Raw genomic sequence first — 59724 nt, forward strand, 5'->3', positions numbered from 1 at the left:
GGGTGGGGGGTACCGAGGGTTGAACTCAGGGGCCCTCGACCACTGAGCCACATCCCCAGCCCTATTTTGTATTTTAATTAGAGACAGAATCTCACTGAGTTGCTTAAAGCCTTGCTTTTGCTGAGGCTGGCTTTGAACTCAGGATCCTCCTGCTTCAGCCTCCCAAGCTGCTGGGATGACAGGCGTGTGCCTGGCCTTTTATTTCAATCCTAATTTCTGATATCTGTAACACTAAGTCACACTTTACTCAATTGTACACACAGGTTCCAGAAAGGCTCAGAAAGGGTTCAGGCAGCCTCAGGGATTCTGAACAAAGCAAAGGCAGAGAGCGCACAGGGAGTGGAGCGGAGTCGCTGTAGGTGGTCGGATGCGATTAGGAACCAGCCTAAGAATACGTTCAGGGCTCAGAGCTGTCAATGTGCAGGAACTTACTCTAGGCCAAAGTTGAAGACTGATGGCATTTGCAGAGCGTCCCCTCGATGTCAGCGTGGAGTGGGTCTTGCATAGTCCTCAGGGGCAGGAGGCAGCACCCTGCTTTGAAGCTCGAGGACACACGTTCAGAAGTTCTTTGCGATGGCGATTTTCCTGGGCAAGGCTCAGGACGAGTGAGCAGGTGAGGGGGCCAGGGTGCTGCTGTGTCCAGTCTCGGGGTGCTTCTCCTTTTATGGGCCCCAAGTGAGGAGGTTGCTTCTCTGGTGGCCTGGTGTGTTCCATCAACTCATAGGTCTGGATTTCCACTATGAGCTTGTTATGTCCATGCTATGTCCACCCCAGGAGCTCACTTGGCCTTCATCCTGAAACATGTGCCATCCGTGGCCAGGTTGAAGGCCGTAGCCAGGTTGAAGGTGAGGACTCTGCCTGCCTTCGGAGACCTATGTAGATCAACCACCAAGTAGATCAACCACAAAATAGCTCCGAAGGATACAAGGATTATTTGTCATTCAATTGTGTAAAAATACACTTATTACTGTAAGGATTGTATTACGCAGCTCTTCAGATAAGTTTTTGCCTTTTCGTAGGTCAACACCAAAATCCAAGAGAAAGACTTTACAAAGATGTGAAGAGTGGCTGTTAACTAGAGGAGACTCAAGTCTCAAAAAAAAAAAAAAAAAAAAAGGGAGGAGGGTCCGAGAGGCCTTTAAAATTGCACTGGGGGACTGGTTTTTTGGCTCAGCGGTAGAATGCTCGCTTTGCACGTGCGAGACCCTGGGTTCGATCCTCAGCACCACATAAAAATAAATAGGTAAAATAAAGGTATTGTGTCCAACTACAACTAAAAAATTACTAAAATAAAATTGTACTGGAAAATCAAATCTATGTAGTATCGTGAAATGACATAAACTATAGAAAGAGTTTCACACAAACTATCAAGGTTTTTGCTGTTGTTGTTTTTGAGAGAGAGTCTCCCTATGTTGTCCTGGCTGACCTTGAACTCCTGGGCTCACAGCATCCTCCTGCCTCAGCTGCTGAGTAGCTGGAACAATAGGTGCTCAGCACTGTGCCAGCTTCAAGATGGAATATTGTATGAATTACATGTTGTTCATGTGATCTATGGTATACTGCATTATATAATTTAATCACATGTCATGACATAGTATAGTTTCCCTCTAGGTCTCAATATTGGTTATCTTTTCTGCCATTCTGAGTGATTTGAAGGGAGTAGGCATTTTATAATACAGAGATGATGAGTACTGCTTGCTTCTCAACTCTCTTGGAAACTCAGGTTCACCACTAAGATGACCTATGACAAAGCAATGAATAATGGCATCATTAAAAGGAAATTTTTGAAAAGAAGTTTCAAATAGTGAGACTGAGTTGAAGAAAGCAGTTTGGTGTCTTTAGTTCATAAAAAGAATTAACCAACCTAGGTGCCCTTCAACAGATGAATGGATAAAGAAAATGTGGTATATATACACACAATGGAATATTAGTCAGTCATAAAGAAAAATGAAATTATGGCCTTTGCCAGTGGAAGGATGGAACTGGAGAATGTCTTGCTGAGTGAAATAAGGTGATCCCCAGAAAACCAAAGGCCGAACGTTCTCTCTGGTTTGCAGATGCTAACACACAATAAGGGTCCGGGAGGAAGAACAGAAGTACTTTGCATTAGATAAAGAGGAATGAAGGGAAGGGAGGGGAATGCGATTGGAACAGACACTAGAATGCACGGGACCGACTTTCCTTGTTCATATAGGAATACACGACCAGTGTGACTCCCCATACCATACAGCCACAGGGAGTTACACTCCAGGTGTGTGTGATATGCCAAGATACAGTCTACTGTCAAGTATAACTATAAAGAACAACAACAACAACATAAAGAATTAAAGGAGGGCTGGGGTTGTGGCTCAGTGGTAGAGCGCTCGCTTAGCATGTGCAAGGCCCTGGGTTCGATCCTCAGCACCACATAAAAATAAATAAGTAAAATAAATATATTTTTTTAAAAAAAGAATTAAAGGAAACCTTTAGAGAAAACCCCAGAAGCAACTTTGTCCATATTTTCCCTTTTGTATTATTCTCTAGCTTCCATTGATGCATGGAGACTGTGACACTAAGTGCCCTGGTTTTCTCTCTCTCATTTGTGATGGGGATTGAACCCAGGGGCACAGTACCACTGAGCTACACCTCCAGTCCTTTTTAAAATTTTATTTTATCTTATCTTATTTATTTTTTATTTGGAGACAGGGTCTAGCTGTTTCCTAGACTGATTTTGTACTTGTGGTCCTCCTGCCCCCGCCTCCTGAGTTCTGGGATTACAGGTGGGCACCACCATGCCAGCTGGTTCTACGTTTTTTTCAGGGTTCACCATGATGTTTTCTCTCCGGGGCTGAATAGTTCAGCTCCTCCCCGAACTTGCACATCTCACTGGGCAGAGCAAAAGCCCTGCGTCTCCAGGGCCCAAGCTGGCCCTTGGGAGAGACCCTCCTCCCCCCAGTGACTTACCAGTATCTTTTCCAACCATCCGAATGTGAATTCTGTGAGTCTTGTCTTATTCAGGAGTTAGTGTTCTTCCAGTTCTTTGCAGAAGGGGGTTTAGGGGTGTTGATGGAGATTGGAGAAGAAGCCCAGGGGTAGGAATGGGTCTCCCTCCTTCCTTTCTGCAGAGCTCTGAGCTAATGGGGTTCAATTCACAGGGTTCAACTCACTGGCTAGAGTTGATCAGGAATGGGTTCTAAGCTATTGACACCAGCATGGACAGTGCCTGGGACTTTGCAGAGACAGGGTGATGGGCACCCAAGGCCCCGCCCAGGGCTCCTGTCTACAAGGACGGGGAGGGGGTGGGTTACAGTCTGGCTCGTGGCCCTGCCAGGTGGAGCTGGAGCAGGTGCTGGGCCTGGGCATGTTCCCCTGGTACATCACTTGTGTCCACCCCTGCAAGTCTGGGTCCCCCCAGGAGAGGCACTTCTGTTCTCCTACATCAAGGAGGAGCCAGCCAAGATGGCCCAGCTCCACCCCAGGCCAGGTGAGAGCAGCAGGCTGCAGGCAGGGGGGGCGAGGGTCAGCAGGAATGAGTGACCTACACAGCACAGCACCTGGCTGAGAAGGCTGGCCTAAGAAAAGTGGAGAGGACCCCTGGGCCAGCTCCGTGCGAGGGGCCTGGTGGCAGGTGGTGTAGGGAAGCCACCCTGCATTTGCAGTGAGACAGCCCAGGGTCACCTCCTGGCTTGTCACACACCTGATGTGTACACTGGGCAAGTCTCTTTCATATTTCCACTGAATTCTTTTTCATGGACAAAATAGGGGCCTGTGGCCTAGTTGATAGTGGGTGTTCATGACTTTGTACCTGTTTCCTACACTCCGTATCTTGATGTACCTGGGGAAAGGGTGGCTGTGTACACGAGTGTGTGGTTGGTTGGGCAGGTACGATGAATTGGGTGGCACCGAAGCTCTACCAGATCCGGGGTCGGCTGGGCCTGGAGACAGTGGTAGACGGTCTGAGCCCCTGAGTGCCTTGGCTGAGCACTGACTCCCCACCCTCCCTAACCACGGTGTCCTTCCTCCAGGTTGTCCTGTGGTTACAGGACCAGGACAGCCAGAGCACCTTCCCCTGAGCGCCACGTTGGGGGCCTGCAGCTGAGGGGCACGTGTGCACTGCTCATGGTCACTGCAGACCTGGGTTGGCTCTAGTCAGAGCCAGGTGAGTGATGCTCAAGATTCTGGATTGGGGACAGGAGCCCTGGGTTCTCATCTAGCCCTTGCTGGGGCCCATGGCAAGCTGTGGTCGCTCTCCTGGGGGAGCCCAGGTTGTCAAAGGGGACAGGATAGGATGTGAAGGTTACTCCGCTCCTCGCTGCTCAGAGTCCTGGGGTTTGAGAACCTCTGTCATGAGCAGGAGGGGAGCCTCCACGGCAGGGCTGGGGCCAGGGCTGCCACTGAGGCATGTTCACGGAGAGTGTCCCTGTGAACACTCAGGTCTCAAGGAGAGTGTCCCTCCATGGTGCGTTTATTCACTGGTCGCTTGAGTGTGTAGGAGTCTGTGAGCACACACCTGTGCCAGTGTAGCCGGTTACGTTTACAGTCATTTGCTTCTGCAATTGGCCTAGAGGCTCTGGACCTTCTGTATGACTGAGTCTGTCTGTCTGTCTTGGTGTGTGCTCATCCATATTCGGCTCTGTGCGTTTAAACATAGTACTCATCTCTCCCTATGTCCTATGCATGTGTTCCTAGCTTCCACGTGGGCTCTGTACCAGACACCCCAGAGCTACACGCAGGTCATCGCTGACTTCTGGCGTGTGTTTGAGATGGGCCATGGGGTCAGCCATGACATGAGCTTCCCAGATCCTGGAGGGGGCTTCTCTGGAGCAGCAGGCTCCCCTCCCGAGTTTGAGGAGGTGAACTGGCGAGGGCCTGGGGGTGGTCCCTGTGCTCAAGGAGGTCAGAGGCATGTCTGTGAGTGCGTGCATGTGTGTGTATCTGCATGTTCACCTCTCTTAGTGTTCCTCTGGGTGTGTCCTGTGTGCACAGGTGGGTAGGCATGTACATGCCTATGTTAGTTTGGTGTCCCTTAAAAGCCAACTGCAACATGAAAACTTGGGTGTGGGAAGGTGATCCTTCACATGGGGTATGGATGAGCAGGTCCCACTGTAGGCACCAAGGTCAGGCCCTCTGGGGACCATGTACACACATCTTAGAATTGTCCCTGAGCAGGACTAGGAGCTATGGCCCCTGTTCACTGACCCCTGCCTCTCTTTGGTTGAGCTGAGGACTGGGAGTCTTTGTGGTCTGCCACCCTGCTAGTTCCCGAGGCACTGGAGAAAGCTCAGGGAGAGCCACAGAGGGAGGCTGGAGCTGGAAACTGTCTAGTACAGGGCAGGTGAGCACAGGTGGCTTAGGGGGACATAGTCTGGGGGACACCCGCAGCACTGCAGATGTCTGTGCCCGTGCCTCTCTGTGTGTCCCTGTGCATATTTGTACATGTTTATTTCTGTGTGTGTTTTCTGTAGAATTGGTGTCAATATCACCAAGTAAGTGACCACTGGGAGTTCACCTTCCCTGGGCGTAGGAGACATCCTGTCCTCTTACTGTGTGTGAATTCAGTCGCTGTGCATTCAGGGAGCCTGGTAGCCAGATGGTTCAGTCTCTATACCCCGCCCCCGTGTGACCTCACCCAGGTGACCGCTGACTCCCAGCTTCAGTTTCCTCTTTGGCAAGCAGAGAGCATTCTAACCCTCTCCCGCAGGCTGCTGGGACTGAGGTGGCTCATGCAGACCAGGACCTGGTGCGCCCACACGTGTGGGATGAGGCATAATCTCTTCCTGCTGTCCTGCACCTGCATTCTAGTTGGTGAGTGATCAGTGCTGCCCTGGCCCAGGTCTTCTCCAAGGACACTAGAGTCAAGGTCATTGCAGAGCCATGGCGGGCATCTGCACAGCCGCCATCAATGTCATTGGCAAGAAGGCCATGCTGGAGCCTGGTGGGTGCGCCAGGGGCACTGCGTGGGGATGTCACTGTCTAGGCATCCCCAGACCCTGTGGAGAGGATGGGTAGCAGGTTGGCTCTATTCCAGGGTCTGGGTCAGGGTATGACTGAGCACCCCTACAACACTGGCCTCTCCTGTTCCCAGGAGGCACCAGGAAGCCGCCTCAGTGATGGCCGCGATGGTGCCTTCTGCATCTTCCTCAAGAGCCTGCGCCCAGGTTCACATGGCGGTGAAAGTCAGGGGCACCTGTGTGGCCCTGGTGTGGACCCTCCCTGAAGTGCCCTGTGCCTCCCCCATTGGGAAGGGTGGATGTGTCTGACCCCAGAGGGGCGCTTTCCCTGATGGTTAGTGCACACTCAGACGCATGCTCACATGGGGACAGGGGTCAGAGCGTTGTCAGTAGCTGGATATGGCAGCTTCGCGGGCCAGGAGATGGTCCCCAGGATTCTCTGATGTAGCCTGTTTTCCAAAGTACTGAAATTCTTCCCACTTCACAGGCAGTCCTGCCACTCAAGCCTCCCAGGATCTAACACCAAACTGTCACACAGTGTCCTCCTCCAGTTTGATGGCATTTACAACTACAAATCACATAGTAAATATTTTTATTATCTCTCCTGAACAATGAGGTCTTGGTCTGTATACAAGTCTACTTGTATATGTGTGTGTATCTTTCTGCACATGCATGTGTGTTAGTGTCCCTGGGTGTGACTTTGCCTCTCTCCTCCCATTAGGCTAGAAAGCTGGATGTGGAGGCACCCTCAGAACAGAGGTTGCAAATAGGAGGCCCCTGGGCACGTTTGACCCCCACCAACTTTAAATTGTAGTTAAAAATACTGAGAAATTTAGACATATCTGACGAATGTCTAGATTTTTCAGCTCTTTTTAAGACACTGAGAAAGATCTGATGACAGGGGACCTGCAGTGCAACCTGGCAATCAGAAAGGTCACAAATTTGCATTGCAGGGCACACCTGCAAGCAGGTTCCAACCCCTGCCTTAGAGCAGTCATTGACACCACCATCCCATTTACAGGTGAGGAGCCTGACGCCTTGTGTGGGCAGACCCTGGACATGGGCCGTTGGTGGGAGTGATAAATCCTGGCCCGGGATAGCCCTGAGCCTCCCGGGTGGGACTGATAAGCCAGCCTTTGTCTTTGATCCTCTTCCTCTGGACCCTCTATGGCCCCTCGTGTGATGCCTTCAATAAGCTCTTTTTGGAGGAGGTCCGGCTGCCGCAGCTGGACCTGGGCCCCTACGTGTGCCCCAGGAGCTCCACCTTCAACGCCCTCCCGCCTGCACGTGGCTCTCTGCTCTGCCGGGGACCCACAGCTCAGGTCTGAGGGTGGGGGTGGAAGAGGAAGTGGGGATCACACAGTCGTGGGGAACCAGTTCCAGGGAACCCGTCCTCCCCTGTGGACTCACCAGAGCCTAGTGTCCATCTGCCCTTCGACTTGGATCTGCCTCTGAGCCTGTCCCAGGGAGGTGGAGACTTACAAGGTGGAGCCTCCCCTGGAGCAGGATTGAGGAGCAGGATTCCTGGGGCCTCTGGCCGCGTGACTGGTCCCAGGCTTTCAGATATCATGTCCCCCTGGGCTCTGCCTCCAGGGCCCAGCTGCTCTGCTCAGCTGTGTGCAGCCTCAGGGCTGGGGACCAGGGGCTTTAAAGTGCCCTGTTCACTGCACAACCTTTCCCCCAGGCATCTTCTGGAGTCCACAGATCCCTAGATCCAGAGCCTGGCCAGGATGAGTGCCCCTGCTGGGGGAACAGGTGAGGCAGGTGTGGATCCAGTCCCAAGGAGTCCAGATCATGGGCAGGAACTGCAGGGGAATGCGTAGACTTTGGGAAGATATTCCAGTGAATCGTCTTTGTTATGGGGGGATGGGTGGGTCTGGATATGGAATTCACAGGCTGCCAGGCCTAACCAATCTATACCAGACCTTCAAGAAGATGTTTGCTTTCTGTCATCCATAATAGGAAGACTCCATCACTTGAATCATGGGAAATTCTTTTTTTTTTCCCCACAAGGTTGCCATCCTCAAAAAATCTTGGGAATCCAGGAGTAGTCTCACATATCTTATAACACCATCCTGCTGTCACCTCCCTTCTAGGCAGCTCTGTCCAGCTGAACTACTGCAGCTCTGGTTGCAGAGTATAGCTCTATGGAGGTTGGCCTTTCTGGAACTTTGGTGACAAGCAGAATTATAATGCAGAGACCATAACTTACTGTAGATTTCCAGCCAGGGGCTGGGCATGGTGGTGCATGCCTGTAATCCAAGCTACTCGGGAGGCTGAGGCAGGAGGATTGCAAGTTCAGGGCCAGTTCAGCTACTTAGTGAGGCTCTGAACAACTTAGCAAGAGCCTGTCTTGAAGAAAAAGGGAAAAAAAAAAAAAAAGGATAGATCCCTTTTATCCCTTAGCTCAGTAGTAAAGTGCCCCTGGGTTCAATTCTCAGTACCAAAAATAAATACGTATGTTAAAAATAAATAAATAGGGCTGGGGTGTAGCTCAGTGGTAAAGGGCCCCTGAGTTTAATCCCTAGGACTAAAGAGAGAGAGAGAGAGAGAGAGAGAGAGAGAGAGAGAGAGAGACAAAGAAAGAAAGAAAGAAAAGATTTCCAGGCAAGAGGCTTAATTTTCTGAACCTGTTTCCTTATCTGTAACAGAACATAGTAGCTATGCCTTCCTCGTGGGTGCATGTGAGGAGCTATGACAGGATATGTGTAGAGCATGGAGACACTTGAGAGGTGTCAGAGCACTTCATTCCATTGCATGAAAGTCAGCAAGTATTTATTATGTACCTACTGTGTGCTGGGCCCTCTGCTGGGTGCAGAGAGTTGACCAAGGCTGCCCTTTTTGAATTTACGGACCACTTGAGATGTGAATTAGTCAGGTTCTTATCAGGAAAACAAAAAGGACTCCAAGACTCGCAGACAGAGAGGGATTCAAGAGAGGCGATGTGCAGAGAGAAGCTGTAAGTGCCATCAGTGTGGAAGACACGATCCTCAGTGCCGGGTTTCTGTTCTCGCGACTAAAAGGCTCAGGGGTCACTTTAGTTAAACTGGGCTAACTGGGCTGCACGAAATAACCACACAAGAGACACAAATACCTTTTTCTTTGGGGTTGCTGTGACGGCTCCTCTGACCTTAAGGGTCCACAGAAAGAGAGAGAGCAAGAGCACGCGCTGACCCCTTTTATTGAGGAGAAGCTATTCAAATGAGGCAAGGGGTCAGGTTTCAGGGGGCTGAGTCTATCTTCATGATGTCCACTGTCAGCAGGTTGACTGACACCTGGGTAGGCCACACCCAAGGGCACAGTAAGAGGAGGGGACACACACAAGGCACTTCCATGGAAGATTCTATCCTAAACAGGGCAAGGGGTTATATTACAAAGGAACAGGTGAGCATAGCTTCACCCATGGGGCTGTAGCAAGACACACCCATTTCTGTGACTGAGCACCTCAGCACCCAGCTGGGGAGTGTAACTCAGTCACCCATAAGGTTGGCCTCCCACACCTCAGGGTCTTAAATCATCCCCTCTGGGAGGGGTGACCCTGACACAAGGATTTGAAGGCATGGATTTTGGAGCTGCAGGGGAGGGGGCAGCCACCAAGGGCAAACACACGGCTCATGACAGTGAGCAATGAGAGCTTGGGAAATGCTGGGGTATAAAACACCAGCCTCACCAGCACGGTGGCGCATGCCTGTCATCCCAGCGGCTTGGGAGGCTGAGGCAGGAGGATCGCGAGTTCAAAGCCAGCCTCAGCAATGGCGAGGCGCTAAGCAACTCAGTGAGACCCTGTCTCTAAATAAATAAAATACAAAATAGGGCTGGGATGTGGCTCAGTGGTTAAGTGCCTCTGAGTTCAATCCCCAATACTAAACAAAAAAACACCAGCCTCAGAGTGACCCACATGAGGACCCAGGAGCTGGAGTACTCCACACCAACCTTCAGGCACCCCTGGCTGAGGGCTCCTGGGAGTGGGGCTTGATTCTCCAGGCATTTGTGGCCTGTGTGAGTGCAAGGAATACGTCTGCTCCAGGGACAGAGATGCTTAGTGGAGTCCAAGGGCTGAGGCTGAGCTCTGAGAGCATCCTCTCCAAGGAGAGATTAGGAGCCTACAGCCTGAGCCCGCTGTCCTTTGTTCTGCACGGTTGCAAGTGTTCCCAAGGCCACCACCCTTCAGCAAGATACACTCCCTTGCCACTGCCACTGTCACGTCAGAATGGCTGGCCAGCTGGCCCCTCTGCTATCTCTGAACTGCTGGCTTCAGCACAGGAGCCCACAGCCATCCAGCCCCTTAGCAGGGGCCCTTTCCTGCCAGGGCTGGAAGTCTTGCCTGGAGCTTCCACCTTCTTCCCACCTTCCTCTATGGCATGAGTGCAGAATCTCTGAAACCCAACTGCAAGGGGATCTGGGAAATGTAGTTTGCAGGCTTGCAGCCTGGTGGCACAGAGAGTATGGAAAGGCAAGGAAGGCTGAGCATGGGGCTGTCAATAGACAGTCTCTGGCCCAGGGAGAAAGATGAGAGAAGAACTCATTAGGACTTGTGACTTCTGTACATCGACAGAGAAGGCAACCTGAAAACTTCAGGCTGTGCTTTGGTAACCAAGTAGGTTGACTTTTCATAGCCATCTGGGGTCAAGCTACGAAGAGCCTGGCAACAGGAACAGGCGTTTGATCCATCCACCCTCCTCCCAATACACAGACACCTTCAATAAAAAAGTACACTAGGAAAAGTCCACCCTGCCCACTGGCACAGAGAGGTAAGGAGAAAGATTGTTTATCCTGGGAGAACTTACAAGCACGTCAAGCCTTCCAAGGATTTAGGTTTTGAACTTACATTTTCTTCATGGTTTGAGAAATCCTAAAGCTGCAAAATCAGTCTACTCAGTGGTCTGTGGCTGGTAATGTCCCAGGGATGCCTGGCCGAAGCCATAGAGTCTGCTCTGAGGAGTCCCAGCCTCAAACCACAAAGATGAGCTCACAATCCCAAATTACACAACGCAAAGAGTCACAGCACCTCATAGACAAATGACAGCAGATACAGAGAGCAGAAGGACCAATCCCCCACGAATCCTTGGGTGATAGAATGGGCAGATTGTGCTGAAGGAGGAGTGCAAAGAGAAACACAGAGTGGTTTGGACAATGTGCAGGGAAGGCCATCACTCAGTGAAGGTGAGAGGTGAGTGTCACCTGGGCAGATTGGTCGCAGGAGGACAATCTGTGTGTCAGAATCACATGCCAAGCAGAGCAGAGGAAGACATTTTGTACATATTGTGGGCAGAGCTCTGAAGCTTCCAATCCCAGATATTAGTCTCCTGGGCTGCTGTACCATGCACCACTGACGGGTGGCTTAAAACAACAGAAATGTATTCCCTCAGTCCTAGAGGCTGAAGTCTGACCTTGGGTGTCAGGGAAGAATCCTCTGGGGCTGGTGACCCAGACCTCCCTCAGCTTGTTCCAGCAATACTCCAACCTGCTGCAGAGGAGGGGGCAGCCACCAAGGGCTGTGTCTCTGTGCCCTCTCCTCTTTATATAAGGACAACTGGCCTTGGAGGTGGGGCCCACTCTAAATCCAGGGGGATCTAATCTTGAGATTGTTACTGATAGCATTTGCAAAAATGCTATTTCTGAATAAAGTCCCATTCTGAGGTTCCAGTGGCGGGGACGCTCTTCCACCTCAACCTCCAAGCCTGGCTCCAGGTGGCCCCTTGGCCTCTGCAGCCTCCAGGCCTGGCCCCTCCGCGCTGCTCAGGTCCAGCCTGGCTTTATGGCATCAGTGACTGTGGCGGAGCTCGCTGCCCACACCAGGGTCACCGTGTCCACTCTCTGGGGCTCTGGAATTGCCTCTGTGCTGGTGACTCCAGCTTTCTTTCTCCGTCTCCAGAGTCTGGTCACCTCCCCAAGGACGTTCCGCAGGACCCCAGCACATCTCAGCCAGGCTCTGCTTGTTCCCATCTCGGTGAAGGGCTGCTCCACTCAGCCGGAGTGTCTCTGGCCTCTCAGCACAAACCTGGGCCTTGTCCTCACTGTGACCTTCTCCCTCACCAGCAGGCCACACCATCCGTGTGGAGAGCCTGGTGGAAGCCCCTGTGTGTTCTTGGAACCCACCTGCTCAGGCTGCAGAGCACCTCTGCACCCAGCCCCTCCCTCCCTCTCCAGGCATGGCCAGCACTGCCAGGCCCAGCCCCTCAGTGGCACTCTCTAGAGCCAGAGTGACAGCCCTGATGGCCTCCCGGCTATGGTCTTGCTGTCGCTAGTGCAGCCTCCCTGCTGCCCCACAGAGCTCCCTCTAATGTGCTCTTCTGAGCCTGTTGCTCCCCTTGGAAGCCCTCCTGCGGCAGCCCACCACTCGTGGGATGAAGTCCAGTCGCCTCAGCCCAGCCACTGGCCTTCCACGAGTCTCCCTGCTCACATTCCAGGCCCATGGGCACCCGCTTTGCCCAGCCGGGCATTTCTGGTAGCTCACCACCTGTGCCAGGCAACTGCCTCGGCAAGGACTGTTCCCTCTGCTGGAACGCTCTTCCCCATCTGCTTCTGCCCGAACCCCACTTGTCTGCTTGACAGCCAGCTCGGGTTCCCCAAGGGCCTTCTGCACGTGGCATCAAAGCCCTCGCCTCACCTCAGCGCCCCCTGAGCAGCCTGGCCTCCTGCCCTGGGGTCCACGCCTTGTCTTGCCCTTGTTCACCTGGCCCCTGCAGACTGTGGTCCCCTGTCCTGGCTCAGCTGGCTTCCCCAGCTTCAACCAGTGGGGGCTCAGGTGGAGCTCGGAGGGTGGGAACGAAAGAGAAGCACCCTCCTCCCCTGTCTGCCGTGGGTGGCTTCTCCTGCAGTGGCCATGGTTGACTCTGACCTCTGGGATCCAACAGCATCCCTCGTCCTTTTTGTCCCACCAGCACAAGGTGGGACTTTCCCTCAGCACTTCTGAGGGCGCAGGGGGATTATTTTAGTATCACTTCCATGCTCATGGTCACACACTTGGGGACAGAGCTGCACTCAGTGGTGTCTCTCATCTCCCTGGAGGCCCAGCCTCCCTCGGACCTCAGCAGGGGCCCTCAGTCCTCCAGGTGGCAGCAGTGTGCAGAGAATGTCCAGCCACCGGCTTCTTCCCCCCAAGGACTCTGCTTCCAGCTGCTTCCGAACCAGAGGCAGATTTATCGTGAAGCTAATGAAGCTTCAACTTCATGACATTTCACTCGCTCAAGCTTCTCTTGAGGCCCAGGGAGAGGCTCAGCAGTTTTGTATGAGTAATTTTGCATTTTGTCCCTTAAATCTTACAGAGGCCCCCAGTCTGTACCTTCGGATTCCATCAATCCTTTCAGGGGTCCAGGGGTCTCAGGAGGAAGGCCAGGTCACTGTGGGCCTGTGGTTGAGCCAGTGGGGCCGGAGGGCTTCCTGGGGGGTCAGGGCACTGATCACAGCCAGAGCCGGCCAGGCCAGAGCAGCCTGTGACATCCCTGACCTGGCTCTGCTGTGTGAGCTGCTGGCTTGACCCAGGCCACCTTCCCACCTGGCCTTGGTTCCACTTCAGAGAAGCCAGAATGAAGATGGAATGCGGGAGGGGCCGCCTGAGCCCCAGAGGCTTTCCCGTTCCCTGTTCTTCATGTCCTCAGGCGGCTGCTTGGCCCCCTTCCTCTAAGATGCCTCACTTTCCTCAGGGAACGCCCTCTCCAGCCGGTCAGTGTGGAGGGGGTTTTCTTTCAACCAAAAGAACTTTGGCAAAAAAGCACCTGGCCCTTTCCTTTAGCCGGTTTTTGATGCTGCAGATGGAATCCACAGGAGTCAGGCTGCTGGTGCCTGAGCAGACTTGTGTAGGCCAAGCGGGGGCTTTAAGGAAACCAGGGGGGGAGCTTTGAAAAATGGAAGAATATGTTGGAAGAAGCTGGAACTGTGGACTGACTTTTTGGGTGGGAGGCACTGGGAATTGAACCCCGGTGCTGTACCCAGCACTTTGTATTTTTTATTTTGGGACAGGGTCTCGCCAAGTTGCTGAGGCTGGCCTCTTGTGATCCTCCTGCCTCAGCCTCCTGAGTAGCTGGGATTTTAGGTGTGCACCACTATGCCCGGCTTGAACTGATTTCTTTTTGATGTGGTTTGAACCAGTTTGAACTGATTTTCTCTGGTTTTGTTACCAATCACCCTGGGGTTCTTCTGCTCAATTTGGGATAGAAATCAGAAGGTGGCGAAGTAGAGCTCTTTTGGGTGTTAGCAGCTCACCTGAGGGTTCTTCTGTCCAATCGGAGATGGAAATCCTGAAGAGGCAGGTGATTCCACCCACGCAAGAGTGTGGGAGTCCAAGATCACACAGCCGAAAGGCAGGGGACTCAGGGTCAGTGTCCTACACCAAAGCCCAGATGGTGCCTGCTCTTCTGCCTTCTGCCTCCCACCAGGATAAGTTCTGGGGTCAGACAAACCTGACCTTCACAGTCTGGCCTGTCCTTGTCCAGCCAAGCGGTCCTCTCTGGAATCCTGCCCTGCCTCAGATTCTGAACCAGAGAAATTACCAGCAAACCATTTCAGGCTCCAGCTGGAGAGATCCGGGGGTTATTTTCTGCCTCGGCTGTGATTTGTGGGCTGACTCTATTTTGCTGTGTGCACAGATCATACAAGAGTCTGGCATCTTCTCAGTTCTTTACAGAACATTAACCAGTGGCCCTTTGCTTCCTGATTCCTGGGACAGCTCAGCCATGTCTGAACACCCATTTCAGAACACCCACTGAGCCCCGGTGCCGGGTGGGAGTTACAGGGTCAGGCCATGAAACCAGGCTTTGTCCGCAGCCCTGCATGGGTGCTGACATCAGTCCTCACATCAACCCGAGAAGTTAGCACGTGTCAGTCTCCATGACAGGAAAGAAGAGACACACCCAGGTCAAGTGCACGGTGGGTGTGAACCTTGCAGTCTGGCTGAGAGTTCCTGAACTTCACCACCATGCTCCACAGAGCCATCTGAAAATTTGAACTTCAATTTCCTCATCCATAAAACAGGGACAATAATCCCTTGTTTCCCAGCTCAGGTTGGCTTGGCCCACCTGACTCTGCGCCCGCGCGAGTCAGAGCATGTTGGGTTTGCTGGTTTTGAAGTACAGGAACATACCCCAGAGAGGACAGGGTACAAGTTGTGCATTGGCTGGGGCAAGGAAAGCCAGATCTGCCCCATAGGGTGTCTGTCCTCAGGCAGGTGTGGACAGGTCTGACCTCCAGCCTCCTGTGGGGTCACCCAGGAAACGGAGCCACAGCACAGAGAATTTACAGGCCCTGCCTGAGGGGGTCCCTATTCTGCTGACTGTCAAAGAAGCCCTGGTCTATGACACTGGGCTGACAAACCTGTCTCTGTGACCTTGGGTGAGTTACATCACCTCCATGTGAGAAGGAAGAGGGGGACAGACCCGTGGGAACAGGGTCAGATAACTTGGGGTGGGTTGGGAGCCCTGTCTGCAGATTGCCATGGAAGATGTTTGCGTCCTTCTTTGGCAGTGCGTTTATTTTTTATTTAATTTTCTTTTTTGGCCTTTTCAACTTTAAATAAAAATCATACAGCTAATAAGACAGTATTAAATAATATAAAAAGATAATGAAAATCAACAAATCTGACCGAAAGTGGTGGCGCATGCCTGTAATCCCAGCGGCTCGGGAGGCTGAGGCAGGAGGATCTTGAGTTCAAAGCCAGCCTCAGCAATTTAGCGAGGTGCTAAGCAACTCAGTGAGACCCTGTCTCTAAATAAAATACGAAATAGGGCTGGGGATGTGGCTCAGTGGTTGAGTGTCCCTGAGTTTAATCCCTGGTACCTCCCTCCCCCCAAAATCAACAGATCTGTCCCACATTCCTTATCCTCTAGATTACTGGTCTCACATTAGTCAGCACATTTGGGAGCAGCTGTACCATCTCACCCCACAGGAGCTGATGGGATCGGGCTGGAGAGGACCCTGGGCAACTGGGTTTTCCTTAGCTCCCCAGGGATTTTAAAGTGGAGCCAAGATTGAGAACCATTTTTTTTTGAACTGGAGATCTAACCTAGGGCTTTTTATATGTAAGGCAAGCATTTTGTCACTGAGCTACATCCCAGCCAGAGAATCTATTTTTTTCTTTTTGCCCCAGAAAACTTGTTTCTTGATTTTCCTTCCTAAGTTTTCTTTTGTTCTAGTCTTTCCTGATTTATCACCTTATAAATTATTATTTTTTATTTCTTGTTATGATAATTGACTGTATTATCAGAGTCACTGAAGCAGGTAATGCGACCCCTCACCAGTGACTTAGACAACAAAGACACCTCATTATCACATGTCCAACCAGAGTTGGTTCAAGGATGTCATGGAAGATTCCAGGTCCTTCCGTTGAACCATTTGTCATTCTTGGCACTGAGTCTCTTCTCTTGTCCTTCATGGTCCACACTAATCCTGGTGGCTCGTATCTGGATGACTGTGCCAGGCTGTCCCTCCAGGTCTGACTTAGATTCGCCTCCTCTCCCAGTCCTCTCCTACTGTCTCAGAGACAGCCGCTCTTCTCCAGCAGGGTGAGAGGGCAGACTGTTCCTTCCCCCTGTGGGAGTGGACCCTGCCGGCTCTTCTGCTCACATCCCAGAGGCCCTGGGCTCCTGAACACAGGGGAGCAGCAGTGAATGGTTCAGAGTCCTGTGCATGGAAGATGCCAGGCGACTCCCTGGTGTCTGATGAACGCGTTAACCAGCCAGCAGTCTTTCCCTAGGACTCGTGTCTACATCTCATTCAAATTTCATTTATAAAATTGGAGGGGACAGATCCAATCAGTGCTTCTTAACCTATGAGTTATCATTATATATACGCACTTTTCTAGAACGAAGCACACATTTTGTTGAATTAACATAGGGTCTCTGAATGTCACAACAGATGCAAGGACTACTGGTTTTCGTCATCTCTAAAGGTCTTTCTAGACAGGTGCTGTGGCACACGCCTCTCATCTCAGCTACTGGGGAGGCTGAGGCAGGAGGATTACAAGTTCAAAGCCAGCCTCAGAAACTTAGTGAGTCCCTAAGAAATTCAGTAAGACCCTGTCTCTAACATAAACACAAACAGGGCTGGGGATGTGGCTTGATGGTTCAGTGCCCCTGGGTTTGATCCCAGGTACATCCTCACACACACACATAAACACACACATACACACACATAAAAAAAGATTTTCAAAAGGGATGAACCAGGATCATATCTGCTCTCAGTGGAGGGCGCTCTGACTACCGGGTGGAGGGCAGACTGCAGGGCAAGGCAGAGGAAAAACCACTGGGGTCAATGGCCAAGATGGAGAGGAGTGGATGATCTGGGACACGGAAGAGGAAAGCCAACAAGGATCGGATGTGTCCATGGAGAGTGAGGCTGGGCAGTGTGGAGGAGGCGTCCTAATGTCTCGGCTTGTGTAACGACTGGATGGTGCCGCCTTTCACTGGGAATTGAAAGTTGCCAGTAACCAAGTTGGGATGACGGTCAAGAGTTCACCTTGGGACAGGTCGATAGAATGAATGCTCCGTGCCTGGCACACAGTGGGCACTTCTCTTACTATCTGTTGCAGGTCTTCCAGGTTCAACCCCAAAGGCCCTTCTCCCCAGGTCCCCTAGGCAGACTCTCTCCTCTTGCAGCTTTTTCAAGAGACCTGCAAGAACATCACCCACCACTACCTAAGGAGGTTCTGTTGGCTCCCCTGCCTGTTTTTGACCTGGAGGCCTAGCGCCTAGTAGGTTCTCTTATAATGTTTGTTATATGGGTTAACAGGACAGAAGCTTCTCTCTGGGGTCTTGCTTTCCTGGTTTCACCATGGAAATGTTGAAAGCAGCTGGACCTCATCCTTCCTGACCTCTGGGCTTCCATGGCGTGGTAGCAGCCCGGCCGGAATGTGGACCAGGATAGGCGCCGACAAGCATTTGCAGGCCCTGAGTACAGAACAATCTCCAGTTCATTCTCTTCCCCAGCAGCTTCCAGAGGCAATTTGATCTTGCCTTGCATATTTAAGCAGGTCACGAGGGGACAGAAACTTTCTCTCTTCTTTCTAGAAGGTAACCAGAAGTCTTCCCTCTTCCCAGAGGGAAGCTGCCCAGTTGTGGGCTCTGGACACCTACTTCAGAATCCACTGCAGACTTTCCCAAGCTGGGAAAGAGATCCCAGGAAACCTCAGCCAGAGGTCTCATTTCCTCATCTATAAAATGGAAGGTGCTGGAATACTCTGGAGTTAATGAATGTGCAAGCCACAGTGTCTCCTGGCCACCTTCAGAAGAGAGGGCCATTTGCGTCCATCAGGTGATGAACCGTGGTGTGGAGCATCGTCCTCTCTCCAGGCTCTGACCTCACCGTGGTCATCGTGAGCTGAAATGTGAGGTGGCTGTGACATCCAACAATGGTCCCAAGGGTTCTGTGGTGTGTATGAGCCTCATTTGACCTTAACCCAGGTGAGCAGCCGTCCTTTGGCCCACTGTGGAGACCAGTCTGTGCCCTGCTCTTAGTTACTCCAAGGTGAATAGAACAGTAGTTTTCAGCCTGTGTCCATAAAAGGAAAAGTACCCTAATGTTAAACCACGACACAAAGAAAAGACCACCAACTCCAATTTTAAATCAAATTAAAGCAAGCTTGTAATTTTGGCCAGGACTGTCTCTCCTGAAAACCCTGGGCCAGAGAACAGTCCCCCAGCTCTCTAGGAGCATAGTTTTATAGCACAAAAAGTTGCAAAAGGCGGGGGCCGGGGGCGGGGGCGGTGTCTTGAGAACTTACAGATAACAGGATTTTGATAAGCATAATACAAAGGCAGATAGTAGGCTAATGATCTAAATGGTTCAACATTTCAGGTTAGGGAGTAAATTTAGATCCCAATTCCAGAATTCATGAGACGCTGCTGAGGTTTCAGAGAGGGTTGTTATCCGGTCGGGGAAAGCCAGGCAGGGGTGAGTTCAAGGCACGGGCAGGCATTCCAACAAGTTTAGAAATTGTGGTAATTTATAGTAAAACAGAAATTAGCTTTTCATGACTTTGTGACGAGATGGCTCCCAATCTTAAGATGGAATTAGGCTGGGATCATCACTAAGAATGGACACGGCAGCACCCTGACCTTGTCACCTAGTCACTTGTCATAGCTTTGCCCAGGGGAACTGCCAGAGCTATGAGCCTCTGACCCTGTCCCTTGAGGCTTCAGCAGTGGGACGTCCTCTACCATGATGACAACGCAGGCCCACTCCAAGCTGACACCTAGCTGGCACCCGGGAACTGGAACTGCTGTGCATCCAGATCCTCTGCCTTGATGGCTCTGTGACACTCGCTGGTTAAGTCCTTCTCTGACCAGCTACTGTGACTCTTGGACTCTGCTTTCATCCTCTCCCCTGGGCTCTTGCTTGACCCAGCATTCTGAACACCTTACCCCTTCCTTAGTCCTCTGTCACACACGCGGACATCTGTGTGTGTGACATACGATGCATGACTTGAGTGTTATGGATATTACAAAGGAAGATTGGAATAGAATAAAAGAACTCGTGATTTTCAGGTGACCCGTGAGTAGTCAGTGAATACCAGCCACTGAAAATGATGTACCTTGTGAATTTATCGTTGTTCAATAAATTCTGATGTTGGGGTAAGACGCAGACGTTTGGTCTATGATGCCATAGCTCACTCAGGACAGCCACACTGACCAAACCAAAGTCATCACGTTTAACCCCAGTGACCCAAGAATACAGTCGCTGGAGTGGAACCTGTGCTGTATCACAGTGAGCCCTGCCTCCTGGGTAGCTGGGATTATAGGTGTGTGCTACCTCACCCAGCTAAGAGAGAGTTTAAATGTTCTCACCAAAAAAAAAAGATAAACACTTAAGGTGATTGATATGCTGGTCCCTCTGATTTGATTACTCCACCTGTATACATGCATAGAAACACCACATCGCACCCTGTGAACAAATTCGGTTATTATGTGTCAGTTCAAAGTAAAATAAAACTTAGGGCTGGGGATGTAGCTCAGCGTTAGAGCCCTTGCTTATCCTGCACCCTGGGTTCAACCTCCAGTGCTTCGAGAAAAACAAAAAGTAAAATAAAACTTAAAAAAAAAGGGGGGGGTGGTTAAAACTTACCCAAGTTAAAAGTACTGAGCATAGCACTGACCCTCTTTTAAGAGAAATCCAGAGGACTTGGCAGAGGAGAAGCTGGGGCCCTGGGAGGTGAAAGGATCGCCCAGAGATAGAAACCATTTCTCTGAATCAGTGGGTGGCCGTGGGGGGTGGTGGGGGTCTCTGTGGAAGCCACCGACTCCACCTTCCTGTTTGGACTCCCAGAGCCGAAGGACTTCTCCGGCTCATGCTTCATCTCCACCCACCTCTTTCCAGAAAGGACTCAGGAGGGCCCTAGAGGGGAGAGTCCTCCTTCCAACTCAGCCTCTTCCTGTTGTCCCTGAATGGACCTGTGAGCTCCCAGAGCCTGGGAGGTTTGGTCTCTGGAGGGTGAGAGTGTGGAGGATTGCCCCCTCCTCCTCCCTCCCTCTCTCTCTCTCCTCCTTCCCTCCCCCTGTGCCTTCAGGGCCACCTTGACCCTTCAGTGGGGCCACCTCGGTGTGCTGGCTGTCATCTGGCATCTGTCACTCTAATGTGACTTCTTGGAGCTTACCACCTGAGATGTCAAAGCCACAACCTAACTCAAGGTCACGTATTCGGGTCACACTCCCCTGTGAGTCAATCCCAGGTCAGCACCACCTCCCAGGTCTCCTAATCCCCAGGAAGAAGTGAATTTTGTGTTTAAGAATATACAGCGTTTAGAAATCAGGTGCCATCGAGCCTGCTGACCCTTCAGTGTCCTCTCTGGTCACATTCCAGCTTAGAAAGTCATCCCCCGAGAGTTTACATAGTCAATCCCATTTTCTGAAGTTTTGAATGGTTTATTTAAAAGTATATTAGCTCTCTACACTGTCTTCCTGTGGGGTGAGGATCTTTCCACCTCGCTCATCCCCACCCATTCTGTGGACCTGTCCTCCTGGGCGATTTGTTGAAGTCTCCTGCTCTGAGCTCCATTTCTGGTCGGGTCCCTCTGTCCCACTGATCTTTTCTGCTCTGGGTCCTTATCAGGATGTGGAGTCACAGGCTGGGTCTTGTGTTCCACCTCGTGATCACCCCAGGAGACGTCTGGGGCCTTCTGCCCACACACCAGGCCAGCCAGCAGCGCTGCATCGGAAGTTCTGACACTGTTATCGAAAGCTTGGTCCTTGTCCCCGATGCCAATCCAACAATGAGGACACAGTTTTGAGAAAAAGGAAGAAGTTTCATCACAGCCTGTCCCAAGGCTGTGATTCTTCCCATCAGCAGGAACAGGGGGCTTTTATAGAGGTGATTCAGAGAAAATGAGATGAGGGAGGAGAGATCAGGAAGGAGAAGATCAGGGAGGAGAAGGTTGAGGGGAAAACACATGTGCATTTCAAAGCTACAAGGGATATAGTCAGATCATCAAGTGAACCCCTGTTGCATGTCTATCTGGAGACACCCCAGATCCCACAGTACGGGGCTCAGTCCCCAGGTCCGACTGCTCTGCACGCCAGATGCCTGTGGTCAGCCCTAGATTATTTCACCTGTGCTTCCGACAGGCCGGCTATGAATTGGGTTCCCACCATCCCTCCTCAGCTTAGGTGAATTTTCTGCACTGGCTCAGGTAACTCAGGGCAGCCCTTCCATTCGCCAGTTTATTATGAAGGACATTACAAGGGGCAAGGGCTGAGGAAGGCCCCGTGTGTAGGAAGGGGCTCAGATGGAGGGAGCTCCGTCCCTTCGGATCCCCAGGGAGGCTTCCCTGCATCTCAGATGCTCACAGGCTGGTGGCCTCTGCATCCTTATTGGCCTCTCTGTGCACCCTCCTCCCCCCAGGTCAGGACGGCACCCTTCTGGAACGAGGAGGTCTGCTATAGGACCAGGGCAGGTCAGAGAGTCTCTTTGCGCCTGGAGGTGAGACAGAAAGGGGGGGAAGATTCAGTTTCTGTGATGGCCTGGGGAAGAAGGCCTGGCTTCTGTGGCTGGCCTCAGGGAGGGAGTTTTGAGCCAGGATCCTTGGACGAAAACCAAGACATACATACCACAATATCACACTGGCCTTTATCCAAACCCTCAACTCACATGCAGTATTTCTTCTACAAATATTTACTGAGGCAAATTCTGTGCTGAATGCTCCCCCATTCCCCCCAGTACTGGGGATTAAACCTGGGGGGCTTTCACCACAAAGCTACACCCCCAGTTCTCTTCATTATTATCTTTTATTTTAATAACAGGTTCTAAATTGCTGAGGCTGGCCTCCAACTTTCGATCCTCCTGCCTTAGACTTCTGAGTAGCTGGAATCACAGGCATGCCTGACTGCACTGGGCTCTGTGTTAAATTTCACAAGAGGACGCAGAAATGCAGAGTGGGTTCCTGTCTCCCAGGCATGGCCATCTGGTGGAGAAGATTCATATGGGCAGAATGTCAAACACAAAGACCAACAGTGAGAGTGAGGTACTCTGTGCATATTATCTCACTTAATCCTTATCCTGCTCCTTGATTTTCCATTTTCCAGACAAAGAAACTGAGTCTCAGAGTAGTCAATTAACATGCCCACTGCCACACAGCTTGAGATGCTAAACTGGCTGATTTCAAGGTCATGGGCTTCCCTCTGCTGTCCTGGGGAGGCAAGACCCCAGAGGGGGTGCAAGCGAGAGGCAGTCCTCGGTTGTAAGAGGGTTAGTTCCCGGCTTAAGATCCATATCTGGGTCTGGGGCTGTAGCTCAGTGGTAGAGCACTTGCCTAGCATGTGTGAGACAATGGGTTCAACCTTCAGCACCACATAGAAATAAATAAATAAAGCCATTGTGTCCATCTACAACTAAAACATATTTAAAAAAAAAAAAAGGTTCATATCTCTGCTAACCCAAGCACAGGACGACCTGGGCCCTGCCATTGTCCTCCCCACCCGCTGCCCAGGCACAGCTGGCCCCATTGATCCACTGGAGGACCGCAGAGGACTCAGCACAGCAGTGGGTGTAGCCTGCAGAGAGTGGTAGCTGACATCCCAGCCCCAAGGTGGTGGCTCTAGTCTGGGAGGGCCAGGAGGTCACACAGAGGCAGCGGAGACTCCCACAGAAAAGTAGGGTGGGGAGGGGTGAGGACGTGACTAGCCCCTGAGCCATGATGCAGACGGGCTCAGGCTTCTATTTGCAGAAGCTTCCAGAGATACTTAAATCTGGCCGAGGGCAAGGGGCTCCATCCGGGAGAGCCTGGCTCATGCTCCAAGTGTGAGGGACCCGCTCCCCGGGAGTCGGAGGAGTTGATCTGGTCACTTCCAGGTCCTGGTTTCCACCTTCAGGAGGAAGGGTGAATAGGAATATCTCGGCTCCCTCTGTTTCGGGCCGTTGCTGATGCTCGCATATGACAAGAGAGACAGCCTGTGCACCTGTCGTGTGGGAGACCTCCTGCCTCAGAGGTTGGGACAGAGAAGGCCGGGGAATGAGGTCAGGTGGGGACAGGTGGGGAGATACATCCCCTACCCCACCTGAGATAGGGGCTGGGATCTGTCCTTCCCACAGGGTTTCACCTGGAGTTTGGGGACACCACTGACCTTGCTCCCTGGGCTGTTTCTGAGAAAGCAGGTCACCATGGCCACAAGGTGAGTTAGGAGGGCTGCAGACAGGGAGCTGGGGCTTCTGGCCGCAGGATGACCCCACCTTAGTCCCGGGTGTCAGCGGCCAGGGTTGGCCCAGGGGCTGCTCCAGGGAGTCCGGTTCCAGTCTCAGCTCTGCTACTAACCAGCTGACCTGGGGCAAGGCCCTTCCTCCCCCTGGCCTCTAGTCCCTTTTGTCCCTTTTGGTGACATGTGGCTGTAGGACCCTACCTTCTCCCAGGTCCCAGTTCTGATGTCCTGGGAGCCAGAGGATTTTGGACTCCACACTTCTACTGAGCCTCAGTTTCTCACTTGAATGGGAGCATTAGGTGGAGGAGCCTGGGAGGGATGATAGCCCTCCCCCATTGGGAGCGCGGGCCCATGGGTCTTGCTGCCTGTACCAGGTGTGGGACGGAGGCTGGGCTGGGGCCGTGGCCCATCCATTTGGAGAAACTCACCAGGACTGTGGAGTCTTGGGGCTGAAGGTTGGCAGGGGTCAAGGACTCAGACCAGCCACTCAGGCTTCCGAGGCCAGCAGGGAGGGGGGAGGAAGAGACCGGTCCTCAGAGCAGACCCGTTCCAGGATGCCGGGGGGTATGCCTGGAGGAGGCCTCAGCTGAAGTCTCAGGGACCAGCACCCACCTTGGGGGCCTGAAGGAGAGTCTTAGGTCCCCTGGAAGCCCATGGCCAGCGGAGCTCATCGCCCTGGGTCCTGGGGGATCCCCCCGGCAGGAAGTCCTGAGGAAGATCCAGGAGCTCTCGGATTCGGTATGGAGGGAGTCAGCAGGAGCTCAGAGGCCTCTGGCCCGTCTACAGTCAGAGGCTGGGGAGGACCAGGACAGTAGCAATGGCGGCCATGGGAGGTGGGAGTCTTGGTTGTCCCTTTGATGGGTGAGAAAAGCGGCTTCCTGCTTTGTGGCTTTGCAAGGCCATCTCACAAGTCTTTTTCCAAGGCCCCCTTCAGCTGGGGGTCTTTGATGAGCAGCTCTGCTCCCCCCAGCCTCCCTGGTCAGGGGGGACTTTACTGGGGTCAGACCCTCTAGTAGAGGTGGGAGCCTCCTTTTCCTAGCTTTGGTCCATAGAGACGATGCCTTCATGGTGGCTGACCTGGACATGCTGGCCAGCCGCCACGCGACTTTCCGCCAGGCCCTTCCACGAGTCTGGCCCTTCTATGCGGTGAAGTGCAACAGCAGCCCCTGGGTGCTGCGCGTCCTGGCTGCCCTGGGCACAGGCTTTGACTGTGCCAGCCAGGTGAGCCTGTGTCCACACCCTCCACGGGGCTGTGTGACTAAGGTGGGCAGCCCGCTAGGGAATGGGGGAGCACAGCCTTCAAGCCTCAGAGCACACTCCTGTCCTGGTACAGCCAGCTGACCTTTCTGACCCTCAGTTTCTTCCTCTGGCCAAATGTGGTGGTGGGCGCCTGTAATCCTAGCAACCTAGGAGGCTGAGGCAGGAAGATTTCACAAGTTTGAGGCCAGCCTAGGCAACTTAGCAAGACCTTGTCTCAAAATGAAAAATAAAAAGGGCTGGGGACGTGGCTCAGTGGTAAAGTGCTCCTGGGTTCAAACCCTAGTACCAAAAATAAAATAAAGAGGCCAACTCTTAATTTCCCAGTGGAGTGCTTGGTAGGTAGCAGGGTTTCAATCAAGGGCAGCTCCATTTGCTCAGGCCAATCTTCGTCTCCAAAGAGTAGAGGGTCAGCAAGGTAACCCCCAACTCCGGCTTTCACCCATGCCAGGTGGAGCTGCAGCAAGTGCTGAGCCTGGGTGTAGCCCCCCCACGCATCATCTTTGCCAATCCTTGCAAGGCCAGTGCCCACATTCAGTATGCAGCCCGTCGGGGGGTGAAGCTCCTGACCTTTGACAGCGAGGAGGAGCTGACCAAGGTGGCCAAGCACCACCCTGAGGCCAGGTGAGCAAGCATAAGAATTGGGGTCAGTAGGTCAATGCTTTCCCTGGTGCACGTTGGTATCAATTGCTTTTGTCTGCCCAGACACTAGACAGAGCCTGGCACAAGGACATCTGACCCATGATGTCAAAGAAAAAGTACTCACATGGGCTGGGGGCGTGGCTCAGTGGTAGAGCACTCGCCTTGCCTGTGTGAGGCTGTGAGTTCAGTCCCCACCACTGGGTGCGGGGGAGGAAAAATTACTCACACGGAGTGAGACAGGGCTCTCTTCTCAGAGGCATGGGTCTCATGCTATGTAGTCTTGAGAAAGTTAAAAACAGCATACTACAGGGACACAGCCACATCCATGTTTATAGCAGCATAATTCACAATAGCTAAACTGTGGAACCAACCTAGATGCCCTTCAATAGATGAATGGATTAAAAAAAATGTGGCATATATACACAATGGAATATTACTCAGCAATAAAAGAGAATAAAATCATGGCACTTGCAGGTAAATGGATAGCACTGGAGAAGATAATGCTAAGTGAAGTTAGCCAATCCCAACGAAACAAATGCCGAATGTTCTCTCTGATATAAGGAGGATGACTCATAGTGGGGTAGGGAGAGGGAGCATGGGAGGAATAGACGAACTCTACATAGGGCAGAGGGGTGGGAGGAGAAGGGAGGGGGCAGGGGGTTAGCCATGATGGTGGAATGTGATGGACATCATTATCCAAAGTACATGTATGAAGACACCAATTGGTGTGAATATACTTTATATACAAACAGAGATATGAAACATTTGTGCTCTATATGTGTAATAAGAATTGTGATGCATTCCGCTGTCATGTATTTAAAAAATAAAATCAAATAAGAATTGGAAAAAACCCATCTCTGGTTCTGCAGAAGGTGTGTTTACGATTTTATCCTTTTCCTGCTCGTTCTTGCCTGGCAGGAGTCCAAGTTCACTCCCTCCGTCTCAGAGGCTGGATAATCAGGGGAGCAGGCGGGGGTGCGGTGGAGGGGGGCGGGTAAAGAAGGCCTTGGGGTTCACGTGCCTAAACTCTCCTGCCATCCCTCCTGCCTGCCCCAGGCTGGTGCTCCGGATATTGGCCGAGGACAGCAAGAGCAGATTCCCCCTGAACACCAAGTTTGGTGCCAGCCTGGAGGCCTGTGGACACCTGCTCACGAGAGCCAGAGACCTGGGGCTGGCTGTGGTCGGAGTCAGGTGAGTGAGCAGTAGCCTTCCATGACGAGAGGCGGGAGTCCTGGTGCCCCCCTGAGCCCTTTACTTAATGCACATGCTGGGCCAGTGGTGGCCTCTCTGGCCCCCAGTGGCCTTTACCCCTGGGTTCAATTCCCAGCACTACAAAAAGCAAAATAAGATAAAAAAGGAAAGATTGCATCAAACGTGATTTGTCTGGGTTACTTTATGTTTTGGTGCCCCCTCCTTAAATGTCTCACCTGAGGAAATGGCTCCACCCTTTCTGGCCCTGATTACTCAGCCTGCCTTCTGGGAGGCACTAGGAGTCAAGCTTCTGACGACAGACCCTCCAAGACCCTGCAATGGAGGCACTGGGAGGGGCAGCTGGGGGTGGCACAGTCCCCAACTCCAGGATCGTCATTTGGGGTGTGTGCACCCCCAGGACACCCTGTGCATATCCCAGGTTGCACATTCCCTGGGTACCCACCTGGGCCCCTGTAGAGGGGCACTCTGAGGTGTCAGACCCGTGCCGGCCTCTGTTCTTCACCTGTGTCCCAGCAGCTGGGCAGGTGTTTCTGAATGCATTGCTCTTCACGCTGACCCTTGGATTTCCATCTGTGTGTCTCCCATGCTACCTGCCACGGTGGTGCTCAGCTTCCACGTGGGCTCCGATTGCCAGACCCCCCAGAGCTTCGCCCAGGCCATTGCTGACTGCCACCGCGTGTTCGAGATGGGCCGCGGGGCCGGCCACCACATGAGCCTCCTGGATCTCGGAGGGGGCTTCCCTGGAGCCTGTGTTTGAGGAGGTGCGAGAGATGGCCCCGGCGGGAACTGGGAGGGAGCCTGGTGTCCCAGTCTGGGGTGAGCCCGGTGTTTGGGGGGCTCTGTGCACACCTGGGGTCCGTCTGTGTTCAAAGCCTTTTGCCTGACTGCACATGTGCTACCTGCTGTGTCTCTCTTGGAACACCTTCACTGCTGTCCCTGGCTGGGCTGCAGTCGGGTAGAAGTTTGCAATCCCCAGACCAGGGAACATTCTCCTTCTCCTGTCAGTTGATTTAAATGCTCTGAACTCCCACTTCTCAGGGTGCCTTTACCTCTCTTGCTGGGTGCCTTCACCCTTCTGGGTCCTACCTGCTCCCTCCTCAGTAAACCTCTCCACATCCCTGTCACTGTCACTGGGGCAGAGGGAAACGGAGCATGCTAAGCCCACTGTATAGGAACTGGCCACAGGAGAGGCTGGGTCTGTCCCTGCAGATGGCGAGTGTCATCAATGCTGCCCTGGCCCAGGACTTTCCCGAGGACACTGGTGTCGAGGTCATTGCGGAGCCTGGACGCTTCTACATGGCATCTGTCTGCACAGCCGCTGTCAACATCATTGGCAAGAAGGCAGTGCTGGGGCCCGGTGGGTGGGCCTGGAGGGCGCTGGGTGGGGAGGCCACAGGCCAGGCATCTCCAGGCCCTGGGCAGAGGATGGGCAGCTGGGCTAGGCTTTGCCCCTGGTGCGGAATCAGCAGGAAACCAGATTTGAATTGGGCTTGGAAAAAACCCCATAGTGTCACTAATTTCTTGTTCTCAAATAGACTGTGAAGTCCAGAATGAAGACAAAAGGTCTTTTCTTCCTCAATAGCCCGTAAATTTATGCTGCATTTATAAAGTTAGTCACAGAATACAGCTCAGGTCCCAGGCACCCTTGTAATGTATACCCTGTAACTAAGCCTAGTAAGTTCTCCTGCCTCCCTCCTCCCTCCCCCTCCTCCCTCCCTCCTCCCTCCCTCCCCCTTCCTCTCCCCTCCCCCTCCCTCCCCTCCCTCCCTCCCTCCTCCTTCCCTCTTCCCTCCCTCCTCCCTCCCTCCCCCCTCCCTCCCTCCTCCTTCCCTCTTCCCTCCCTCCTCCCTCCCTCCCCCTCCCTCCCTCCCTCCTCCTTCCCTCCTCCCTCCCTCCCTTTCTTCCTTTCTTCCTGTTCTTTTCCAGGGCTAGGGATGCACAAGCTAGGCAGGCCCTCTACCACTGAGTTACTTAGAGCTGCAGCCCCAGGCTAGTAAATTCTTTAAGCCAGTGAAAAGGTACCAATTCACAGAACCAAAAACATAGCAAGTGTACCCAATTCTCACGAGTAAATCAGCAGTATTCTAAATATCCTGAGGATTCTGGCCCAGAGGGTGACAAAGCCTTTTCACCGTGAGGTCCATCTACCACTGGAGGGTCTTTCCATTGTCCATCTGTTTTGTAGATGAGAATGAGGTGGTTTGCTGTTCTCACAGAACTAACTAGAACTGCAATTTCATGATGAAATAGAGAACATGACTAGATCCAATCCACTGTGGCTTGGTGGAAATTGACCTGTCACTGTTTACAAATCTCTTTAATCCCCTTCCATATCCTTTTGACAAATGATTGGCCACCGCTTCAACACCCCAAGGCAGTCATGTCAGACAATCTCATTTCGTTGCAGAATGTCTCAGTCAAGAATATTATAGGCAAAGTGGTGCACGCCTATAATTCTAGCAGTTGGGGAGGCCGAGGCAGGAGGATCACAAGTTCAAAGCCAGCCTTAGCAACTTAGTGAGGCCCTAAGCAACTTAATGAGACCCTGTCTCTAAATAAAAAATAAAAAGGGCTGGGGATGTGGCTCAGTGGTAAAGCTCCCCTGGGTTCAATCTCCAGTACCACCACCACCAACAACAACAAAAGTTATAAGATGAAGCATATGATTTCAGCCTTCATTTCACCAAAGTCTGTTCTAGGTATTTGGAACTGGTTATTTATTTATGTCCACAATAGAAAGAGCTGCCAACTAGCATGGATCAATGATGTGTGAATTACATATTTTATCTCATTTATGCTCAATGATCCTGTGGGGTGGCTTTGGGTCATTCCCATTAAACAGGTGGAGATGTTGAGGCACAGAGAGGGGAAGGCCTTGTGCATGGCGGCACAGCCAGCGTGTGGCACGATGGGGCCCCAGGTCCGTCTGACTCCAGCAGGGGCTGTCAAGCCTCAGGGCTGTCATGATGAACTATCCTGAACTGATTCAGGGTCCGTGGGCTGGGCCTGGGGCTGGGGAGAGAAGCTCAGTAACAGCAGCTGAAGAAAGGGGAGGAGCAAAGGGTGACGGACAGCAGCGAGAAGTTGGAGCAGGAAACTTGGGGAGAGAAAGTCAATATTCAGAAAGACCCAAGCATCTAAGTGGTAACTGAAATGCCCCAGTGTTACAGAAATAAGTGTAAAATTCTGAGTTTAAATCCAAGAAGCAATGTGCTGAGTGCAGTCTACTGACTGCAAAGAACCTGGTTTGTTTGGAGGTCATGTCCAGAGGACCTGGGGGTCAGCAACTAGGGAGAAAGCTGCCATAGCTTTACATTAGCAATATCATTAGAGGCAGGGAGCTTAGATGGAGGGAGGTGAGAATCATGTAGCAGTCGGTGCTGGCTAGAGGTGGGCACTGTTTTAAAATGTAGGCAGATTTGTAAGACATAGACTCAGAAACAGCTGTCCTGAAGGGAGAACTTCACACATGTGGGACAGCACCACAGCTGGTCAGGAGGCAGAAGGAGAAAGTGAACGGTGAGGGCAGAGGTCTTCACTGTGGCTTTGAGGGAAGGAATGGGCGGGGCTGGCACACAGTGCAGGCTGGCTTAGGACTGGCCAGGCTCTGGGATGAGAACCAGGGGAAAGGCCAGGAGTCCTTTGCTGTTGCCAAGAATGAGCTCTTTGGGGGATGACTAATCCCTCAGGCATGAGCAGGGCCCCAGAGGCCAGAGCACCAAGAACACACAGATCAAAATCACGGTCATCCAGGCAGCCCTGCCAGGAAGGAAAGAGACACGTCAGCCCACCACGAGGAGCAACCAGAACAGGACAGTCAGCCAGGTGTAGCTGTGCGGACCCGGAGGCTGAGGCAGGAGGATGGCAATTGAGTGAGACCTTGCTTCAAAGTAGAAAATACAAAGGGCTAGGGGGTAGCTCAGCCCCTGGGGCCAACCCCTGGTGCTGCAAAACAAAACAAAACAAATGGCAGCGTCACACAAAGGCCCGTGGCTCCCTCTTCTGCCCCCACTCAGCAGGTGCTCAGGCACCTGGTCCAAGGCCAAGGACTTGGGATCTGTGACCCGGGATGAATTCCAGCCCCGCCACCTTCCCCTGTGGACTTCTGGCAAGACTTAGTTTCCCTGCTATAAAGGATCGTTGTGCCTGCTCAGGGTGTGGTGAAGCATGTTATGCCCAGGACAGTTCCTGAGCTGTAGGGCACATGCTCTGCTGGGAGGAGCAAGGGCCGTGGGTGCCCAGGGACAGGCCCTGGCCATGCACGGAAGAGGATCAGGGAAACTTCCTGGGGCAGGGGACAGGAGTTATCCAGCTCTGGGCAGAGGGGCTGGGCCTCTCCCAAGGGTGCTGGGGCTCCTGTGTGGAGAGTCAGTAGTGACACCAGCCAAGCACCCTCAGTCCTGCCATTCCCGCTCCCAGGGGGCCACCGGAGGCTGCTCTACTACCTCAACGAGGGCCAGTATGGCTCCTTCCGCATCTTCCTCAGGGAGCCCACCCCCAGGACGCCCATCGTGGTGAAGGTAAGGGGGCCCTTGTGTGACTCCGGCTCTTCCCAGACCCTGAGACCACCAGGTCCAGGCTCCTGCCCTGAGGGGGGGTGGTGAAGGATCTCAGATAGAACCTGGTTCTACAACTTACCACACCAGGAGTATGTGTAGGGACCTGGTGTCCACCTCTGTGTGCTTCCTAGAGGGGCCTGACCATCTGCACCTGTGCAGGTACCTGGGCGTCCAGGTGCGTGGGTCTGTGGAGGCTGCACATCTGGGTGTGCAACCCTGGGTGCTTCCGCGTGTATCTCCGTGTGCACTCTGTGGATAAGTGTGTATTTCCAGAACACTTGAATGTTGAGGTACGGGAGACCTCAAAGTAATGGTTCTCAAACTGCTTCACATTAGCGCCACCTGCGAAGCTTTAGAGGCCCCAGTGTGCAGGCCATGCCCTCAGACCCTTTAAATCAGCATTTCTCAGGGACCGGGAGCCTGGCATCAGTCTTTGTTAAGACCCCTGGGGTGGCTCCAGTGTTAACACTGAGGCTCGATGTCTAAGGGACCAGTGGGTAAAATCTTCGCATGCTGCAGTTGGAAAACTGCCTTCCCAAACAAGGCTGCGTTTGTGGATTGGCCGGGCGGGGATGTGTCCCTGCATAGAACATAAGCTCCTTGAGGGCAGGTGTTAAAGAAAAGACCACCGACTCTAATTTGAAATCAAATTAAAGCAAGCTTGTGATTCTGACTAGCTGGGACTGTCCCTCTCCCCAAATCCGTGGGTTAGAAGACAACCCCGCGCTCTCTAGGAGCACAGTTTTATAGCACAAAAAGTTGCAAAAGAGGGGTGTCTTGAGAACTTACAGATAACAGGATTTTGACAAGCATAATACAAAGGCAGGTAGTAGGTTAGTGGTCTTAATGGTTCAGCACTTAGGAGTAAGGGAGTAAGTGTCGATCCCAACATCAGATTTATGAGGTGCCATTAGGGTTTTAGAGAGGGGTGTTATCTGGTCAGGGAAAACCCGGCAGGGTGAGTTCAAGGCCCGGGCAGGCATTCCAAGCAAGTTTAAAACATCAAAATATGGCCAGGCCACATAGAAATCCTAATATTTTACAGAAAACAGAAATGAATCTTGTTTAACTTTTGACAAGATGGCTCTGATCTTAAGAGGAAACTAGGCTGGGTTCATCACAGGGTCTTCCTTTAGGTCAGTGTGCATCCCAGAGGCTGCCGGGCGCAGAGTAGTTGCCCCATCATGGTTCCTTGAATGACAGTGTCCTTGCTGGTTATTGCCACTTGCGCCCAGGGGCGTATCCTGGGCCTGGGGAGCGGGTCGGGTGGGGTGCACTCTTGCCTCTCTGACCCTCTCACCCTTGTTCCCTGTAGGAGTTCCTCTCGGAGCCCCACCTCTTCCCCTGCACCCTCTACGGCCCCACCTGTGATGCCTTTGACAGGCTGTCCTTGGAGGAGGTGTGGCTGCCTGAGCTGGACGTGGGCGACTGGCTCATCTTCCCCTCGGTGGGCGCCTACACGTGCTCCATGAGCTCCACCTTCAACGGCTTCCCTCCCGCCTACGTCTGCTATGCCACCGGCCCCCAGCTCAGGTGCCTGGAGGAGGAGGTTGGGGGGAGGGACAGTGGGGGACTCTGCCAGGGCCTGAGCCTGGCACAGGGAGGCTTTCTTTCCCTCGTCAGTCCTGGCAGAGCCCAGTGTGTCTGATGGCTTGGACACTGGCCTCTGCCTATGGGTTTGACCTGTCTTAGACTCTCCCCCATCAAGTCCAAGGTTCCAGCAGCCCAGACCCTACTCACTCTCCAGATGACCCTCCCCACCTGCCTCAGCTGACTCACAGCCCCTGCCCTGAGGCCCTTGCTCTGCCCAGCCTAGGGCTGGTCCCTGAGGAGGTGGAGGGACTGACTCTGAGTGACATCACATTTTCACAGGAGCCTGCTGGAGATGGCACCTTAGGCCCCTGTGTGGCTGCAATGGAGTGGCTCCAGATGCCTGGTGAGCCCGGGCGGGGGTGGGGAGGGGACAGCTGGGGTGGGGGTGTTTCTGGAGGAAGCAGAGGCCTGGCTGCTTCCAGGAGCCTTGGTTTTTTATTTTCATTATTATTTTTTTGTTTGTTTTTTGTTGTTGTTTTGGTGGGGCTGGGTGGAACCCAGGGCCTCCTGTTAGGCAGGTGCTCTATCACTGCACCACCCCCCCAGCCCTGAGATGGGCATTTTTAAGGTCCAAGCTGTTCCCCTGCAGCAGGCCTGAGGCCCAGGCTGCTCCCTGGGCCCGCCCCTCCCTGCTCCTGCCCCACCGTGGGTCCTAGGTGGGCTGAGGAACCTGCCCAGCACAACGCACGTGCCCTGCAGCGAGGCCCAGGGCGCTGAGAGGACCCTGGGTTTCTTTCCTTCCTCCTTCTGGCCCCTGTGCCAATGCTGAAAGGGTTGACATGGACTGGAGATGCCTCCCCCAGGGCGTAAGAGCTCTGGCTTTGTCGTCAGACTGGCCTGGAGTCAATCCAGGCTCCACCATGAGCTGACATATGGTCAGAGCCTCAGTTTCCCCTTCTGTGAAAGGAGAATAGTAGTTTCGATCTCACAGGGATGTTGAGAGAATTAAGGAAGACAATGTCAATCCTCCCAAGGACCATTCATGTCCAGGGCCTGGCCTCTGGCTGGGCAGGGCCTTCCAAAGACTACCCACCGCCCCACAGTCTGGGCAACCTCAGAGGGCATGGGTAGCACCTGGCCACACAGCTGATGGACCAGGCCAGAGCTGCCTCAGACCTGGCCTCGACCTCAGAGGACCCTCAGATTGGAAGTTTGGATGCATGAGGTGTGGCCACAGATGATTCTAAAGTAGAGCAGATGCTAGTGCCACCCCGGGCACTTTTCAATGTTAAAATTAATATTTGGGGCCAGGTGTGGTGGCTCACACCTGTAATCCCAGCAGCTCAGGAGTCTGAGGGAGGAGGACTGAAAGTTCCAGACCAACCTCAGCAATTTAATGAGACCCCGAGCAACTTAACAAGATCCTGTCTCAAAATAAAAAATTGAAAAGGGCTGGGGATGTGGCTCAGTGGTTAAGTGCCCCTGGTTCATTTTCTGGTACCAAAATAAATAAACAGTATTTGGGTTTTTAAGCTTAAAAATATGTATGCTGCAGGGAAGGACACTGGCAGAGGGGAGGGTAGGAATGTCAGGATGCCCACCCTGCAGTGAGAGAGGGGGGTGGGCCAGGGTGTCCCCCAGCTCGCCTGAGGAGAGCCTTCTTGGACCCACAGCCTCTGAAGACAGTTCTCCTGCTAGAGTCAGTGCCACCAGTCCTGCCATTGCCACCTCAGCCTGGTCAAGGCCAGAAGTCCTTCTTGGGCTGAAGAGCATTCACCCCCTGAACCTGAGGACAAAGTGGGAGGTGGACGCCTCCCATGGGAGCTGGAGGGACCCAAGAGCCTGCTGGACACTGTGCTTCTCACTTGGTTCTCCTTGGGGCCATCAAATTGGGTGTGGAAATGTCCACCTCTAACCCTCAGAGGTGTTTGGAAGTACAGATATAAGTGGGCTTTAGGGAAAATATAAAGCTGTATTCTGGTGCAAGAGATGGTTGGTGTGTTTTGTTTGCCCTGTGGGTGCTGTCCTGAGGGATTGTGGATAATGATCCATCCATCCACCTGCCCATCCATCATCCATCCATCCATCATCCATCCATCATATACCAATCCATTTATCACCCATGCACCTATCCACCCATCCACTTACCCACCCATTCATCATCTATATCCACCCATCCATCATCTATCTATCCATCTATCCACCCACCCATCCACCGATCCACCCATTCACCCATCCATCCATTTATACATCCATCCATTCATCTGCCTGTCCATCATCCATCCTCTCAATAACAATATGAGGGCCTCTTTTGCCTGGTGTTACTCTAGGCACACCTGTGGAGGGGTGGGACACAATCAGGGTCAGTGTGTACCTGAAAGGCTGAGCCAAGAGCATCTGCTGAGGAATCAGATGAGGTCTTTGAGGAAAGAGAGAGTTAAGTTCAACTCCAGGATTTGGGGCCACAGTTGCCCTTATGCTGCTGGGGACCTGGAAGAGAACAGGTTAGGAGTGTTGAAATCCAGAGTTCAGTTTTGGACAAGTTTCATTTGAGAAGCCAGTTAGGCCTCCAGATGGGGTCAGGTACAACAATCTGACACACACGGGCATGATTTGTATTGGATGACCTTTGAATTCCTGGAACCAATGAGACCATCAAAGAAGAAACAGTTGCGGAACCAAGAGTAGAACTATTCCCAGGAGGGAACCCTCAGCCGTGACCAGTGTGCTGAGAAGTGGGGGACTGAGCCCGGTCACCCAGAGAGCATTGGCCTCCAGCAGGCGCAGATCTGGTGGAAGGTGGGGCAGAGCCCAGGGAGGCAGGGACGGTTTAAAGCATGAAGTAGCCCCGGGGTCTTTGCAGGTCCAGGCTCCATACATGGTGCCACCCCGCGGTCTCCGCAGCCCTCAAAGCTTTGCCGTGCCTGTTATGGCATGCCACCCATTTGCAGCTGTTACCCTCTGCAGACTCAGAGGGACGCCACTGTGCAGGAGCCACTGGTCCTCGGTCATCGCCAAGTCAGGGAACATCAGAGCCAGGGTTTGAAATCCAATGCTTCAGTGTTCTGGGTTCAGGGCTTCAGGGCTTGATCTCTGTGTATAAGCAAGCCCGGAGTCCCACGTGGTGAAAATAAGCAGTTCTCCTGGCTCTTGGGGGATTAAACTTTTGATACTTGTGCTCTGGTCAGTGGAAGCCATGTCACCATTCATCCACAGGGACTTGCTGCCCCCCACTGGCCTCACTCCGTGTTGCACACAAGTGGATCTCGGGATTTGCTAACCAACCGTGGCAGGTTGAAAAGGGCTGGAGGTGTGTGTGGGGGCGCAGGGGTGGGGGTGGGGATTATTTGTGTTACAGATTTTCATTTGGTTCATATTTTTGCAGTGTTGGGAACCAAACCCTGAGCCACATGCATACTCAGCCAACACCTGGCCACTGAGCGCTGTGGAGTCCTGACAGGTGACTTAAATAGCTACCTGCACTTGCCCCTTCTATCCGTTCAGCTGTTCATTGCTGTTATTTATTGAACATCTACTCTGTGTCATAGATGAGCAGGCACTGAGATTGGGCTGGAATCAGAGGGGAGAGGTCATTCTTGTTAACATGGACATTCCGTGTGGGTAGGGGAGGGACAGATAATAACCAAGAGCATGACAGGTCGTGATGGGTGCCACAGTGGAATTCTGACTGGAGAAGGCACCTGGGGAGACAGCCCTGAAAGAAGCCCCAGTGCCAAGGCCCGAGGGGCTGAAAGTTTTAGGTGGGTCCAGGGAAGGCCCATGTCTCAGCCCACAGCTGTCCAAGGAGAGATCTCTGTAGAATGTTCTCCAGGGAGCTGGGTGTGGTGGTGCATGCCTGTAATCCCAGTGAATTGGCTGAGGCAGGAGGATTGCTAGTTCAAAGATAGCCTCAGCAGTTTAGTGAGGCCCCAAGCAGCTTAACGAGACCCTGTCTCAAAAGAAAAAAATAAAAAGGGCTGAGGATGTGGCTCCACGGTTAAGCACCCCTGAATTCAATCCCTGGTACCAAAAAAATAAAAGAAGGATGTTCTCCAGGGATGGTGATGCTGTCCATCAGTCCCTACTCAGCTGACCCCTAGGTCCTTGAAACTCTCCTCTCCTGGCTTGTGTGACTCTGGTGGCCAGGAAAACTGTTTTTATTTTCTTGTGAAAATTGAAGCTTAACAACCAACAAAAATATGTTCCTGATTTGAAGGAACCCATGGACATTATGTCAAAAACTAAAGCAGGAAATACTGTCCTTCGGGGGCAAAGGTCAAGCTCCATATTTCCAGGCAGGGCACAGGAGCCAACGTGTCAGAGACTTGGCTGAGATGCAATTAGTCTTGCTTGTAGCTATTGCTGTGTTGTAAACATGTTTGGGACCCTGTCTACTGCTAATGGTGAGCTATTCTTGCAAATAAGATGAATATTTATAAGTTGATATACAGTATGAGTGTGCTTTATTCAAATGCTATGAATGGTGTTCCGAGAAGTAAGTTGTGGAAGTAAGATAGGCCCCTAAATTGGCAATTTCCACATGCTGCTCAAATGCTAGCCCATTATGGTAGCTGGTGTTTTGCAGCATGTGAATATTCCCTATAGGTTATTGTTCTTTGTAAAGCAAAACATTTTCTCCTTAAAAAAGAGAAAATTATATGAAGCCACATGCACTGTAATAACCCAACTTGAAGATGTGTTTGGACACGGTCTAACAATTTACCCAGCCTCAATGAAAATGAAATAAAAATGTCTGTGTCTGAAATATGGAATGAAGGCTGGGGGACTCAATGGAAGAGCGCTTGCCTGGCGTGTGTGAGGCCCTGGGTTCCAGCCCCAGCCCCACCACACCCCCAAAAAAAGAAAGAAAAAAAGACAAAGGGGGTGGGGGTAGAGAAACTGTTGAATATGGCAATTAACACTTTGTGTGCTTTAAACTTTAATTTTAAGAATGACTTTTAAAGTGGTAAACACTGAGCCAGGCGTGGCACTGTGTTCCTGTGACTCAGGAGGCCGAAGCAGGAGAATCAAGTTCAAGGCCAGCCTTAGCCATTTAGCAACACCCTCAGCAACTTAGGGAGAGCCTCTCTCAAAATAAAAAATTAAAAAGCCTGGGGATGTAGCTCAGTGGTAAAATATTCCTGGGTTCAATCCCCACTCCCCACTCCCCAAAGTAAACATTTGTGATGTCATCATTCAATTTTAAAGAAAATTTTCGTTTGGCATTTACTTTGAGGCCGTGTTTCCTTCTTTTATTAAATGTCTATGTTATGTAGAGGTCATTTTTACATATTGTGGAAATAAATCATCTTGTTATTGTAAATTGGCTTCTATAACAATAAGCCATGCATTTGTTATTTTATGAGTTGTTTCAAATAGAAAGTTCCTGAAATTTTTAGTGTAACCTTTCTTTTCAAGGAAAAATGTTTATTTATTACAATGGTCAGTTGTTTTTTAAAGCATAAGCAAAGTCTTAGGGCAAATACAGAACAATGTGTGGTTTTAGGAATACATGTGCATATCCTGAAGTTCAGATTTTAATATTGAAATCCCAAAGGCTAATGTCTGTTGGGAATTTGAGACCCTTTCTGAAGCTGTATCTGTATCGTCTCTGGCATCTGCATTTCATCTCATCTCAATGCCACTCCTCCACCGCCACCTCTTTGTCATCTCTTATGACCTTGGGGGTCAGCCTCCAGCTCCTCTGAACCATCACCCACACTGACTGGAGGAACCTGTCTGCACAAAGTCTTTCCCTGGCCCTGACCCCTTTCTCAGTGTTGCTCAGAATGCACCCGGGACTGCTGTGTCAGTACACCTGGGAGCGACTTAAATCCGGCAATTTGCAGAAATTATCCAGATAAACAGAATAAAATCTCTGAGTGAAAACTAGGAATCTTCCTGTTCAATGAGTAGTCAGGATGATTCTGTTTGTAAAACCATTTGATAATTAAATCTAACACAAATGCGAGCAATCACAATAAGCAGATGTCTGTACAGTGGATCTAGCCACCATAAGGCAAAGGCCCCAGTACCCACCACCCCGGTCCGAAGGCAAAGCTTGTCGATCACCCAGGAACTCCCCACGTGCCCCTCCTGGGCATCACCCGTCCCTCTGTACCCCAAGAGCAACCGTCCCCCTGACTTCTGCTTGCCTGTGTTTTATTTGTATGGGTTTGTTTCTGTATGGATTCACTCTGAGTTTTGCTTGTTTGTTTACATGTGTCTTCAAATCTTATTTAGTCTTTGTTTCCTTTCCCATTTCTTTCCTTCTTATCATTCATGTTAGTGGAGCTTGATGGTCATCTTAAAGAGTTTCTTTCCCACAGTCCTTGGCAATTGCATACCCATGTTTCCCCTCTCCTCAAATTTCCTTTACTGGTGTACAATTGAATCTAGAGGCTTCATTAGACTTATGTTTGTTTATTTTTAAGTTTGAGACAGGGTCTCCCAAAGTTGCTGAGGCTGGCCTCAAACTTGTGATCCTTCTGCCTCAGCCTCCCAAGTCATTGGGATTACAAACATGCACCACAGTGTGTTCCTCCTCCTCCTCCTCCTCCTCCTCTTCCTCTTGACAAATCTAGGTGATGTGTATTCAGAGACTCCTAGTGTTCTGTTCTCTTTCTCCTCTTGTACATTTTTGGCCTCAAACTTGAAATCAGTCCAGCTGTCTTGGGTAAATATCCACAAATGGAATTGCTAGTTCATAAGTTAGATAAATAATAAATGCAAAGCATTCTGAGAATCTGATAGCTTTCTGGGGTTCGTCTAGTTTTGTACACATTCCCACCAGTGATGTGTGAAAGTCTCAGCTACTCCAAATTTAATATTTGTTAACCCTTTTCTTAATGTCAGCCATTGTGGTGGCACGAAATACTATCTTATTGTGTTTGAAGTTAATTCACATTTTCCTAACAACTAAGTGGCTGAATACCTTTTCTCATGCTTATTGGCCTCTTCCATAAAATCATTTTTTTTTTTTTTTTTTTTTTTGTGAAAGGCTGGTCCAACTTCTGTTTCAACGATTCAATGATCTGCTACTGTGTAACACACCACCACAAAAACAAGTGGCTTAAGACAAAGCCATTCATTGACATGCTGTTCCAGGATCTGAACGGGGCACATCTGGGCGGGGCCTTTGCTACGAGTGATGTCGGCTGATACCAGGTGAAGGAGCTCACTCCTTGAGTTCTTAGCCAAGTCCCACAAACTTAGGTAAGTCCAGAGTCACAAGGGAAGGGACCACCCAAGGGCAGGGACACCAGGTGCGAGGTTCCCTGGGGTTGTCAACCTAACTGACAACCAAAGAGAGAGTCTCTACTGAGCGCTGGAGTTTAATCGAGTAGCCCAAAGCTTTGCAAAGGGAATGCAGGTGCCGCAGGAACCAGGGCCATACTCAAGCAGGCTGAGGAAAGGGGAAGTTCCTAAAGACAAGTGGAGAAGGGAGGATTCCATAAAATGTGTGGATGGCCACATGGCTCAGTGGCCAAGGTGGCACCCATCTGAGGTTGGACATTGCTAGGCAGACGTCCGTCAAGAAGTATTATTATTATTATACTGGGGATTGAACCCAGGTGCTTAACCACGGAGCCGCATCCCAGCCCTTTCTATTTTGTATTTTGAAACAGAGTCTCGCCAAGTTGCTGAGGCTGGCTTCGAACTTGCCATCCTCCTGTCTCAGCCTCCCCAGCTGCTGGGATTACAGGCGTGAGCCCCAGCGCTGGGCCAGAAGTACTCTTTGCGTGAGGCTGTGGTGGCTTTCATGCAAAGCTGTGCTCTGGCAGACTCTCGTGACGGCTCCTCTCGGGCCAACGTGCGTGAGAACTCTTCCTTCCTAACCCTCAGTCTTATCTGTGATTTTGCCAGCAGCTCTGTTTTTTGGCTGTGAGAGCTTACCCAAGGGGCCCCAGTGCAAGTTGACCACAATCTTTCATCCGTTTCTAATTGGATCATCTTTTTTATATCGCACAGCTCTGTGTATGCTCTGAAAACAAGCTCTTTGTCAGATGGACCGTGTGCATTTTTCCAAGCCTATATTTTGCCTATTCACTTTCCTAAAAGGTGTCTGTCTCCTTCTCTCTCTCTCTCCGCCCCCTACCCCTTCTCTCTCCTGGGGGTTGAACACAGGGATGCTGAGATACATCTCATACCCCATCTTTTTACTTTTTTTTATTTTGAGATAGGGTCACTCAGTTGCTGAGGGCCTTGCTAAGTTGCTGAGGCTGGCCTTGAACTTGCGATCCTCTTTGCCTCAGCCTCCTGAGTTGCTGGGATTACGGCTGTGCGACATTTACACCTGGCTAAAGGTATCTCTTGAGAGAACACAGTTTTTATTTTGATGAAGTTCAGTGTGTAATATTTTTCTCTTACAGACAGTCCTTTTTGGGTTCTAAGAAACTTTCACCAACCTCAAGGTCGTAAAGATAACCTTTGTGTTTTCTTCTTGTGTGTTTTGGGGTTCTAACTTTTTCATTTGGGTTTTATTTTATTTATTTTTTAAAATATTTTTATTTATTTATATTTTTTTGGATGTAGATTGTCACAACACAATACCTTTATTTTTATGTGGTGCTGAGGATCGAACCCGGGTCCTGCCCATTCTAGGTGAGCACTCTACCGCTGAGCCACAATCCCAGCCCTGGGTTTTATTTAATTTTTTTTTTTTTTTAGTTGTAGATGGACAGAATGCCCCCATTCTATCCGTTTATTTTTATGTGGTGCTGAGGATCGAACCCAGTGCCTCACACATGCTAGGCAAGCGCTGTACCACTGAGCCACAACCCCAGCCCCCTTCATTTGGTTTTATATGGCAAATTAATTTTTTATTTGTGGAAGAAATAGGAATTGAAATTATTATTATTTATACAATAAATAATATATTAAATAATACAACATAATAGTAAATAATATAAATAAATAACATAGTAAATAATACTGTGCATGTTAGGCAAGCATCTTACCACCGATCCGCACCTCCAGCTCCAAGATTTACTTTTTTCTTCAAGTGAATACTCGATGTCTCCAGCATGGTTTATGAAGTGTTTTCTTTCCCCCACTGATTTAACTTGGCCCCTTGTTAGAAGACAGTTAAAAACCCACTGACTCTGTATTTACTATTATAAACAGTATTTTAATTTCACCTTCCAGTTGATTGTGGTATGAATACAAAAAGTTGGGGGTTTGTATGTTAATTTTGTATCTGTAACCCTGATGAATTCACTTTTAATTTTAGTAGGGGTTTTTTTTTGGGGGGGAGGGTACAGATGGAGGGAGTAGAATCCACATATTTACTATCTACCCAATCATGTGATGTGGAAAAATGACAATTTCACACTGCTCCCCCCCACCCCCACCCTGCATTTATAGCTTTTATTTCTTTTTCTCAACTATGGAACTGGCCGCACTTTCCAAAATAATGCTGAATAGAAGGGATAAGAAAAATATTTGCCTTAGGGAATCTTAGTGAAAACCTGTTCAGTGTTTCTCTATTAATTAAATATGATGTTAGCTATAAATGTTTCATGAATGTCTTTTATTAGAAGTTATTTTCTATTCCTAGCTTGTTAGGGCTGAGTGTGTGTGTGTGTGTGTGTTTTGTTTTGCTTTCTAAATAATGAGTGGGTGTTATTTATTTATTTATTTTTATACTGGGATTCGGTACTTAGTAGTCACTAAGCTACACCCCTAGCCCCTTTTATTTATTTTTAATTTTTATTTATTTATTTATTTGGAGGAACTGGGACTTTAACCCAGAGACAATTTACTACTGAGCTACATCCTAGACTTTTTTTTTTTTTTTTTTTTTTTTGAGACAGGGTTTCTCTAAATTGATTAGTTCTTGCTAAGTCACCCAGGCTGGCCTTGAATTTGCAATCTGCCCGATTTAATGTTTTTTTTCTGGATTCATTTGAGATTATTTTGATTTTCTTGATAGTAAATTACAATAATTGATTTTTGACTATTAAACGAATCTTAAATTTCTAGGGTAAACTCCATTTGCTCATGATATTTCTGTCCTTTTTATATGTAACTAATTTGATTTGCTAATATTTTGTTAGGGATTTCTGCAACTATGGTTATAAAGGATATTGCTTTGTGGTTTTTAAAAACAACATCTTTACCTGATTTGGTGTTAGGCTTATGTTGACCTCATAAAGTATATTGGGAAGTGATCTTTCTTCCCTCACACTGTGAAGGAGTTTGTAGAAGTTGGTGTTATTTTTTCCTTAAAGCCAATTGAACTGGAGTAATCTTTGTTAGAATTTTTTCTTAATTCCAAGTTCAATTTCTTCAATTGGTGTAGAGACTATTTAGATTTTCTATTTCTTTGTTAGTTTTGATAAGTTGTTTCTTTCAAGGAATTTGTTAAATCTATTGACCTAAAGTAGTTCATATTGTTTTTATGTGTAGAATCTTTCTTTTTAAAAAAAATTTTTTAGGAACTGAGGTTGTGGCTCAGTGGTAGAGCGATTGCCTAGCATGTGTGAGGCCCTGGGTTTGATTCTCAGCATCAAATAAAGGTCCATTGACAACTAAAAAAATTTTTTTTTAAATTTTTAGATGTTGATGGGCCTTTATTTTATTCATTTATTTATATGCAGTGCTGAGAATTAAAGCCAATGCTTCACCCATGCTAGGCAAGCGCTCTACCACTGAGCCCCAGCCCCCACCCCGGGAGTGATATTCTTTCTTTCGTCCTAATATTAGGCAACATTTGCCTACCCACCCCCTTCATTCTTGCTAGGGGTTTATCCATTTTATTAATTTGTTTTTTCTTTCTTTCTTTTCTTTTTCTTTTTTGTACTAGGGATTGAACTCGGGGGCGCTTAACCACTGAGCACATCCCCAGCCCATTTTATTTTTTATTTTGAGACAGGGCCTCACTAAGGTGCTAAGGTCCTCGCTAAGTTGCTGCGACTGGCTTTGAACTTGGGATCCTCTTGCCACAGCCTTCCAGGTGGCTGAGATTACAGGTGGTGCCACCACACCCGGCCACTTTATTAATCTTTTCAAAGAACCACTCTTCATTTTGTACATTCTATGGCTTTTCACAAATGTAAAACATGTATATACCATTACAGTGTCAAACTAAACGCTTTCACTATCCTAAGAACTCCGTGCACTCACCTATCCGTCCTCCCACCCCCAGCCCCTGATGGCCGCTGATCTTTTCATCCTTTTCATGGTTTTGCCTTTTCCAGAATGTCACATAGTTGGAACCATACAGTATGTAGGTCTTTCTAAATGTAAATTAAATATACTTATAAATACAAATGTGTGTGTGTGTGTGTGTGTGTGTGTCTGGCTTGGAATTTGCTTGGGTTTTTGAATCTGTAGATTGATGATTTATCAGTTCTGGGAAATTTTCAGTTACTAATCCTTCAAATATCATGTCTTTCCCATTTGTTCTCTCTTTCTAAAGTTCTAGTTAAATAAATGTTAGACGATTCTCATTTATTCTCCAGGTCTTTTATGCTTTCTGCTGTATTATTTTTTTTATTCCTCCTGTCTCTCATGCTCTTTCTGGATCATTTCTTCTGGCTTTTCTTCCAGTTCACCAATTCTCTTTTCAGCTATATCCAATCTGCTTTTAACTTCCTTTTGATTTTCTAATTATTATATTGTTCATTTTTGGAAGTTAAAATCTCTTTTCTACTGTTACTGTGTGTGTGTGTGTGTGTTGCTGGGGATTGAACCCAGGGCCTTGTGCATACAAGCACTCTACCAATTGAGGTATATCCTCAGCCCTACTGTTACTTTTTATAGTTTCCCATGTTTTACACTTTTTATCATTTCCCTGTTTCATGAAATATTTTCAAGCTAGTCTTTTGCTTATTTAAGATTATATTTATCACCGTTTGGGCTGGGATTGTAGCTCAGTTGTACAGCGCTTGCCTAGCATGTGTGAGGCACTGGGTTTGATCCTCAGCACCACATAAAAATAAATAAATAAAGTATTGTGTTCCCATCTACAACTAAAAATATTTTAAAAAAGAAAAAAAGAAGAAGAATCGCTGTTTTATTGTCTATGTGAAATAATTCATGTTTCAGTCCTTTATGGGTTTTATTGTCTCTTGCTTCTTCTGGTTCTTGCCATGGGGTCTGTTCCCCTTCTCTGTGTGCTTCGCTGTCTTCACCGAGTGCTTGCCACTGTGTGACTAACGTGGAGCCCACACTGAAGGAACTCACCTTCAAGGAGGATTTCCATTTCTTCTTCCAGGAGCCTGAGGCACAAACAGTCTGGGAACATCTTGATCCAGGTTCAAGGCTTAAAATCACAGAGCACCCAGGAGATACAAGCTAGGTCATTCTGGGGGCTGGTTTACTTCTGAGAGTGTGGCTCTTTGGAATCCCAGCTCATTGGGGAGGGTCTTCTATTTGATCTGCCTCTCTGGGCTCTGGATTTGTACCTGTGCCCTTTGCCCAAGGGACCCATCCAAACACTAGTTCCTATTGGCCAGATTCAGAAATGTCCTCAGAGTAAAAGTGAATTTCCTGCTTGGCTTATCTAGGTTGCTGTTTTCAGTTCTGGTCTGGTAACTCCTAACCCCTGGCTCTGCCAGTATCTCAGCACGTTTAACTTTCAGTGGGAGGACCCATCTGAATAACTCGGCTGGCCTTCCCAGAAAAGAAGTCAGCCAGACTCCAGGCTGCAGACTATAGAGATGGAAACAGTAACCAACTGCCCAGAATCTTTCAACCAGGAAGCAACAAGCCAGGCTGCAGACAGGGCTGCCTTATCACCAGATCTAGTGTTCTCTTCACTCCCTGACAGTACTCTTTGAGGCTTGATTTTTTCATGTTTGTTTACATACAAATTCAGAGCTGGATATATGAGTGCCCACTGGACTCAGGACTTCGTGGTCTTTCAGTTCTCTTAGGCGGACTCGCCCTCCTTTTCCCCTGTAGTTCTGGAATTTCCTCTGCTTAGACCTGACACTGGAGGCGGGTCATGGAGAATTCCTACGTTAGCCACAAGGGGGCAGTGGTGCGCAGAGAATGCCCAGGTTCTGCCAAGACAACCCGCCCACGCTTCCTTCTTGGTGGTCTTGGCTTCTCACTGTCAGAATAAAGAGAAAATGCTTTAGCTTGGGATTCAAAACCTGTTTCCCCTCCGCTTCATTTCACTTATCATACTGGCTGATGCCTCCTCTGGCACAGAGGAGGGGGCACAGAGATAAGCCTCACCTGCTTCCTATCCTTAATGACTGACTGGTGGTCTGGGGAACCCTCCCCGGGCTGGGTTTGGGGCTGGTTTTCCCACCTCCAGGTCCTTGCTCCCTGCACTGAGGTGCCTCCCTCCCCAGCACTGTTATCACCTTTCCCCCTCATCCTTAGGCTCAGCTTACACACCAGCTCTTCGGTGGAGCCTCCTGCACACCCCCATCTCAATCCCCACCGGCTCCCTGTGCTCCCAGCCTGGTTCTGTCCCTGGCAGCCTGGCCATGGGCTTGCCCAACTCCCAGATCCCAAGCTACCCAGGCAGGGAGGGCGCCCCTCAACTCTGGACCCCTCTGCCAGCCCAGGGTGCCATGAGTGCTGGAAGAAGCTCCAGAATCAACACTCAGGGGGCTCCACCGTGGTCACAGCTCCTTTCTCCACCCCAGATCCCAGGCCTTGGGGGGTCCAACTTTGTGGTCATTGCTGAGAAAAATAAGAGACGCTTCTAGCTCCAAGAACCAGTGGATAAAAAAATGAAACCATTGGGCTGAGGATGTGGCTCAAGCGGTAGCGCGCTCGCCTGGCATGCGTGCGGCCCGGGTTCGATCCTCAGCACCACATACAAACAAAGATGTTGTGTCCGCCGAAAACTAAAAAATAAATATTAAAATTCTCTCTCTCTCTCCTCTCTCTCTCTTTAAAAAAAAAAAATGAAACCATGAGTCAGGTGCAGTGATACACACACCTGTAATCAAAGCGACTTGGGAGGCTGAAGCAGGAGGATCGCAGTTTCGAGGCCAGCCTCAGAAACTTAGCAAGGCCCTCTCTCAAAATAAAATAAAAAGGTCTGGGGATGTAGCTCAGTGGTAAAGTCCTCCTGGGTCCAACCCCCAGTACCAAACGAAAAGATATGAAAACCCTAGAAGAAAACATAGGAGGGCTTCTAATTAATTTTGGAGTTAGAAAGATCTTAAAACTAGAAGCCATTAAAAAAATTAGAAGTGGCTCTTATGCTTTTGAAGAAATGCTCAGTCTTATTCAAAAGCAGATAATCATAAATTTAAAATATGTTGAGAGTTCATTTTTCACCTATCAGATTGGCAGACATCCAGCCTTGATAACATTCTTTAGGAAGCATGTGGAGATGCCGGCATGCTGTTACTGCTGGACCAAACCCCCACGGGGACAAGATGGCACTACCTACCAAAAATCACACAGGGGACTGTGTAGGCAGAACTCTGAGGTGACCCTTACTGCCTTCATCCTTGGGTGGTCCCTACCCTGTGTAGGTGGGATCTATGAATACGCTGAGGCTGAACTCAACCATGACGATGACATTCCACGAAATGGCCAAAGGGGTTTTGCGAATGTAAGTTAGGTCCCATGTCCATAGAGATTGGGAGGTGACCCTGGGTGGGTAAAACCTGATCAGGTGAGTCCTTTAAAAGTAGGGCGTTCTCCCTGGCAGAGGTCAGAGATTTGAAGCATGAGAAAGACGCATTGTGTCATCTCTGGCTCCAAGCCGGAGGGAGCTGCGTGACAAGGACTGTGGTTGCCCTCTGGGGGCGGAGGGAGGCCTCCAGCTTCTAGCCAGCAAGACAGCAGGGGCCTCAGCTCTACAACCCCGAGCAACCAAATTCGGTCAAGAAGAAGAACTGAGCTCGCCCCGCACAGTGGCACATACCTATGGTCCAGCGGCCTAGGAGGCTGAGGCAGGAGGATCACGAGTTTGAGGTCTTCAGCAATTTGTGGAGGCCTAAGCATCTCAGTGAGACCCTGTGTCATAAAAAGAAGGACTGGGAATGTAGCTCAGTGGTAAAGTGTCCCTGGGTTCAATCCCTAGTACCAAAAAAAGAAACTCTGAAAGAATACAGGAGATGCTAAGAGAAAGTAGGGAGTGGCAACACGGAGTCAGAATGGGAACGATATTTTTTTGGCTTTGCCGTGCTGAGGATGGAACCCCGAGTCCTAGACTTGCTGGGCAAATGCTCTACCGCTGAGCTGCACCCCCAGGAGAGACTTTTATTGTCAGCTTTTAAAATATATACTTTTGAACCATAAGAACATACTAATGGATGAAAAAATCAAATAAAAATGATTGTTTTGAAAGGAACCCTCGAGATCCTGTCCCCACAGTCTCTTCCCGAGCCCGCAGCCTTGCTCTTCTCGCCTCCATGGGTTGGTTCTGGGTGACGCGCAACCTTTTATCTCTGGCATTTGCCCTTCTCCCTTCTGCCCTAGAGACCAGGATTCAAATAGCTGCGTCTGAGCGAGTCTTCCCTCTGGAACTGTTTCCTCGCCTGTGAAGTGGGGATGATTATCCCTGTGGGGCCCGCGGGGAGGAATGAGAGACCCATGTCCAACACCCAGGCCCTGGGGGAGGCCATGACATCTGTGCTGTGCAGGAAAGGGACTTCATCATCCACAGTAGATGGACAATAAATGACAGGGACAGCTCCCTGTCTTCCCCTGTCACTGTGGTCCTTTGTATGACTGTCCCTTCAGTTGCACACAAGAGGGTCAAACTGAATGATCTCTTGGATTTCTATGCGCTTCACACCCTTGGTGACCATGGAGGACACTTCGTCATTTCAGATATGGGTTAGTGAGGCCCAGGAGGGATGGTGACCTGCCCAAGGTCACACTGCAGCATGTCAGAGGCAGAACCGGGACTGGAAACTGAGGGCCCTGGCCTTGACCTAAACGCCTCCATCACCACGATGTCAGGGGAGACAATTTCCCGGGGACTCTTCTTACCTTCCCTGCTTCTGGTTGTGACTGCAAGGGGACTGCTGTCTGCATGACGGGTCTCTTGTTTAATTGGTGTGAAGCTGGGCTCTGCTATTTGAGCCTTGAGCTGACAGAGGAATCTGAGTGTTTCTTTAAGCAGCAATCACACTGCCGGTTCTGTTTCCGACAGGGAAGTGCATCTGTCTGTTCTCCGAGTGGCTCCCAGGGTGCTCCTGGGGGGAGCGGGAGGCTGTTTGCTGCTTCTCAAACTGATATGCACCAAGGCTGGGGAGTCCCTGTGACAGCAGGCTCCCCTTCCAGACTGTTTTGACTGGTTAAATCTGGTTTTAACGTTGACTCAGGAGGTTTGTGCCGGTTCCTACTATTTCAGCTAAATTTCCCTGGGGGGCCACTGAAACACACTTGAGTCCACGGGGCTGGTCAGAGTGGGGCGGTGTCTGCTTCCATTTGGGTGCATTTGATAATAGCGGACTCTTATTTTGTGCTGAGAGTCGCCCGTTCCAGGTGCCTTCCATCTGTGAACTCACATAATCCTCACTGATCCTTCATTTTACTGAGGAGAAACCGAGGCATTGAGAGTTTAGAAACACGCCCCAGCTTGCAGGTGTGCCGAGCCAGGGCTCGAAGCTGCTTCCTACCTCCAGTCCGCCCATCACTGCAGGGTGAGGAGTGTTGCAGCCACTTAAGATGATTTGATACAGCCTGAGCCAGTTTGTTCTGCTTTTGCCAGCGTGGGCTGCTTTGTGCTGGCTTGATCTACACTTGGCCTTGATTTTGGCACATTCCAATTGATGCTAGATCTCAGGCCCCATGCATCCTTGAAATGGAAGACCCCGTGTTGCTTTCCTAGGGCTGCTGTAGCAAACTGCCCGGGACTTGGCTGTTGGTTGAACCAACTCAAGTGTGTTTGGCCAGAAGTCCAAAGTCAAGGTGTCGGCTGGGCTGGGCTGCGCTCCACCTCGCAGCTCTGGGAGAAAATCTGTTCCTAGTGTCTCTCTTCCAGCTACTGGTGGCTCTGGGTGTCCCTAGACTTGTGACCACAGAACTCCAGCCTGTGCTTCTGTGGCCACATCTGTCGATGTCCTGTGTGAATCTCATATGGACCCCCGTCAGTAGACTTAGGGCCCACTCATAATCTAGGATGATCTCATCTCGAGATCCTTAACTTGAGAACTATGCAAGGATTCTTTTTTCCAAATAAGGTCACGTTCACAGATTCCAGGGCTCAGGACATGAACATCTTCTGAGGTTCTCCATTACACCACAACAGATCACAGCCTGGGGTTTCGTGAGGAGCCGGTTCTTAAGGGGGGCTCTAGCCGGTAGTGCACCCCCATAATCCCAGCTACTCTGGAAGCTGAGGCAGGAGACTTGCAAATTCAAGTCCAGACTGTGACAACTAAGTGAGACCCTGTCTCAAAACGGTTTAAAAGGGCTGGGGATGTAGCTCAGTGGTAGCGCGTAGAGCACCCCTGGGTTCCATCCCCTGGACGGCGGGCGAGGGTGCTTTTTCCATGGTATTTACCCAGCCGTGGAGATTCCATTACTCTCTGCTCAGGGGTCAAAAGGGAAGGTGTGAGATGTGCTTGCAGGCCCGGAAGAACCTCTTGCACATTTTCAGGACTCAACTATTTATTAATATCTCTGTTTGGAACAATCAAGGCTTCCAGGAAATGTCATGTGAGATACGGAAATATTCCTGTAAACAGGCCCGTGGGGACAGCAGCAGCTCTGAAGATGTTGGAGGGCGATAACACCAAGCTTGGGGCCCCCCGGGCCACAGGCTTTAGTGAAGATGAGGCTGATTGAAGGATGGCGGGGAATCAGGAGACGAGGAGCCACGGACCCCAACATCCCGGCACTCCTAGACGGGGTTGGAGAGGACGAGCAATCTAGGTGCAGGGGTCACTGCAGGGCAGGAAGATTTCCAAAGAACCAGCACTCAGGGGCCTCTGAGCCCAGCTGGCCCCAAACACCAGTGGCCCAGAAATACTACAGGAAAGGGGAAGCTGTGACCAGTCTTATTCATTCCCCACTTCTGACTACAACTGGTGGCCACAAGCACTACCAAGTGTGACCGCCGACCCAGTCCCAGGACAGTGGTGATCAGGCTCCTAGGGTGTGGGCCCCAGCTCCTTGCCCTGTCCCTAACAGCTGTGCACCTTGGGCAAGCCGGAGAGCCTTTCTGAGCCTGGACTTTCTCATCTGTTCAATGGAGCGGATCCGGTGAGCTGGGAGAAAGCCCGCGCTTGGCACCTGCCGTGTGTGGCAGTTAAATGCCCCTAAGCAGCCTGGCGGGCTGGGCTCCTTACGTGCCCGTGGTCGGCAACCTCAGAGGTCTCCCGGCACCGCTGCCGTGTCACACCCAAGCCTCCACCCTGCGTCCCTCCCTCTCCAGGCCCACTTCAGCCGTGACCTGCTCTTGCTCTGTTGGAGACATAGGGACCCTCGGAGGGAAGTCCCTGTCTGTGACTCGTTTCAGGCTCGCCTCCTCCTCTTGCTTGCCCCATCCCCATGTCACCAAGTCTCGTGGGGATCTGTCCACATCTCACGTTACCTGTCGCGGCAGACCTACAGCTCATCTGTGTTTTGGTGCCGGGGTTTGAACTCAGGGCCTCCTGGAAGCACGCCCTGTTCCCCTGAGCCACACCCCGGCCCTCTCCCTGCTTCTTGAATCTCTTGGTTGGGCTTCTGGACATGGCTCTCCCCTGACTCCCCCTCCCAACCCCCTGGTCACTCCTGCTCAGTTACCTCACCACTCCCTCCCCTCAGCCAGACACTGATTTAATTTATTTGGTTCTAGGGACTGAACCGAGGGACACTTGGCCACTTAGCTACATCCCGGCCCTTTTCAGTTTTTATTTAAGACAGCATCTCGCTAAGTTGCTGAGGCTGGCCTTGAACGTGCAATCCTCCAGCCTCAGTTGCTGGGATTACAAACATGTGCCACTGGGCCTGGCCTGCCAGATATTTTTAGACCTGGGTCTCGCTAGGCTGGCCCAGAACTCCTGCGCTCACAAGATCCTCCTGCCGCCACCGTCTGAATAGCTGGGACCACGGGCATGTGCCACAGCACCCAGCCTCTCTGCCAGACTTCTAATGTGGGTCGCTCTGAACCCGTCCTGCTTCCTCTCGTCCAGCTTGAGCTGGGAACCAGCCTAGGTCACACTTGCTCTGTGGTCAAAGCCATCAGGAGCCCACTCAAATTCAAGGGGAGGGAACATCTTTGCCTCATGACAGGAAGAGGAGCAGAGGTTTCACTAGAAATCTAGCAGCTTCCTGGATATCTGCCCCCACATCCCGTCCTGCAGCAAGTCTTGACAATCCTGCTCTCCCAAGATGCCTCAGAGGGCCCGCCTCTGACTGCCATGCCACCAGCCTCCATCAAATGAGCACGGCTAGCCCAGAGCACCCGGAGCCTTGTCCCCTATAATACTCTGTTCTCTACCCAGCAGCCAGAGAAGGTTTTTGTACATGCAAATCAAAATCATCTCATTTCACATGTAGATATCTCCAGTGGCAAGCCGGGGGCCGTGGCACAAGATTGTAATCCCCAGCAGGTCCGGAGGCTGAAGCAGGAGGATCTCAAGCTCAAGGACAGCCTCCGAAACTTAGCGAGGCCCTAAACAACTTAGCAAGGTCCTGCCTCAAAATTAAAAAGGGCTGGGGATATGATTCAGTGGGTAGTACCCCTGGGTTCAATCACCAGTATAAAAAAACAAAAGAAACCCCTTAGTGGTAAAAGACAATCCCAGCTCCTTACCACAGCCCCGGGTCCTGCGGCCTGGCCAGCTGCTCCCAGCCTCCTCCTGTTTCTCCGGAGCCTCCCTCCCAGTCGTCCAGCTGCTCCCCGGCCTTCGGCTTCTCCAGCTGACCAGCGGGGGCCGGGTCTCAGGGCTTTGCTCCTGTGGCTGCCCTGGGCGCTAGGAATGGCTACGGTCTTCTCATCCTTGGGTTGCCAGCTCTCTGCTCTCTGAGACCGCGCGGCCCACCGCAGCGATCCCGGCCCTCACGCCGCATGCAGACCGTCCGGCGCTCCATGTTTCCCAGTGACGTCTTGGTCGGCCGCGCTCCTTCGGGTCTGTGTTCCCGTTAGATGGCAGACTGCACGACAGCAGCGCGAGGCCTGTCTGGTCAACCTGGGCATGTGGCATGCAGCGCAGGTATTTGTTGAATGAATGAAAACCTGAAGCTGCGCTGGAGGGCGTGGCACCCCCCTCCGTGGCCCCGAATCTTATCTCCCACAAGCCCCGGCACCTGGCACCCAGCCTCCACTCGGCCTCCCAGCCTCCACTCAGCCTCCATGGGTGTTTCTCACAGCAGAGTCCAGAGGCCCCCGGGGGCCCGTGCACCAGGACCCGCCCCAGCATGCTGCCCACCAGGCCTGGCCTGGATCTGACTCAGGCCAGATCACAGCTCTGGACAGGGGCTGCCCGTGGAAGCTCGAGCCTTGGCTGAGGTGCTGGGACCCCACATGTCGGGTCCTCAGCCGGGGACCGAGGTGGAGAAGGCTGCCCTGACCAGGCCTCTGCTCTGCTGTGAGTCCTTGGGTGTGTAACTGCCCCTTGCTGGCTTCACCTTCCCTGTAGAATGAGGGGAGCGTGGGAGGGTCTCCAGGCAGCAGTTGGGAGGCCAAGACCAGACAGGGCCAGTGCTGCCCAGAGTCCCCTGTGAGGGAGGACAGGTCACCTGCCTCCAGGGAAGGCCTCCAGGGGAAGAGTCACTTGTGTCTCTCACTTGCTGCTCTGTCCCAGGCCCTGGGACCGAGCCCCTCTCTGGGCAAGAATAAGACACCATGAGTCACTGGGAGGGAGGGGAAAAGGAAAGCGCGTGTCCAGCCCCCGGCCCTGCCCTCTTCCTCTGCTCCTTGGCCACAAAACCCAGTGAGTCACTAGATTCCACTGGGGTGGGCTCAGCGCCAAGCCCCGAGATGATGGGGGCTGCTCCTGGCTCTGCCCTCTTCCCCTGCGGGGTGTTCCTGCCTCCTATGCACAGACAGACGACGACGAGGACAGACAGACAGCTAGAAGCCCAGGCAGACACAAGCAGACACTGGCACTGATGAACACCTCGAGGACAGGTGGACTGGACAGACCAGCTGCAGAGCCACACGCTCAGGCACCCAAGCAGCAAGCCCACGCCCACAGGCAAATGACAGACAGACAGACAGACAACTTCCAGAGGAACATGCAGACAGACAAGTGAGCAGGTAGACAAGCAGACAGACAGACAAGAACTGGCAGACGGGCAAAATGTCCAGACATGCAGGTACGCAGGCGTGCAACAGACAGGCGGGTAGACAGATGGACAGACACAGATCAACCGCCACTCAAGCAGAAACTCCCACAGACACAAATGCTTGGGAATATGCCACATGGGCACACGTGCCACACACTCCCGAGGGCAGCACCCACAGTGATCTGGGGCAACAGACAGGCTGGGGCCCCTGAGCCAGTCCCAAGCCCAGAGCCATGGAGCCCGAGCCCGTCTGTGAAAGCAGGTGCCCCGGTGACTTCTGAAGGCAGCCTCTGTCTCCACCCAGAGGACATGACCTCTGCCAATTCCAAGGGACCCATCTGCCTTACAGTAAGATGAATGGAGGTTATATAGGAAGAAGGACTTCCCAACCAGGAGGAGACGTGCAGGGGTGACTTAGGTGACCCGGAAGAGGGGTTGGCTAGAAGGTAGGAGCCTCTGTTCTGGCTGCGTGGCCTCAAGCAAATCTGCCCTGAGCCTTGGTTGCTCAGTGTTTTCCCAAGTCCCTCAGGGAGCAGGGGCCGCTCAGAGTATGCGAGTGCCTGTGTGGGACTGGACACTGCCCCCACCGCCAGGGCAGGACCCCTTGGTGACTCACCCCCACTGTCCCATAGCAGGGGGTGGCCCAGCCACAAGCGCCCGTTGTCCTGGTCCCTCGGCCTCTGCCAGGGGCCAGCTGGCTGAGGATGCCCTGGCTGGGGGAGGGGCAGGCGGTGGGCAGAGGCGCAGGGAATTCCCAGGGCTTCTCCGAGAGCAAGGCTGTGGCAGGGACCTGCCCAAGTGTAGTGTCCCCTCCCCCCTGCTTGCAGAGCCCCCGCCTGGGCCCCACCCTCGGGGAGGGGGGATTGCGCAACGGGAGGTAAAAGGTGACAGCAGGCCTGGGGGACAGAGGCCTCATTGTTTGGGGCCTCAGGCAGGAAGTGGGGTGCTCGGTAGGGGGCCCCCAGCTGGCTGCTCTTGCCTTGGGCCCTCCCAGGGGAACAGGTGCCCAGTAGGATGTGGGTCTGACGGAGGGAACAGTTGTGTTCAGGGCGGGCCCAGCAGAGGGAAGGACAGCACCAGCACTGCTGCAGGGTGTGGAGGGGCCAGTCCTGTCCCTGCCTCCTGGGATGAGCGCCGGGGTGTCTGCAGGTTCCTCAATCCTGCTCCGGAGGATTCCAATCATTCCTGTTGCCCAGGCAGCTTGGGGCCGCCCCCAGCCCAGGTCACCGTGACCCGGGGTGTGCAAGGCCAGAGGGGGAGCTGGGAGATTTTGTCCCTGGCACTCTTAAGTCTGAGCTCAGTTGGCCCCATCTCCCGCTCTCTAGGAAAGCTCCTCGGCCCCATGGTAAGTCCTTCTTAATGTCAGACCGCAATCCTTTCTGCTTGATTTACAGTTCTACCTCCAAAAGGAATGACTTCCACTTGTCAAAATCTAAGGAGGATAACCTCAAGCTCCTTGTCCTTGGGCCTGTCCCCTCCCTGCGTTGCAAGCCCTGAGTTGTGGTCTGCTCCAGGTGCAAACGAGCTGGCTCCTCCCTCCCACAGCCGGGCGGCCCAGGAGGGCACGGCCGGCCGTGGGGCGGTACAAAAGGCGGTCCCGCCCCGTGCTCCTCACTTGACTTTGTGTCCGGCAGCGCGGAGCCAGGAGGCGGAGGGCAGCCCGGGCCCAGCCCACACCCCTCACCAGGTAGGGAGCTCCTCTGCTCAGAGGGCAGAGGGTGCAGACCGAGAAGGAGCTGAGAGAGGGACGGGCAGGCGGAGGGGCCAGACGGTGCCAGAGAGAGGCACAGTGGGGAGGGACCGGGGACACCGCGGGGAGTGGGGAGGGGTTGGGAAGGCTCGGAGTCAGGACCCAGGTCAGGGACAGGGAGGGGCCGAGGGACCTGGTGCAGGAGACAGGACCTGGGCGCGCAGGATGAGAGCCGCATGGGGGCCCCAAGAATGCCACCACCCCGTTTCCTGGTCCTCGGAGGTCCCTGTGCAGGTCAGGCAGGGGCTCCACTCCATGTCCAGGTCCCTCCCCAGCATAAGCCAAGTCACAAAGCCTTGGTTCCCCTGCCCTGCGGGTCCTGCCTGGGGACTTAGCAGCCAGGGTCCCCACCTGCCGCACCTCCTTGGTTTCGCAACTCCAGGAAGCGGGGTGGGGGTGACCCTTGGTGTGTCAGGGGCCTCTGATGCCACCGCCTCTGACCCTGCCCTCTGCCCTCTCCGGCCCAGGAGGCACCATGTGGCGCTGTCCCTCGGGGCTGCTGCTGTTGCTGCTGCTGGCTGGCCAGGGAGCCCTGGGCGCCCGGCGGGGTCGCTGGCGCCGGGAGCTGGCCCCGGGTCTCCACCTGCGGGGCATCCGGGACGCGGGCGGCCGGTACTGCCAGGAGCAGGACATGTGCTGCCGTGGCCGCGCTGACGACTGTGCCCTGCCCTACCTGGGCGCCACTTGTTACTGTGACCTCTTCTGCAACCGCACCGTCTCCGACTGCTGCCCTGACTTCTGGGACTTCTGCCTCGGCGTGCCGCCCCCCTTCCCTCCCATCCAAGGTGGGCACCAAGACGACCAAGAGGGCAGTCACCTTGTCAGCCCCAGGCTCAGCAAGCCGCAGGAGTAAGGCTGGTGCCTGGACATTTCTAGGGGAGGCTTTTCAGTGTCTGGGAAAGAGACCCTTCCCACAGGAGGGAAGTCCCTCTTGTGGTCTAACTTGACTCTCTCTAGTAAGACTGAAAGAGAAGCTGCCCCCCCCCCAAGGGAAGACAGCCTCCAGTCCTTTCTCCCAGTCCTGTCCAACTGGGGAAGGTGCTGGCCCGCCCCGCTGACTCACCCTTAGGCCGATAGAGCACACAGGGGTTGGCCAGGGTCACCTCAGCCAACTCTGCCTTTGCTCAGGATTCCATACCTCTGAGATAGGTCATACCTGGGAGGTGGGTCAGATCTCTTTCTGCCTTCAACCTTCGGCTTTCATCACGTCCTTTTCCATGCACTCAGGGTGCGGGGCCGTGGGGGCTCTGAGCAAGGAGGCTGCACACCGGGGTTGCTATCCCAAAGTGCTGTGTTATCTTAAGGGCATTGCTTGCCTTCTCTGGGCCTCACCATCCCCACCCCAATTCTATGCCCCAACTTATTTAAATGGCAAAGGATCCCAGGAATGTTGTGGCTGGCCTCCAAGTGAAGCAAGAGGGATTCGCGTTGGAGTCATTGAATAACTTCCCATGTAGAAGTTGGTGTGTGCCCCGGGAGATGTCTTTCCCCCGATCCCTGGGGCACTGGGTTTTGAACCCAGGGGTGCTCTGCCACTGAGCTACATCCCCGGCCTTTTTTAAATTTTTAATTTTGAGACAGAGTTTCACTAAGTTGCCCAGGCTGGCCTTGAACTTGCCATCCTCCTGCCTCAGCCTCCTGAATTGCTGGGATTTCAGGCGTGGGCCACAGCAACGGGCAGGGGATGTCTGAGTTATAGTTTGGCTTTAGTTTCCGGGGGAGTTGGGGTCGGCATGTGTGTATGTGAGAGGTGACCTGGGGGAGGGCGTCGAGGGCACCTACCCTCTGGGGACGTGGCCACCTCAGCGTTCTCTGTTTCCACTTCCCCTCTCTTTCCGTCCTCCAGGATGCGAGCACGGGGGGCGCATCTATCCAGTCTTTGGGACCTACTGGGACAACTGTAACCGCTGGTGAGTGAGTGGGACCTGGAGGGGCTGGGCTCATGAGCCTCGTGGCCAACAGACTTGGTTAAAACCCTATCCCTGTCCCCAGGTCCTGGGGACAGATCCTCTCCCCTCTCCGAGCCTCAGCTGCTCATCTGTAACGTGGGCATTTCAGCCGTGACCGCCCCTGCCAGCTCTCACCCTGGCATTCCAACACACTCCCAGGAGCAGTCGGCCATAGTGGCCGGGCCCAGGTGCCACCCCCAGTCCTTCCCGCCCTCCTGGCTTGGGCTGGGCCACCGCCCCTCCCAACGTTCTTGCTGTCCTGGGAGAGTCCGAGGAGGGGACGGGGACGCCAGGAAGGAAACCTCTGACTGCAGCATCCGCTGCCCTGGGCGGACGGGGTCAGGGATGGCTGGGCGGGCAGGCAGCCAGCCAGCTGCACGGGGCCGTCCCCGGAATGTGGCCCTCCGCTCCCGCTGCCCACCACCCCGGAGGAGGAGGAGGGGTCCCTAGCGGGAAGTGGGAAGGGTCCTGGGAAGTGAAGGCCACCCTGGAGAGGGGAGACGGGGCACTGGCTCCGCCCTGGCCTCTGCCTGGGTCTGGGAGGCCCCAGGGAGAAGGAGACTTTTTGGAATGCGCTGCACATAAGCTGTTTCCATGGCCTCCCGGGGTGAGGGGTGCCTGGGTCACAGGGGGTGCAGCACTCTGGGGTGTGCTCAGAAGCGGGAGGCAGGCCCCAGGACTCTGCGGGTCCTGGTGGGGTGGACACCGAGGGGGTTAACACTCTCCCTTGTCCCAGGTCCCCTCTGGAATGTTGGGACCTGCTGCCATCAGCCCTGTCTAGACCTGCTTGGGCAGCCCTGGGGCGCAGGAGGCAGGACAGGAGAGCGCTGACAGACCCCTGCCGGCCCCTCAGGACTGCTCAGGTGGTACGTTCCCAGCACCTCACACGGGCAGTGGGCGCCCTGCAGGCTGCCCGCACCTGGGGGGGGGAGCTGCCAGAGAGCCCAGCGGCTGCTGCCCGCTGCGCAGAGGGGACAGAGGACAAGGGCCGCCCTGCCCCCATGGACACCTCCAGCGCTCTGAGCTCTGAGCGCCACCCACTCGGCTCTGGCCTGGAGATCCAGCCATACTGGGGCTTGGCTCCCCTTGAGGCTCCTTATAAGGTGACATTGGAGGCGGGTGCCTCGGGCTGGCTTGGAAGGAGCAGCATCTTGTATCAGCAGAGTTAGGAGCTCGGAACAGCATCACCGAGTGCACAGCAGCCCACCCTCAGTCCACACCACGTCCCCACAGACCTACTGCGCCACAGGCACCATGCTGGGCCCACTAGGCGCAGCCAGAAAGTGACCCAACAGTCCTTGTCCCACAGGAGCTTCTAGGCTAATGGTGAAGGACATGGAAAAAACCCACAAATATATATAAAAATACAAGCTGCTCCAGGTGTTAGGGGGAAAGAGAGGATGACGGGGATCCTTGTGTAGGGTCAGAGGGAAGGAGGAAGGCGCTCTGAGGAAGGGACATTTCTACTGACCCCAAGGAGTGGGTAGGAGACAGACCAGCAGCCCTGGCCCAGGGAGGGGACGTGCTTGTGGGAAGGCTGGGAGCTAGGAGTGGCTCTAGGAGGTCAGCCACGTTCCACGGCCTCCCAGCTGGGCCGAGGAGCCCCGGGTGTCCCGAGTGTCACAGGAAGCCTCCTGGAGAGCCCACGGTCTGGCTCACTCTGCTCACAGGCCTCTGCTTCAGAGCAGGTGGGAGACGGGGCGGGGACAGCGAGGCAGGGACTTGGCCAGGAAGCCCTTGTCCAGGCCCAGGTGAGCGGTGAGGAGGGCCTGGAGCAGGTTGGCAGCAGCGGAGGGGCGAGGGTCCCCTGGGTGCCATCCCCAGAGCCTGCTGACGGGGACTGCGAGGGACACGGCTGACCCTGCAGCCTTTGGATCTGAGCAGCTGGGTGCTGTGTTCTGAGCTGAGGATCCTGGGAGGAGCGGCCGGGGGAAGGCCATTTGGCTATTTTAAATCCGAGATGCCTTTGCTCATCCCGAGGTGTCAGGAGGTCAGCTGGATGTGAGTCTGAAGCCCAGGAGGAGGGGGGCTGGGGTTCCTGTGAGAACAATCATAGTCCAGAACAATTCCGAGCACCTAGGCGGGCCAGCCCTGGGCTAAGTACTTTACGATCTGTTACTTAAT

At 52.2% G+C, this 59724-nt stretch overlaps 2 protein-coding genes across 3 annotated transcripts in view; both read left to right on the plus strand.

Moving 5' to 3' along the window:
• Positions 1 to 5853: 5853 nt before the first annotated feature.
• On the plus strand, positions 5854 to 33115 carry LOC114094112 (ornithine decarboxylase-like). Its single transcript, XM_071618588.1, has 13 exons — positions 5854 to 5918; positions 6065 to 6179; positions 7142 to 7252; positions 21759 to 21836; positions 24176 to 24297; positions 24601 to 24769; positions 25257 to 25429; positions 26504 to 26638; positions 27269 to 27410; positions 27845 to 28016; positions 31079 to 31179; positions 32534 to 32751; positions 33091 to 33115. The coding sequence occupies exons 1-13, from the start codon at positions 5854 to 5856 to the stop codon at positions 33113 to 33115; spliced, it is 1626 nt and encodes a 541-aa protein (XP_071474689.1).
• Positions 33116 to 55494: 22379 nt separating this feature from the next.
• The window catches only part of Tinagl1 (tubulointerstitial nephritis antigen like 1), a 9636-nt gene continuing 5406 nt past the window's right edge, over positions 55495 to 59724 (plus strand). Inside the window, exons 1-3 of one of the 2 annotated variants that reach the window (XM_027937574.2) lie at positions 55495 to 55588; positions 56119 to 56436; positions 57498 to 57561. In XM_027937574.2, the coding sequence (XP_027793375.2) occupies positions 56127 to 56436; positions 57498 to 57561 (374 nt within the window). In that variant the 5' untranslated portion in view covers positions 55495 to 55588; positions 56119 to 56126. Of the gene's footprint in view, positions 55589 to 55762; positions 55886 to 56118; positions 56437 to 57497; positions 57562 to 59724 lie in introns of those variants that run through there. The other variant, XM_071617582.1, reaches the window with a different exon arrangement.

Source organism: Marmota flaviventris, chromosome 10 (assembly GCF_047511675.1).
Source record: "Marmota flaviventris isolate mMarFla1 chromosome 10, mMarFla1.hap1, whole genome shotgun sequence".
Taxonomy (NCBI): Eukaryota; Metazoa; Chordata; class Mammalia; order Rodentia; family Sciuridae; genus Marmota; species Marmota flaviventris.

Excerpts from the sequence above, each read along its gene's own strand:
- LOC114094112 (XM_071618588.1), top strand. The coding sequence starts at position 5,854 with ATGGCGGGCATCTGCACAGCCGCCATCAATGTCATTGGCAAGAAGGCC. Across the intron at positions 24,298-24,600 it reads TCGGATTCGGTATGGAGGGA|AGACGATGCCTTCATGGTGG; the intron begins GTCAGCAGGAGC and ends TTTGGTCCATAG. Across the intron at positions 32,752-33,090 it reads GCCACCGGCCCCCAGCTCAG|GAGCCTGCTGGAGATGGCAC; the intron begins GTGCCTGGAGGA and ends ACATTTTCACAG.